Source organism: Papaver somniferum, chromosome 11 (assembly GCF_003573695.1).
Source record: "Papaver somniferum cultivar HN1 chromosome 11, ASM357369v1, whole genome shotgun sequence".
Taxonomy (NCBI): domain Eukaryota; kingdom Viridiplantae; phylum Streptophyta; class Magnoliopsida; order Ranunculales; family Papaveraceae; genus Papaver; species Papaver somniferum.
Genome location: NC_039368.1, coordinates 89,829,397 through 89,901,485, shown reverse-complemented (window position 1 = coordinate 89,901,485; position 72,089 = coordinate 89,829,397). Strand labels below are relative to the sequence as shown.

The 72,089-nt window shown below is 36.6% G+C and overlaps 2 protein-coding genes across 2 annotated transcripts; both read right to left on the bottom strand.

The window, feature by feature from the left end:
• Positions 1-20,059: 20,059 nt before the first annotated feature.
• LOC113324765 lies at positions 20,060-21,572 on the bottom strand. Its single transcript, XM_026573054.1, has 3 exons — positions 21,485-21,572; positions 21,088-21,290; positions 20,060-20,794 (listed from the first exon to the last, which is right to left on the bottom strand). Exons 1-3 carry the CDS (start codon positions 21,570-21,572, stop codon positions 20,060-20,062), a joined length of 1,026 nt encoding a protein of 341 aa, XP_026428839.1.
• Positions 21,573-36,102: 14,530 nt separating this feature from the next.
• LOC113321227 (U-box domain-containing protein 13-like) lies at positions 36,103-41,080 on the bottom strand. Its single transcript, XM_026569115.1, has 4 exons — positions 40,544-41,080; positions 38,565-38,681; positions 37,789-38,247; positions 36,103-37,675 (listed from the first exon to the last, which is right to left on the bottom strand). Exons 1-4 carry the CDS (start codon positions 40,811-40,813, stop codon positions 36,524-36,526), a joined length of 1,998 nt encoding a protein of 665 aa, XP_026424900.1. The 5' UTR covers positions 40,814-41,080; the 3' UTR covers positions 36,103-36,523.
• Positions 41,081-72,089: the final 31,009 nt, after the last annotated feature.

Here is a 72,089-nt window from a genome sequence, read left to right as displayed (position 1 = left end):
TCAGCTGGGGAACATAGCTTAGGAAAATAGAGCTCCGGCATTAGTGAGTAATGCAGCTAGGGGCTTAAACACTCATTAAGCTCTATACTAGTGAACAATTCATCTGGGAGCTTGAGTTTCAATATAATATGAAGAGACACATACACGCTCATCAGATTCTGATATATTCTACAAATTCCATGCGGAATATAGATATATCAAGGTCTACTACTTCTGAGGTCGGGTCAGGTAGACAGACTTTTTCAGTTTTCGCCCTAAGCTAAAAACCACCATCAATATTAAGTCATCTTCTTAGAATGTAACAGTGACATTGTTGCGGGGTAAGCACTAGATGGTGACAGATGAAAATTAAAATTCAAAAGATGAAGCAGGTAGATATTACTAGGGAAATCCAAATCGACCTTCAGTAGTGGGATCGCGCGGCCAGTGGCTTTCGTAGTAGCGTGTTGCTAGCTCATCTATGGGGTATGAGTGCGGTGCGCCCATCCATCTATTCCCGTTCATGGAGCAAGAAGGAATACTTCTTATGTTCAAACTCTGGAAACTGTGTTCGTATGAAAAGGGGTATCAACCCTCTTATGTTTTTTGCTGCTCGTCCGGCTCCGTGCTTTCGTATGCAGCGGTTGGATCCTCTTCGTCACTGTCAGCAGCTCTACCACAAGCGTTCCAATCGTCAGCGATAAGGTAAGTTCATCTTGTCTTCGTATTTTAGCTGTGAGTGTAATATCCATGAGTAGTTGATCAAACTTGGACATTTAGCTCGGTGTGAATGACTTTCTTTTTTAGCGGTGGTAGAGCCAGCGTCAACAACAACAAAGCAATCTGCAATAGTTATAATCAGCAGCAAGGCAAGTCAGGAGAACTCAAGGTAGGTGTTGTTTTCTCTTTTGCGCATGTATCCACTCAACAGTACCATCGATCTTCTCCAGAACGTGTAATAAGGTTCTGACTCGAGAATAATGAGTATCTAACCTCTCCGGTGGATTTCAAAGTTTACCAAACTCCATTGCACTGCTGGGGTGGATGGATGAAATATACGTTCCGCAATGATCATATCAGGGCTAATCTTGGAGAGTGTAGTTGCGTTGTTGATCCGTCCTTGACTTTAAGTTATTTGGTGCCTGGATTGCTGAGCCGCAATTATAATGTTCCTTGAACTCCTGAGCATTGACCAGAATGAAATTGTATTTATTCTGGCTCTTTAGCTTACAGGATTATTCTTTCCCTTCTGATTTCAATGATAATATGTTGTGGTCCTTTTGGATGCTTGTATGGTTAAAATATTCCGGAGCCGTTGGGTGAAGTAGACGAGCTGAGAGGCGTTCCGTCACCGGCGTACTGCAATCAAGTCTTCAAGGCCTTCGGTCCAAGCGAAATCCTTTGAACCATCTTCTGAATCTTGGACTGTTGTATGGAATGGGATGCGACTAGCATCCCCCAGTTACACTTCTGTCTGGTCACTAGAATAGATCTGATGGCGTGGCCGTATATGTGAATATATCTCTGCAGCGTACTTTTGGAGGGCAAAAAATCTTCATAAAATTCGCGGCGCTCTGGTTGTCTACCTTCTATGAGCAGGAGAGATTTTTGACGGTGAGGGGATTTTTGCAAGTCTTCAATCCCCCAAGTATGATTCACGTGATTCTTCGTATGTAGTTGTGCTTCACGCAACAGTCAATGCGAATTTTATTGTTTGTTGAAGAATCTCGGGACATTCAAAGGAATTGTAGTTTTGTTTTACTGTTGATCATCAGGCGAGTTTCTTAATAGCAATCCTACAGCTGAGGGGCGTCGTATCTGGCTTTATTCAGGGGTGATACAGCTATAAGTATCTATGAGTCTTCTTTTGGGATCTTTGATGCACGTGTATGGCTTCATGTTGAGAAATTCATGCGGCTCGTAAAGCTTTGACAGTGATGATGTTGATATCATAAATAACCTGGTTGAGGGACATGAAGGCATCTCGTGCTTGCAGTCCCCAGGTGTAATTATCCTGAGTTTATTTTCTCCTGAAAGACGTACTTCCAATGAATTTGCTGGTAAGGTGGTTGACGAATTGACAAAAGTGGCAATTTTTTGGATCTGTCATTTGTTAATCAATGGGCGGAGTCGCACTTTATAAACTTGTATTGTATCCAAATTTCTGGTAGCCCATGCACCCCTTCCATAAGAAATTAGAAATAAACATTGAATCTGACTTTGTCAGCGATGTGATTGTTGATGCGCAGCTTTGTGCAGGCCTTGAGTAGGCGGTGCTGAGTTTTGAGTAGGTGATGTGGCATACCTGATGCGGTTGGTCTGCGTGGCTTGCTGAGGCGTTGAAACGGCTTCGGCTTCTGGAGAGGATATTGAAGAGGCTTCTGGAGAGAATGTTGAAGCGGCTTCTGGAGAGAAACGTTGAACCGGCTGGAGCGAAACGTTGAAGCGTCTTCTAGGGAAAACGTTGAAGCGGCTTCTGGAGAGAGCGTTGAAACGGCTCTTGGAGAGAGCTGAAGCGGCTTCTGGAGAGGGCGTTGAAGCGGCTTCTAGAGCGGACGTTGAAGCGGCTTCTAGAGAGACCGTTGAAGCGGCTCCTGGAGAGGACGTTGAATCGGCTTCTGGAGAGCGTTGAAGCGGCTTCTGGAGAGCGTTGAAGTGGCTCCTGGAGAGAGCATTGAAGAGGCTCCTGGAGAGGAAGTTGAAGTGACTTTTGGAGATCGTTGAAGCGGCCCCTGGAGAGGACGTTGAAGCGGCTCCTGGAGAGGACGTTGAAGCGGCTCCTGGAGAGAACGTTACAAGTCGTGTTTTCTCCTCATGGGAGAGAATATGCTTCTTGTTTTTGATTTTCCCTTGCAACTCTCATAGTCTTAATGGTTACGATGTTGAAGTCGGAGGCCGCGTCAATCAGCATGTTGTCAAACTCAACATCCTTCAAGTGAGCAGTGGCTAAGAGTCCCCGGTTGCATCTATCAATCGTGCTTTCCTGAGAGGTTGGGGTTTGGGAGCGGCTTCCCTGGCTAGAAACAGCCTCTTGCCTGATACAACACGGTTGAGGGATGCAAATATGTCATAACGTTATGTTTTGTAGAAATACAGAATCTCACATAAATGCTCCATCATAGACTGTACGGTTTTGTGGACAGAATCCCCAGAAATCATGCAACTCAAAACGGGAAGAGGGTCTCTGCGAACTCTTTCAGTGCCTAATTGAAGTTCCTCTGCCGAAAAGGCGATGGTACCCAAATATACCTCAAGCTAAAACTTTCCCTACCTATAAGTCCTTTCTCCGAAAGTGATTGTCTATGGACTGAGTCGAGACAATACAACTAATCGATTCACACTTCGTGTGATCGTATATGGATACGAGATCGAGACAATACAACAACGAAGTATGTTACTTGATAAAAAAGGTTCGGACTTAACCAAACACAATAGGATTCACTTATCAAGTACATAGGAATTAACGTTTGTGTAATTTACTTTAATTATAATAAAAAAATTATAATGCGGAAATATAAAGTAAATGACACGGAAAGATTTTGTAAACGAGGAAACCGAAAATGCAGAAAAACCCCGGGACCTTGTCGAGAATTGAATACTCTCAGGATTAAGCCGCTACACAAAATTACACCTAACTTTGTATAGTTGAGACCAATCAACTAAACCTATAGTTCACCTAGTTCCGTCTGTATTCCCACGCCTCCAACTAATAAATAAGTCACGTACTTGGAATAATTCCTTTGGTTCGTATTCCAAATAGTAAAGGAACAACAAATTTGTTTGGTATCAACTCTCTTCAACCAAGTGATATGAGTCGGACGAAGGCTCTTCTGTTTATCTTAACATAAACTCCTTCGTCAGGTCCTTAGATCTATCTTATGTTCAATCACCAAAGTAATCGTTTAAGATTAATCCAACAACACTATTAATCCAAAGAATTGTATTGATGCCGATCTCCTCAATTAATCAATCCAATCTATCACAAGGATAAACCGATTATTAATTGGATCCTCTTTTACCGAAACAAGTATTGTGCACACCAAAGATTATAAACCCACAAATCAGAAATCTTTAATATCTTCTTCATCTTCAAATCTTCTTAGATCTTCAATAATAACCTGCACACAATCACTTGAATCTCTTGTAATCAATCACGCACAGAACAGAGTCTGTTAACAATGGATTATTACAAGATCGTCTTTAGAACTTACAACAGTCTAAAGATCCATGTTGAAACTCTGAACTAGTTTGAGTGAATGTTATATCAAAAGAGAAGATTCTCAAGCATAAACAAACAAGGTGCAATCAAAGTCCAACCACCATTAGTCAATCAAATCAATGAAAACAAAATATAAACCGCAATTATCTAGTTTCCCACCAACGGTACACGCTATATATTCTCAATCCCAAAGAAGACTTTGAACTGAGCGGCCGTAATATATTTCTCCTAATTATGTTACTCTCCTCTCTGAATAGGCGGCTACACCCGTAACAACACAACAAATATGAAGCTTGTTGTTACGAAGGATTAGTTTGCTAGAAAGGCAAACTTCAAGTATTTATAGACAAGGAAGTTTGGACACCAAGGAATTTCCAAAACCGAAAATATTCTCAAGATATTCATTAAAGCACAAATTCGATTTTCATAATTCCTGGAAATGTTTTGTCCAAAAATAATGATCGAAATCTCTCGGAAAATCTCTAATTAGTAAATGCACATTACTAATTCTTATTTCCTTACAAAATGAAATTAATAACCTTAATTAAAAGATTCTTAACTTATTTATGTTTCGATCCTAGGATTCTCTACCCTTAGCTATTAAGGAATAACTTTGAACAATTAAATAAATAAACATTCACAACACGTGTTAAAAGATCGGTTTCACTACTAAAAGTCATACCAATACATAAGTCAGGCCTTTGTAAATAGTTCTACCAAGAACACAAACAAGTCGTGAACGGTTATACTCAATCACACATATTGGTTTTTCATAAGATATGCAATGAATAACAAAACCAATAACGCCTGGCGATTTCCTTTTCGATTCACAAACAAGTTTATGAACTTACTTCCTTAGAACACATGTAAAACATTGTTCCCTAGGATGAAATCCTCACCTTATACCCATACATAATCACAATAGCATTCAAATGATTAAGGCGATGTCTTATCTACAAAGTTTAATGGTTAAGCAATAAACCTCGTATTGTATTCCTTAATACTATGTCTATCTAGAGTTCAAATATGCTTCGCAGTTTTGTTTTCAATATGCACAACTTGAAAGATATGTTAGGGAATGAAACAGTTCAAGTCAAATATCACTAACCTCAAGTGGAAGGATGATTGTTGTCATTGTAGCTCCTTGCTTCTTCACATCTTCAAGTCTTCACAATACTTGTAATGTCTCATTATCCTAATACTTTCAAGCTAACCTATACGAAGTTGACTCCAGTACATAATCAAGCGACTCTTAAAATGAGTTTTGATTCACTAAAATATGACAACCAAACTTGACATACCAACGCTTGGTGGGTTTAACCTAGCAATGCTCTAACAATCTCCCCCTTTGTCAATTTTAGTGACAAAACACTTACATCATATGGATAAACAAATTACAAGAATTCATTACACATATGTTTGATTCCCGATTCAACAGCACAATAAACTGCTTACATTCAATCCTTGAAAATGCCGTTGTTGACATTATAATAACAAAGCAAATACTCCCCCTAGATAGATATTCAATTCGCACGTCTTTGTTATACCAATTCATATGACATGTTACTCCCCCTTAGTCTTTGCTTTCACTCTTTTGTTTAGATAAAACGTTTAAGCACCAATGTTCTTTTCCTTAGCGATACCAATCAATATAAAATCAATTCCAGTATCACTTGTTTACTCCATATATTTCTCCCCCTTTTTGTCACAAAAAGACAAAGAAACGAAAAATAAAATAAAGTGACAACACGAAAAGAATCTTACAAATCTCAAAATAGACTTGCAACCTATAGAGTTAGGCACGAGGGTTCCACACATCATGTTCTGCTAACCAATATCAAAACCGAAACTACAAGTAGTTTTATTTTGATATGTTACCAAGGAAACAATTGTCCGAAACAATTTTTCCCAATTTAGTTTAGCAAAACAAAAATCAACTAAGCACCTTAGTCCCTTTGTTAAACTGATTGTTCAAAAACAACCGCTTAATTCGATAAGACCAAAATAAAGATAACTCTATTTTTCTCATCAGGTTCTAATTATCCATAAACTTAGACCTTTCAGTTTTAAACAAGACAAGTACTAGGTTAGTTAACTAGCATTTCTTGTTAAGGCATTCGATTATACTTGAATAACCGAAACCTCACTTCGATAAGTCTAACTAAGATCAGAATTAACTTAGTTTCTCTTATCCGGAATCGAATTGGACTAAACAACTCATCCCGTAATCCTTTTATTTCTTTAAGCCATAAATAATTCATACAAACCAACATAAATCAACTTGCATAATTATTCACCTCAACCGGAAGCAATTGAAACAACATAAGCATTAAAACACCGCAATTGCACCGAAATTTTGTAAGCCTAATCAATTGATACCACACAATAAAGCAAGATAACAATAGTTTTTCTTAACCGGAACCAATTGAATCACACACATCATGGAATAAACATCAATTGAACCGAAATTTTGTTAAGCAAAAGCAATAAATATATATGATATAAACTCAGGCTTTTCTTAAACAGGAAAACAATTAACTAACAAGATTGTTACCTCAAATTTCGCACCCGCTTCTCCAATATGATTGCATCTTCGTCCAGGGAGAATTGATATCGAAATATCATCATGTTGTCATTCTTATGCAAAAAAAAAAAGAATAACAACAACCAACCTTTACCAGAGAAAGGTTGAAAATAGGTTTTAACAATTGCAAGCAAAATTTGAAAACCGTCGAAACATATATGCTTTTATGCTAAACCAAAACCGATTCAACATATTGTGACTTTTTCACATATTGATTCTACCAGAACCCCTCATGATTCTTTGGTAAAGCCTACCAACATGGGCTAGAACTTAATCCTGCTAAATCAAAAAGTCACCCAAACCACAAGGGTTCACAATATTATGAGATTGAATATCAAGGTAATAAAACCGAAATCAAACATCCCATAAACATACATAGCAATACACCATAAATATTCAATAAATAATCAAGTATTGAAATTACCTCTATCTTGTCGGGAATTGAATTGCGAAAACAACGCAAAAAGAATGAGGTCATTCCGAATTCGGACGAAGAAGTTATGGGGAAAACAGTTTTACACTTCTTCGTATGGGGACCTCTCACTAGGATCGATTCCCTCCATTGCACCTATCACTAGGATCGGTTCCCCAAGAGTTACTTGTGACGGATCACAACATTAAACTGTTTTTGACATAACTTTTGCATACGATGTCCGAATTTAGTGATTTTTGGCTCGTTTTAATCGTAAAAACAAGATCTACACAAGTATGATCAGTAGATATCAAAATCATAAACTCAAAATTACCTTATCTATAAAAAGCTCAAATATAGATATATAAGGTATGAGTATAGAAGAAAAGCAATCTCCCTAAAGATGTTAATTAGTCATATAATAACCGAGAGATCATGTGCCCAGTTTTCTCATGTGCTTACTCACCTTTCAAAAGATTGAGCACCAAGGTGAGCATGCACATATCAACACAACTAGGTTGTGTTGAGTTGATCCTTGTCTTGTTCGTCACGAGTGACTAACACAGAATCATCATTCTTTACCTCTTGTTTGGTTTGTTTTCTCTTGTTCCATCTCTTGTTTTTCAACTTTGACTTGTGATGAAGAGTGTCATTATCACAACGTCCATTAGTACAAGAGATTTCAGACATAATTTCTTTCTTTAGTCTTTCAAGAAGACTTTTATAATTATTGTCACCAAAAATTAACAGCTGAGAGTCACTCTTGTGACTAACTTATGGTCCCTTCTTGGCTATGGAGGACTTCGGGACCCATTTAGAGTTGGGTTTCGCAGGAGAATCTTTGTCCTTCATATCATTAGGACGGTTGTCCTTTTGAATACTTTGCGAAACATCCTTTCTCCAATTTGGAACATCAGATCTTGTCTTTGCATTTGAAACATCATCTCCCTTTCTATAATTGGGTATTTTATGAGATGACCTTGTCGAGTGATATGCAAAATTTGAACTATCATTATAATAATTCTTTTTCCTAAACTTAGGATAATAACGATCTGAGTTCTTATGAGGAGAAAACTTAGCCAATTCGTTTGATACAAAAGAAAGTGCATCTTGCATCTTAAGAACTTTGCATCCCCATTGCAAGTGTCCTTTATTACCACAATAAAAACAATGCTTAGTATAAATATACGAAGTATGAGTTTTAATGTTACCTTTTTGTGGATCCTCTTGCATTGGAGCTCGACGAGTTTTCTTCTTATCCTTGTTCAACGTTGTTGCTTTCTTGACATTAGCAGAAATGCCTTCTTTGATTACTGCTGGTTGAACACTATTCTTAGGCTTGACAAACTTTCCTTCTTTACTAGAAATATGAGCATTTTTGTCATCAGTGGAAGCCTCTGATTGAGAAGAATTTGTAGCTTTAACAAATTTTACCTCTTTGCTAATATTTGAAGTATCTATTCCCTTATAGCCCAATCCTCGTGTATTACGATGATTTCTACTTGATTCTAACATTGAGGTTAACTAGTTTGAGCTTTCATTGGATTTTTTCAGTTCCAAACTTTCTTATTCCAATGTCTTGATTTTATCAAGAGTACCAGCTAATCATCCTCAAGGCGTTTTTATCGTGAGAGATATTCACCTTCCTTCTCTTTCAAGTGAGAGAGACCATCAATTACCTTATATTTAAGATACTGCAATTGTTGTGGGTTTTCTTATTTCAGCAAGTTATGTTCTTCATTGAGATTTTCAATCTTTAAAGTTAAATCGCGTTCTCTTTCAATTGCTGAAAGAATATCATTAGAACAAATAAGAAATTGTTTGCTCAATTCCTTTAGTTCAGATGGTTTTACACTTGATCTTTCATCAGAAATCTCAAGTATATAAATCAAAGATATCTTGTTAGGGATATCATCAATTGAGCAACCTGAAATTGAAGAATTATCTCCTTTTGAGCACATATCTTGTGAAACGTTAACTGAGTTTTCTTTAGTTTTCGCTCTCGCTTAACTCTACATTGACTCATGTCTGGTTGGATCGCATCAAACACAGATTGTTAGTTCTTTTCTTGTTTACCTACTCTGATACCAATTGAAAAGGCGAGGGTATCCAAATATACCCCAAGCTAAAACTTTTCCTACCTATAAGTCCTTTCTTCGAAAGTGATTGTCTATGGACTGAGTCGAGACAATACAACTAATCAGTTCACACTTCGTGTGATCGTCTATGGATACGAGATCGAGAAAATACAACAAAGTATGTTACTTGATAAAAAGGTTCGGACTTAACCAAACACAATAGGATTCACTTATCAAGTAAATAGGAATTAACGTTTGTGTAATTTACTTTAATTATAATAAAACAATTATAATGCGGAAATATAAAGTAAATGAAACAGCAAGATTTTGTAAACGAGGAAACGACAAATGCAGAAAAACCTCGGGACCTTGTCCAGAATTGAATACTCTCAGGATTAAACCGCTACACAAAATTACACCTAACTTCGTATAGTTGAGACCAAGAAACTAAACCTGTAGTTCACCTAGTTCCATCTGTGTTCCCACGCCTCCAACTTATAAATAAGTCACGTACTTGGAACAATTCCTTTGGTTCGTATTCCAAACAGTAAAGGAACAACAAATCTGTTTGGTATCAACTCTCTTCAACCAAGTGATATGAGTCGGACAAAGGCTCTTCTGTTTATCTTAACATAAACTCCTGTCCTTAGATCTATCTTATGTTCAATTACCGAAGTAATCGTTTAAGATTAAGCCAACAACACTATTAATCCAAAGAATTATGTTGATGCCGAACTACTCAATTAATCAAACCAATCTATCACAAGGATAAACCGATTATTTATTGGATCCTCTTTTACTGAAACAAGTATTGTGCACAACAAAGATTATGAACCCACAAATAAGAAATCTTCAATATCGTCTTCCTCTTCAAATCTTCTTAGATCTTCAATAATAACCTGCACACAATCACTTGAATCTCTTGTGATCAATCACGCACAGAACGGAGTTTGTTAACAATGGATTATCACAAGATCGTCTTTAGAACTAACAACAGTCTAAAGATCCCTGTCGAAACTCTGAACTAGTTTGAGTGAATCTTATATCATAAGAGAAGATTCTCAAGCATAAACAAACTAGATGCTATCAAAGTTCAACCACCGTTAGTCAATCAAATCAATGAAAACAAAAGATAAACCGCAATTATCTAGTTTCCCACCAACGATACATGCTAGAGCTTCTCAATCCCAAAGAAGACTTTGAACTGAGCGTCCGTAAGAGATTTCGCCTAATTAGGTTACTCTCCTCTCCGAATAGGCGGCTACACCAATAACAACACAACAAAGAGGAAGCTTGTTGTTACAAAGGATTAGTTTGCTAGAAAGGGAAACTTCAAGTATTTATAGACAAGGAAGTTTGGACACCAATGAATTTCCAAAACCAAAAGTATTCTCAAGATATTCATTAAATCACAAATTCGGTTTTCATAATACCTAGAAATGCTCTGTCCAAAAATAATGATCGAAATCTCTCGGAAAATCTCTAATTAGTAAATGCACATTACTAATTCTTATTTCCCTACAAAATGAAATTAATAACCTTAATTAAAATATTCTTAACTTATTTATGTTTCGATCCTGGGATTCTCTTCCCTTAGCTATTAAGGAATAACTTTGAACAATTAAAGAAATAAACATTCACAACACGTGTTCAAAGTATGTCGACATCCTTACTTTGTAAGTTCTCTTTCGCACTTACAACCTTGAAACCGATTTGCCACACTTCCAAACAAGTTTATAATTGGTTCATCTGACTTTCAAGAACTATGCGATTGATCAAATGACATTTAATCTACCAAAACAAGTTTCGGTTCTACCTTCCATGTAAGTTCTATGCATAGTCACACTAGCTTTCCAAAATTTGGTTGACTAGGTACTATGATCGGTTCCCCACATATATAAGGTATCTAACTTATATGTGTTGCACATGTCCATAGGATCGGTTTCCCTTTGCCTAAAAACGTGTTGCACATGTTCATAGGACCGGTTCCCCTTTCTGCTATAAACCTTGTTGCACCTCATACAAGGATCGGTTCCCCTTTGTGATGTACTGCACCTCTTACTAGGATCGGTTCCCCTTTCCCATATTTGATCATACATAAAATCACAAACCCGATCATGCCATCTCAGGTGATTACTAAAGATCAGTTTCACTAATAAAAGTCATACCAATACATAAGTCAGGCCTTTGTGAATAGTTCTACCAAGAACACAAACAATTCGTGAACGGTTATACTCAATCACACATATTGGTTGTTCATAAGATATGCAATGAATAACAAACCCAATAACGCCTGGCGATTTCCTTTTCGATTCAAAAACAAGTTTATGAACCTACTTCCTTAGAACACATGTAAAACATTGTTCCCTAGGATGAAATCCTCACCTTATACCCATACATAATCACAATAGCATTCAAATGATTATGGTGATGTCTTATCTACAAAGTTTAATCGTTAAGAAATAAACCTCGTATTGTATTCCTTAATACTATGTCTATCTAGAGTTCAAATATGCTTCGCATTTTTGTTTTCAATGTGCACGACTTGAAAGATACGTTAGGGAATGAAACATTTCAAGTCAAATATCACTAACCTCAAGTGGAAGGATGATTGTTGTCGTTGTAGCTCCTTGCTTCTTCACATCTTCAAGTCTTCGCAATACTTGTAATGTCTCATTATCCTAATACTTTCAAGCTAACCTATACGAAGTTGACTCTAATACATAATCAAGCGACTCTTAACATGAGTTTTGATTCACTAAAATATGACAACCAAACTTGACATACCAACGCTTGGTGGTTCAACCGAGCAATGCTCTAACATCTGCATCTACCTTTTCTTTGAAAATATGCTTCAATATGTTGCGTTCATTAGTTGGATGGTTGACGAACCTGTGGTAACGACAATATTTGGGATTTTCCTTTTGTTCCTCAGTTGGTGGGCGCCTGATAGGAGGTAGTTTGATGGAATCATATTGAATTTATACTTCCAGGAGTTCAATCACTTCATCTCCAGTTTCTTGTTGTTGTGCAGGAGTCTCAGCCGCGGCCTTTCGGGATGGAGCCGTCTGATGCGCTGGTGCTGCACGTTTGAGTTGTTGTTCTGCTGCTGGAGATTTTCTCTTTCCTCTTTTATTAGAGATTGACTGGAGTTTGGATCTTTTATTGGAAGGACGCCTGTTTTCCTGAACATTTTTACGAGCTTCTTCATTCTGGGACGGTTCGGATCGACTGAGTAAAGCAGTAGCGGATCTCTTAGTAGCTTCTGATGCAATAGGGGAATTGATATTTTCCAGGAAAGACGCACATAATGAAATCACCTCTTCGAGGACACTGATGAGGAAACATCTCTTGATCTTCACGAGTAGACAAGTTAGGTTGGTGGCTACCTTTCCATTCAACATGACCATAAGCTTCGTCTTCCTCACCAGGAATAGGATTATGAATCTTGGAAGAAGGACTACTATCATCAGTATTGACCCAAAATAAATTGTTGATAGCGTTTCCTCCAGAATGAATACGTGTGGGTTCCTTTGATAGTTGATCTGTGAGGACTTTCAAAAGCGTAAATACTTCGTCTTGCGTCTTGACAATAGTAGCTTTATTCCTGACAATATCATTCAGTATTTTCATCAAACGTGAATAGTCATTAAATATTGAGACTCCATAGCTTCGACAAGGGTTTTGAATGAAAGAACGGATCAGGAATAACATGTGAAGTATTGTCATTGCTATGAGAAGTAAAATTGGGATTGAGGGTTCGAACCAGTCCTAAGATCAACCATCTTGAGAAATTTAGGAAATCGAAAATGGAATTGGGAAAATGATTTTTACAACCGAGCGATTAATCTCCACTGTGGTCGCCAGTTGTTTTGGGGTAAAAACTGATTGTGCTGTTTTTGGTAAATTTGGGGTGTGTTGAATGAGAAACGAATTCAAACCCTAAAGAAATGCACTGCACGGGAGTACTTTTAGATTCGAGAGATCAATCTGTAAGACTCTGGCCTAAACCAAGAAATGGTCGTTCCAGATTCATTTCGGTCACAAGGTGAAGGAGAAGGGTTGATCTTAGGAAGGGAAACGAAAAAGGTGTTTGAGATCAGAATGTTGAATTATGAAGGTGTGGCTGTTTTATGACTTGTATCATAATGTGGAACTGGCTTCCGGAGTGTAAGCTATCAGTTCTTGGTGTTTTCTGAATACTTATGTTGATCACACTTGTTGATCTGAAATAAGTTGAAATCCTATTTATACAAGTCATGTTCAAGCACGCCCTGATCTCGTAGGAAGTTGAGGTGATTAAGCAGTGGAGAAGTGAGGTTGTGTAAAAAGTGGTGATCACCACGTTTCCATTACGAGGGAGAACTGGTTACACTTTCACCCACTACTCTCATTACTGTTAACCGTCCGTCCTTTCTTGACACTTTCTCGTAATGGGCGCGTTGCACGCCGTACGTTGTAAACTGCCAGACCAATACCCCAGAGAGCATCCCCCAGTTTGTGACATGTTTGATGTCTCGAGTGAATGGGTCAAGTCGTGAGACTCACCGCTAAAAGCAGTACATAGTACTTTTTAGGTCAAATAATGAATTATTTGTGGAATCAATATTTCTAAAACATTGCTTATAATCGATGTATATAAAGCATCGATTTTAAATAAGCATCTGAAAATATTCGATATGCAGGAAACATCGTTGTTTTTAGAGCTCATTCGAATTAGTCGTGAATTAAGTGTCTTAAAAAGGTAGCATGACCGGCCACCTTTGGGTGATCATTTGAGAACCCTATGGGTGAGCTACCACTTGGTCGATCTCTTCCTATGGAGGAGGGGTATCCGATGATCACAACGTTACCCTGTTGGCCTCCTGAAAATAAATCTAAACTATCCAACCAGGCTAGCGAAGTTGGATGGACGAGATGATTTGTGGCTGTTGCATATTTCCGTTGATGTAATTTAGGGTTTAGGAGTCGTGCGGCCAACCATCTTTTGGGCGAACGATTGAAGGAACTGAGCATTAGTTTGAGCAGGCCGATCAGCCATGTCCAAAGGTGGGTTTCCAATGAGCATGCTAATACCTTCAGGGCCGCCTGAAATTGATTAAGACACTCGATTTGGCCGGCGAAGATGGATGGTTGTGATCAGTTTTCCACAGTAGCGCGTTGCCGCAACATAACTTAGGGTTTCCAAAACATCACATTCACCCTATTTTGGGCAAGCGATTCAATGCGCTCTTGCCTTGCTATGAGCAAGTCGACCGTCCAAGGACGGGATTGGGTCGACGGTGAACACGCCAGTACCCTTTTGATCATTCGAAAGAAGATCTAAGCCGTCCAACTAGTCTAGCTAAGTTGGGCGGTTGTGATGGTTTTGAGACCGTTTTTGCCGGTCTTAGCTCGCTTGAGCTCATTTTTCAACAGCGCGATCACATGTTATGGCTAACGTTCAAAGGCGTTGCGGGTGAACTGAAGGGAATCCGACCATCTGGGATGCTAGTGGGCCCGCCGGTGGTCGTCATGGTAATTGCCTAGTTCCGGTGGGAGTAGGTTAGGCTTGTCAAATTGTTTGGCCAAATCGTGTAGTCGTGATTGCTCTTTAAGACTGACATGGACAGTCTAGATTTTCCTTAAGGAATTTAACTGTGTCAATCGTGCTAACTTTTAATTAAAAAGTGTGTTAACACGAAAAATCTCTTTATCAGAGAGTGGCGCAGCCTGTGTGAGTACTTTCATGCAGATCTCAATACTGACACTTCGGGAGATTCGTGCTACTATGCTGCGAGTGAACATTAATCGTCATGTCATGCCAACATTGTGAGTTCAGCTGGGGAACATAGCATAGGAAAATACTAGGCGTGCTCCGGCATTAGTGAGTAATGCATCTAGGAGCTTAAACACTCATTAGGCTCTATACTAGTGAACAATTCATCTAGGAGCTTGAGTTTCAATATAATATGAAGAGAGACATAGGCACTCATCATATTCTGATATATTCTCCAAATTCCCTGCGGAATATAGATATATCAAGGTCTACTACTTCTAATGCAGGGTCAAGGTAGACAGACTTTTTCAGTTTTCGCCCTAAGCTAAAAACCACCATCAACACCTTGGTGCTATGTACCTCACTCTTATGCTCTGATTGAATTTTTTAATTATTGAGTCATGATGATGAGGGATATATGAAAACAACGGTATTTTATTCTTTTCGAATCTCTTTTACTCTGTTATTTTCAACCAGTCCACGAACGTCCGCGTCTTTCTTGAGAATTTAGGGTTTCCACAACAAAGGTATATCTCTCTTGCTTGAAAACATATATATATATCTTATATTGTTTTGTCTTCCCTAATTAAAAAAAAGGAGGGGGGATATAGAAAACTTCTCAAGACCTCAAGAAGTTGTGAATCTTGAGATGGAAGAAGACACTAAAGGATGCGATTTTGTTCAAGAACTTGTCTTGAAAAGGATGATTGAAAGGAAATAGTACAACTCCTGGGTTGGAGAATCTGTCAAGGATTTAATTATTTTTCATAATGACTCTAAAATCGAGTTTGCAAATCTTCAACTGAAAATAAATCAGCTCATTGATGGTCTGGCCAAAATCCTTGATAATTAAAACATCTTGATCAGGAACCAAAAGAAGCTCATCATGGACTGTAGGCATCTTGCCCACATTGTTTATCGAAAAGTTAATGTTCTCACTCACGAACATGGGGTCTCTACGGTCAAAAGAATCAAGTATATTAGTGATACCTTTTATGATGGACCTTTTCAAAGGTATGACGTTATCAAAGAAACTTGATTCTTATATTGTGTCTAGGAAATCTTCTTATGAGAATTTTATTCTTGTATTTTTAGGAAGAATAACTAGATTTTGGAATATCCATTATTGTGATTACACATAGCTATGTCCATCGATTTTCATCTTCAATGTTTTTAGATTTATTTGTTTAAATTCTAAAGTTTATTTGGAAGATGATTTTTGCAGTATTAATCTTTATGGTTTTATATATTGCAATGTGTTATGGGATATATATGTGTTTGCGTCCGTGAACTATGATTATCCCATACATGGTCAAAAGTTAAGTCCATCATATGTCGATGTGCAAGTATTGATAAAGACTGAATGAACTTTTGACTTACAAAAGTTAAAGCCTTTATGTCATTGTTTCATGGAAGAAAGGATAAAACTTTTGTTTACAAGGATTATGTCTATTGTATGTCGTTGTGCAAATAGTGATAGAAAATAGAATGAATCCTTGTCTATTCCACAATATTGATCTTCCCGGATCCATATTTCTTATGTAAGAACTGTGTGACTCCGTAAGTTTTCTTATGTTGAGCAATTCCGATTAAATTAATCATGGGCTCTCTTGTAGTTAATTTAATTGAGTATTTTAAATAAGAATTCATATTTTTATGTGAATTGTGTTGTCCAAAGAAATCTTTCTTTCCTTGTGAAAGTAAGGTCGCTCTTGTTGTTCTTTCGGGAATGACATTTTATGGGGGAGAGTTCTTAATTGAACTTGTGCTTAATTGCCAGATCTTTGTGGGGAGTGCGGATGTGTAATATTATAGGAGTTATCTTGTATCTTTATAAACTCCTTGATGAATGCATTTAGCTTCGGCTATATGATTACATCTAATAAGTTGATATGTACTTTTTTTTTGTCATGAAGTGTCTCTATGGAAATTTCATTAGGATCCCACTAGTTTTCATAGCATTGCCAATTTTATTGACAAAAAGGGGGAGAATTAATGTGTAGTTCACACTAGAAATACATATGGTTTTCGGATCATTATGTAAGGGGGAGTGGTTTCCATGTGAGATGGAGTATTGAATAAGGGGGAGTGATACATATCACCATAGTATTGTTGTCGAAGTTGTGATATAATTGAACTTTGATGTTGTGTAATAATACTATGTCACTGTATAACAATGGTTGGGAGCTTTTGTTTTCTCATTGTTATGGCTACGGAATTTCAACAACGATGATGTTGAACTTACAACCTTTGGAATCATTGGAGTACTTGGAAGTGACGAAGATTTCGAGTAATGTTGAAGAACCAAGGAGATCATGCATGTGGAAGAGAAGATGCAAAGTTTATTTATTTTGTATTCCATATGTATTGATAGTTTTGTCACTAAAATTGACAAAGGGGGGATTGTTAGAGCACTGCCGGTCGAACTCGCAAGCGTTGCTATCTCAAGATTGTTTGTCAAGTTTAGTTGCCAAAACTATAAGTCTTGATTTCTAGTCTACTAATAACTAAGTCTCGGACTAGGATATAAAGTGTAGTTGATCTCTAAGACTCCACGGTGTTCATGGAAAGATGAAGAACTACTCAAGGAACTGGTGGAACTTCATCGACAAAAAGGTATGTGGAGACTTGAACTTACCTATCACTCAAAAGTCTACTTTATCTCATATCTTGAGACAAAAGTCGTATTGCTATATAGACTATGATTATACACATGTACTATTTCGAGCTGAGTTTATCTAGCTTATCTATTTCTCGAAATGTGTGTTGGTAAGCTTTCACTTTGGCCAAGTTCATCTTTACTAGTGACGAAAGTCATATTAGTTTCAACCACTTGAAAATCGCTTTGACGAAAAATAGTTTGTGAACAACAACTATATAACATTCTCTAAGAATGTTTCAATGATTGAAATGAGAGTTTAGAATACATAACCATGGTTGGATATAAACATTGTGAGACAAATCATATGTGTGTAAGTCCAATATCCTTGAACCAAAGTATGCGTACTTTTCTGCACAGGATAACCGGAACTAAAGTCCGCGTACTGTCGAAAGTTCACTTCCCGTGAATTTTTTACTGGAATTTGTGAACTGAAAACAAACTTATTCCGATTACTTAAGTACGTGTACCAGTATGCGTACTTTAGTAGGTTATTTTCTAAAAACAGTTTAATTCGTGAACTAAGACATTTATATTTAAAGGAATGCAATCTTTGCAAACCGTGGCTATAATTTTCATGAATCGATTTGAGTGAATCAAAACTGTTTTGTTTCGATTGTGTCTTGTATACTTCTATAATATCTAAGCAATTGAACAACTCTCTAACTAGTTCATTTGAGTTATTTTAACTAGTTGTGGTTAAGAAGAATAAGGTTGATATGAAAGTGCTCATATGGCTAACCTATGGTTAACTACTGTTGAACCAACGACTTGTACACGTTTAGGTACGGTTACTCAAACCTAAATGAAGATACATTTCATGTGTGTATAACAAACTAAGATTCGATCTAACGGTTGAAAGATATTAGCTTGAATCTAATCAGGTTTTCATCTAACGGTGAATATTGAATGCTTTGTTACCAAGGTAGCATTGATTGCAAACCCTGATTTGAAGACTATATAAAAGAGAACTCTAGCAACTGAGAAACCTGATCCCCACACCTCATGTGTGATACTAGTTCTATAAGCTAGAGTCGATTCTACTTTAACCTTAGGTTTCAATCGATACCCTGTAGGTTAACGACTTGAAGACTTCATTGGGATTGTGAAGCCAGACCCAACTATTTCCTCTGTAGTTGCGCGATCTGATCTTGCTATTTCTATCGTATTTTCATACAATCGTAAGTTTGGCTTGAGATTAATTTCTCCGATAGGCAAGATAAAAAGTAGTCGCAAACATCTTCGTCTCATCGTTTGTGATTCCACAATATCTAGTTTCGTCATCATACAACTTAGATTATTGTGAGGTGATTGATAATTCTAGGCTGTTCTTCGGGAATATAAGTCCAGGTTATCAATTGGTTCATGTTCACCTTGATTTATCAAAAGACGTAACAAAACTCGTAGGTATTTCAGTGGGAGACATATTTATCTATTCAATAGAATTTTCTGTGTGACACAGATTTGTTTATCAAGTTTTCGACTTTGGGTCGTAGCAACTCTTAGTTGTGGGTGAGATCAGCTAAAGAAATCAAGTGAATCCTGCTGGGATCAGAGACGTAAGGAGCGGAACTGTACCTTGGATCAGTGTGAGATTGATTGGGGTTCAATTACAGTCCAGACTGAAGTTAGTTTGTAGTAGGCTAGTGTCTGTAGTGGCTTAATACAGTGTGTGTGTTCAATCTGGACTAGGTCCCGGGGTTTTTCTGCATTTGCGGTTTCCTCGTCAACAAAACTTCTGGTGTCTGTGTTATTCCTTTTCCGCATTATATTTTGTTATATAATTGAAATATCACAGGTTATGCGTTGAATCAATCAATTGGTAAATCCAACCTTTGGTTGTTGATTGAAATTGATTGATACTTGAACATTGGTCTTTGGTACCGTTCAAGTGATTTCTCTTGTATTCAATTAGACTCGCAAATTTCAATTTGCTTGAGTAAGTATTGAATCGAGAAATTGAGGTATAACTCCTTGATATAATTTTTATTAAGATTGAGCTTGACTGTCTAGTTGATTCTCTTAAAAGTATATTGGAGTTATTCCATACAGATTGCTAAGCGAAATATTGGGTGTGGTTGTTAGACCCCCGCTTTTTCAACCATAAACCTCCAAAGTTGCATATTTTTTACTGAACAGGTTTTTGGCTGAACGGACAGAGAAATCCCCAGTCAGTTCAGGCATCCAGACTCTACAATCAGCTCCTCCTTGTGGCATTGGCAAATTATGAATATCAACTCCATCTCGAACCAAATTTTGGACGTGATCACCCTGAAGCTACCAAACATTATTAGCCAAAATATCACTAACCAAAATTGTACTGTCCAGATCATTATCACCAAGCCGGTCTGCAATGCTTTCATTCCCATATTAAACATCAAAATAAAGAGAAGTATTTCTCCCATCGCCAATAAAAACTTTGGTATTTCTGTCCACCAGAGAATGAACCAACTTTACTCCAGGAAGAATCGAAGAATTGACAGCATATTGTTTCACCCTTCCTTTCCTAGTTGTATATTTCGCCCATAAGAAACGAGCCCATTTCTTATTAGAAGACCGAATAGACCAGCATAATTTCATGAGGAGAGCCCTATTAGTGACTGTCATGCTTGTAATACCCAAACCACCTTCCTTAACAGGGCAATACACTTTATCATAGCCAATAACAAATTTCCGTGCAGTTTCCAAGTCCCCCGACCAAAGAAAATTGCGTATAACTCTTTCACATTGAAGAATAAACTTCCGAGGCCATTTATAAATATCCATATTGTGAATGTCATAGCTAGCAATCACTGAATTTATTAAAACAACATGATCCTGAAAAGAAAGCATCTTTCCTTTCCAAACTGCAAGTTGCTTTTTAATTTTATCAATCACATTGCAAATGTGTCGATATTTGACAGCTTTAGGCATAATCTGAGCCCCCAAATACCTATCCGGGAAAGTAGAGACCTCCATGCCCAGAAGATTAGTGATAGTTCTACAACGACTCGAGGAACCGCCACCATAATAAACCTTACTCTTTTGACGACAAACAGTTTGACCCGAGGTCGTTTGATATTTACCAAGAAAAGCAAGAAGATTATGCAAACTCTTCAAATTGCCCTTGCAAAAAATCATTATGTCATCAGCAAAAAAAAGGTGAGTGGGAGAAATACCTTTTTTCGAAAGCATTGGCGTCATTTTCTTGTGAAGGAAGAGTTTGGTGAGATTTCTGCTTAGAACATCCTCAATCAAGACAAAAATGAGTGAAGATAAAGGATCCCCTTGCCTTAGACCTCTATTAATCTTGAAGAAACCCTCTGGTTACCATTGAGAAGAATCGAAATACGCGCCGAACTAAGAATCGAATAGATCCAAGAACACCAACTTTGAGAAAAACCATAACTCCGAAAAACCTCTAAGACAAAAGACCAGCTAATCGTGTCAAAAGATTGAGAAATATCAAGCTTTAAACCAACATTGCCATCTTTACGCTTAGTTTTAAGATCATTAACCATCTCACATGCCACACTGATATTTTCATGAATGTTTCTCCCCTTCATAAAAGCAACTTGTTCTTCTGAAACAAGCTTATCTAGCACACTACCTAGTCTAGTAGCTAGAATCTTAGGAAAAATTTTAAAAGACTAATGGGCCGAAAATTACGAAGTGTGTTGGCTCCCCTTACCTTGGCCAATAATATCAAAAGGCTAGAATTTGCACCATTAGGGATCATTTGATATTGCCATCAATACGTAATGGAGTTGCATAGGTCTTGGTTAATGATATCCCAACAATGTATGTAAAAAAAACCAGAGAACCCATCAGGGCCCGGTGCACTGTTGGCTCCAAGATCATAAACAACATTTTTAATATCATCGAAAGTAGGAATTTCATCCATTCGCTGACTTTCCTCCAAAGAAATATTGTCATGCTCATAATGGAATAATTGCTCATCAATAGGCAGCTCTTCCCCATTAAATTTTGACTCAAAAAAAAGACCGTGTAATCTCTAATCATGTCACAATTAGTGAGAACATTCCCATTCTCATCAACCAATTCCGAAATCGTATTATTGCTCCTGCGTGTTCGAATATTGGCATGAAAAAAGAAGTAGTACTAGCTCATTCCATAATCCAGTTATTTCTTGACTTTTGTTTCAACATAATAGCTTGTTGAGTGCGAATCTCCTGAAGAGTAGTCGAAGCTTCCTTGGCAGAATTCATCTTGGAAATATCTTCAGAGTCTTCATCAGAAATACGAAGAGCTACTTCCATTGTCAATTTAGCATGTTTGTGCCTAGCATAAACATTGCCAAACACCCTTAAATTCCACTCCTTCATGGTAGCCTTCAGCCTCTTGAGCTTGTAGGGAAAAATATAAGCAAGAGAACCAGAAACATGAGCATTCCAACTCTCCATAACCATAGACAAGAAAACTGAATGAGTGAACCACATCTTCTGGACTCTAAAAGGAGCTCGGTTAGGTCTAGCATTAACAATCGGGTAGCCAATAAGATGATAATGATCAGAAACTTCACGAGGAAGAGCTTTATAACGCCAATTCTCAAATTTAGAAAGACACGCCTCATTAATCACCTCTCTATCCAACTTACAAAGGATTCTACGCACACCTGATTTCCCATTAGCCGAAGTATATTTAGAACCCAAAAAATCTGATTCAAAGAGATCATTATCATCCATCCAATCACAAAAATCATTAATGACTGAAGTTCTCGGTTGACGGCCTCCCTTTTTTTCTTCATTACGCAAAATACAATTAAAATCCCCCATGACAAGCCACGAAGTATTATTATCAGAAGAAGAGAGCTACTGCCATAACCCTCTTCTCGTAACCTGAAAACAACTAGCATGAACAAAGGATACCAACACACCCTCCATTGCAATAGTAATAGCTTGTCTACTATAATTAATAACTACAGGCGTAGTCAAATCAATGGACCAAAAAATCCATAAATTTCCTTTAGACGAACCAACTGAGTTATGAATAACCTCTTTTTATAACCATCCACATATAAGCCTTGCAATAAATTAGAAGTAAAATGGACCTTAGGTTCTGCAAGACAAAATAAATCCGGCTTGAAATCTTGAAGTAACTCTTTCAATTTGCACCCGGCATCATCCCGTGCAAACCCATTTATGTTCCAATACAGAACACACATTAAAAACTATTTTTGGAGGGGTTGTTAACTAGCTGTGGTGTAACACTAGCATTCAACCTTGGCGAGTTACCTTTTAATACACGGTTTCTTAAACTAGAATCCTCTAGTTCCGAGTCCGAGATTGATTCAGTTATGGAAACTTGTGAAGAAACCTTACCAGCTGTAGAGTTAACTAGCTTATTTAGGGATATCATCCGAGCTCTCCTAGCTTCCTGATCAGCTCTAAATTTGGCATCAGCAGAGCTTTCTGCAAGAGCCATTGGAATAGAATTTAAAGCATCAAATTTGTTTTCCGTCATTAAAAATTCACCAGCTAGTAAATCATCACAAAGAGGAGTCGAAGGGGTAGCACAAGACCTATCAGGATTAGGAATCATATTTCCAACCAAACCTGACTTAGTTAATAGTAAAACAGTTTCACCCACTTTTTCACTATGAAATACAACTGAATTTGAGCCCTACATAAGTTTAGTTCTTGCCAATTCAACATAAGAAGCCTCAAAAGCAGCTTTGGTCTTCGCATAATCCACCTCCAACTGCTTAGCTTTCACCAGCTGAGAAGTAAACTCCAAGTTCTTAACTTCATTCACCTTGTTAACTACAACTTCAGGTACCACAGGAATTTTAGGTGCATTCTTTCCCTTTTTGCGTCTCGCCACCTGCCATTCACCACCAGCATTACTACCTTGATTGTTAGACCTGTCCACATTTTTTTGAGGATGAGCAACATTATTCTTTTGTTGAACGGGAACAATCTGTTTTTCAGCATCTTTTTCTTGTTGAGCAGTACCCTTTGATTGCTTGCGACATTCCTGATCAGTATGGCTAATAATCTTGCACTTTGTACAAAACTTTGGATTCTTTTAAAAATCCACCGATTGGCAGAAATCCAACCCACGCACTGTAACGTGAATAACATCTGTAGCTTGCTATGCAAAATTTATATCAACAAGAACCGAAGAAAAGTGACCATACCCATGTGCCAGTGTGCGTTTATCAACTACTATTGGAGTACCCCATTGATTTTTCCATAGCCAACATCGTTTGATCAACCCAGAATTCCACAGGAAGACCGGTAAACTTGACCCACACGAAAGCATGAGAAGTTCTTTGCTTTTCCGCATCAAAATCAGGAAACCACAAAATCAGATTGAGTTTTTTATGATCAAAAAACCAAGCTTCAGCATTTAACAACTTGTCCTTATCAGCCTGTGATTGTAACTTGATGATAAAGAAACCCCTATTCATAGGGACAAATTGAACTCGGCCTTGACCTAGCTGCCATTGTTTTTCTAAATCATTCTTCACGTCTTGAAAATTAATAAACTTTAAATATAATCGCCCTATAAGGCTAAATCTCCAAATATCACAACCCTCTAAATAAAACGATTCAGGAAGAACCACAGCCGGTTTTCCTTCCTTCAAAGTTGGCGTAGGTAACGAACTTAGGTCTACTGTGGTTGATGGCAACTGTAGTTTACCCTTAACCTGATCAGCATAACTGAGCATTCTCAACTGAGGTGTTTGAGAAAAATCCTCTATCTCAAATCACCCAAAGATGATCGAGAGAAGAGAAGAAAAAAAGAAAATTTGAAAAACTCTAAAAAAAAACGCCAGAGAGATCTTAGGAGAGAGGAAAAAAAATCGGGCTTAATCATGTGCAAATTGCCTTGAAACATCTTACATGATTTGTATGAGACAATCCTTTGATGTGACTAGGAAAGTTTCGTATTGATCATTCGATCGCTTGAAAATTACTTGAAGATAATAGTTTGTGTGGGACATCCATTGTCGTCTTCTAAGGATGTTTCAATAATTGAAATGGGAGTTTGGAACAATTAACCATGTCTGGATACAACACGGTATGCATACCTAGTATGCGAACTGTATTGTTATAACTCAGGTCCGGGAACCTTGTTTGCGTACCTAGTATGCGAACGGTTTTACCTGTAAGGTCCTGGAACCTTGTTTGCGTACCTAGTGTGCGAACAGTTTCACCTGAGTTAGGTCCGGAACTGTTGTTTGCATACATGGTTTACGAACATAGTAGTTAAGTTCTAAAATCGGTTAAGTATGATTCTCATACTCATGAACTAAACATTTACGAGTTAAGGAATGCAATCTTTGCAAACCGTTACTTAATGTTCATGAATTGATTATTGTATAAGTATTTTGTACAATTACGAATCAATACGATTTTATTTCAATATTTTCATATATATTTCTATGAGATAGTAAACAATTGAACAACTCTATTTGAAACATAATTAGATTCATTTGATTATATTTCATGATTGATTGATCATTGTTGATGGTGGTTTTTAGTTCAGGGTTAAAATTGTAAAACCCTGTATTTAATGCACTGTCGTTCTGCAAAGAGACTGAGCCATTTAAAAGTGATGAGTGCCGAGGCCTATTTACCTACATATGTATTGAGCAATTCAGTATATTTATATGGAATTTATCCAGAATGGTGTGTGTAGCAACAACTCCAAATATTCTATAAATTTTATCTTCTCGCCTGCATTATTCATTAATGTGCGGCTTATTGAGTATTTTTCATATGCTATGTTTCCCGGTTGAACTCTGAATATTGGTATGACATGACAATTAGTGTTCATTCGCAGCTGAGTAGCATGAAATTCCCGAAGTATCAAGATTAAGGTCTGCATGAAAGTACTCAGTTAGAAGACGCGCTAACTGCTCTTTGAGAATAAAATTAAAAAATTTTGTGTCAACACACATAATTTATCAAATTTGATAGCTCACAAGATTCAAATTTTGGCCTAATTAATTTGCAAAAGTTAGGTTTTTGCGCCCTGCGCAATATATCGAACTCTATTGGTCGAGACCAAACCTAGGTAAGGTAGGAAATTAATCCATCATGGAACTAGTAGGAGCAAAATCCTAACAAAAATCAGAAAACAATAAATAAAGAGAAGCTGCGGCAAATAGAAGCAATATCAAAAGGAGGCGCGACCACGCCACTTGGCCGGCCAGTTCTCCCTAGCAGGCACTGCCCGTGGCTTGCCGGCCACGCCTCGTAAAATTGCTTGTTGTCCCTTCTTTCCTATCGACCAATCATATTGCTTTAAATGCGCCACACGCACTTTTAAATAAAGTTAAGTTGTTTGGTCGATGCGCCTAATTCCTTAAGGAATCTAATCTAGGCTGCCTATGTCAGTCTCAAAAACAATCACAGTCGCATATTTGGGCCGGCTGGTTTACCAAGCTTGGCCGCCTCCTGAAGCGACCGGACAAGAACCACCATGCATACCGGCGGGCACACTAATACCTTGGCCAATCGGAATCTTTCCAACTCGCAAGCAGAGCCACCAAACGATTACCCAAAGTGGGTTGGCCATGTGAGTTATAAAACTCTAATTTATGTTAGCAGCAATATATTACTGCCGAAAAACGATCTTAGCCGCTCAACTTCGCCAGCCGGATTGACCGACCTAGATTCAACCTTAATCAACATGCAAGGAGCGGATACATTCACCAGCGGCCCGGCTATTGTGCTGGCCGATCGAATAGCTCCCAGCACCCGCCAACACTAAAAAATGTTGGGACAAAATTGATTGGCCACACGGCCTTTTAAAACCTAAGTTGAATCAACGACAGCTATTAACAGCCGCAAATCATCTCGGCCACCCAACTTCGCCAGATGAATCAGCCGGCCTAGCTCCTATTCTAGGCGTTCAACAAGATGTGTCCATGAACACTGGCCACCTCCTTTCCATAAGGAACAATCGGCCACGTCGCGTCCTGCCCATATGACTCCTAAACGATCGCCCAAAGATGGCTGGCTGCGCTTCTTGAAAGAGTCTTAAATAAACAAGCGGCAACCTATAACTGCTGCAAATCATCTCAATCATCCAATTTGGATAGCCAATTTAACCGGTATATATTTAACTTATACCGACCAATAGGATGTCAAAATGGCTACCAGCTATCGCTCTCCTATAGAGACCGACCGGCCTACCTTTAGCATGCATAAATAGTTCCCAACAACTTCCTGAAAGTGGACGGTCATGCTCTTTTTAATACACTAGGTTCCGCGACCAACCAAGACGGGCTCAATATAACGATGCTTCACTGAATCGATTATTTTGAGCTGCTTGCATAAAAGCGATGCTTTACATGCATCGAAGACGTATGGTATTTTATGAGTATCGGCTTCACAAATAACTTAGTTATTTAACCTAATAGCATCACATGCTATTCTTTGCGGAAAGTCCCATGACTTGGCTCGTCATGCATGACTACTTTCCACCTAGCTTGCGCGTGATTAGTCAGAATAATTAGGAAAGACCCACTCATTAACTTGCTACATATTTTATATAAAATACTCGAGACAGCAAACATGTCACAAACTGGGGGATGTTCATCAGGGTATTGGTCTGGCGGTTTACAGCGTGCGGCATGCAATACGCCCATTATGAGAAAGTGACAGTAAAGGCGGACAGTTAGTGGAAGCAGAGAAGTAGTGGGTGTAAACTGACTCGTCTTCCCTCATAGTAAGACGTGGTTTTATACATTTCCACACGACCCCACTTCTCCATCACTCAACTACTCCCACTTCCTATGAGATCAGGGTGCGTGCAACTATGACAGATATAAATAGGTTTCGACCTATTTTGACCAAGGAGGACAGTTTTGGTTATCAACACAAGTAGCCAGAAACCACATTCTGATACAACTCATAAATATCCACACCATCAGAGTTAACCATACTGATCTCAACACCTTCTTCGCTTCCCTCCATAAGATCAACCCTTCTCCTTCATTTTGTGACCGAAGCAAGACTGGAACGGCCATTTCTTGGTTTAGAATAGAATTGTACAGATTGATCTCTCGATTCTAAAGTACTCCCGTGCAGTGCATTTGTTTAGGGTTTAGATTCGTTTCTCGGCGGCACACCCAAATTTACCATTTCCAGCAAAATCAGTTTTTACCCCAAAACAATCATCATGTTTGATCTAGAAGTGTTAGATGAATGTGGTTAAGACAAAAATGTTCATATGAATAACTTCGGTTAACTGTTATTGATCCAACTCAATATACACGTTTAGGTACAGTTACCCATATCTAAATGAAGGCATATTTCATTTGTGTGTAACAAGCTAACACCATCTAACGGTGGACATTGATTGCTTTATTTTTAAGCATACTTAGCTTGAATCTTAAATCAAGAGTTCATCTAATGGTGAATATTGAATGCTTTGTTACTAAGCTATCTTAGCTTTAATTGCAAGCAAACCCTGATTTGAAAGACTATATAAGGAAGAACTCTAGCAACTGGAAAACCTAATCCCGGCACTTTCCTGTGTCCTAGTTGCAAACTAGAGTCGATTATCCTTTAACCTAGGTTTTTCCACAACTATATTAGGTTAACGACTTGAAGACTTCATTTGGGATTCGTGAAGCCATATCCAACTATTTTCTCTGTAGTTGTGTATTCTGATCTTACTTGTTCTATCGTGTTGAGTACTATCTTCTCTAAGATTTGCTCAAGATTTATCTCCGATAGGTAAGATATAAAAAGTAATCACAACAGTTCTTCGCCTCAGACTCTTGTGATTCCGCAAGGTAAGATATAAAAAGTAATCACAACAGTTCTGATTAATCAGTTGGGTTATTGTGAGGTGATTGATATTTCTAGGCTGCTCTTCGGGAGTATTAGACCGGATTATCAATTGGTTCCTGTTCACCTCGAATAGAGAATAAAAATATCTGAGAAAGATATATTTTTTTTATAAGTCATCGACTTTGGGTCGTAGCAACTCTTAGTTTTGGGTGAGATCAGCTAAGGGAATCAAGTGTGCAGAATCCCGCGTGGTTCCAGAGGCGTACATAACACGACTGTACCTTAATCAGTGTGAGACTTGGTTAGGGCTCAACTACATTCCAGCCTGAAGTTAACTTGTAGTAGATTAGTGTCTGTAGCGGCTTAATACAGTGTGGTATTCAATCTGGACTAGGTCCCAGGGTTTTTCTGCATTTGTAGTTTCCTCGTTAGCAAAATTTCTGGTGTCTGTGTTATTTCTTTTCCGCATTATATTCGTTTATATAATTGAAATATCACAAGTTGTGTGATCTGAAACCAGGTTAACGACTTAAAGACTTCATTGGGATTGTGAAGCCAGACTGATACTACTTTTATCGTAGTTGTGTGATCTGATCTTGCTTCTTCTATCGTACGAGTACAATCATATTGATTGGCTTGAGATCGTTAGAGTTCTCCGATAGGCAAGATATAAAAGTAATCATAAACGTCTTCGTCTCATCGTTTGTGATTCCGCAACATCTTCTTTCGCTATCCAATCAATATGATTGGAAAGTTGCTATGCGAGCTTTTCTTCAAGCGCATGATTTTCAATCATGGGTATATGTTGTTAATGGGTATGATTCTCCCGTTGTGTCAGTTGGAGATATAATTGTTCCAAGGAATATAGTCCTGCAGAGTTACTTGTTGCAAAGCAAAACTCTGAGGGTTTGAATGACATCATACATGCCATTACCCCAAGCCTTATGCACCATGTGTCAAGTTGCACTAAGTCAAAAGATGCTTGGGATATCTTAGAAAGTGTATTCGAATGAAATACTAGTGAAAAGGAAGCCAAACTTCAAAATATGAATTCCAAATGGGAAAATCTTCGCATGGCAGATAGTGAAACTAGTGATGATTTTTATCACAAAGTGTCTGAAATTGTTAATGCATCATTTGCATTGGGTAAGACCATTCCTGAAAAGGAAGTTGTGATGAAAATCCTCATATCGCTGCCATCAAAATACGACTCTAAGAAGCATGCCATCATTGAGGGAATAACCCGGATACTCTTTCCAAAGCTTCTCTGATTGGAAAGTTAGGATTCTTGACCAAGAGACAGGAAGAGCGTTTTCACTCAACACTGTGAACGAAACTGTGATGTCATCCTCTCACATGTCCTGGGATGATGAATGTGATCATTCACTAATGGTCGAAGAAGTCAAGAATTTAATGAAGAAGAGAAAAATATTTGCAGGCCTTCCATCTGTTCTGTATGCTGAGGATATCTCAACAAAAGACGACAATCCTCCGAATAACTCAGATGAGTCTAGTTTATGTAATGGATTTACTGCACTTACTGTGGATTCTCTTTCAAATTCAAATTCTGATTCTAAACTTGAAATTGACACTGAAGTCATTAATCTCCTGAATAAAGAGATTCTTCGTGAGAACCTTAGTCTTAAAGCCTCCTTGAGGAATGTTGAATATTCACTCCAGACGAAGAATATTGAGATTGAGCAACTTAATATTAAATTCGTTAAAACCATGTCTCTAAAAGAAGATGAGATTAACTCTCTTAGAGATGATCTACAACGATTGTCTGGAAGCTCTGACAAAATTGCATCAATGTTGCTTGGTCAGAGATCTTTTGGAAACAATCAAGGTTTAGGATTCAACAACAAATCAGCTAAAGTGATGGTTTCTGCAAATCAGGAAACAATGGTTGGTTGCAGTGTCAAAAAGGAAAAATTACTTGGTAACAGAAAATCCACAATAATCTGCTCCTTCTGTGGACTCTCAAACCATGATAAAGATACTTGTTGGAGATTCAAGAGGAACAGCAAAAGGATCACCAAACTTCAGAATAACATGCAACGAGTAAGTTTGGATAAAGAAAAACCAAGGAAGAATTCCAGAAGAGGAAATAAATCTGTTAGCACAACCCATGGTGACAAGCCACAGAAAAACAAAGGACATGAGCGTTTGTCCCGTCCGTACACCAACTAAAGAGGTGATGTTTCCTTCTCATATTTAACTTGAGAAATATGAGAAGTGTTCCGAAAGTGGCTCAAGTCAATGTTTGTTTCCTTTTATGTTTGTTGGGAAAAGTTTTTTTTTCTCTTCAAAAAATTTCTAGAGTTTGTTACTCTCTAGTTATTGTTTGTTTCCCTCTTCTGTCATTTTGTTCTAATGGCTCCTGTAACATGCAGTGGAGGCTGTCAATGTACTTCTGTGCAAAGGAATAACTTCCTCAAGGACAATGAAGAAGCAGTCAACAATATTTGGTAAAAGTTCTTCCTCTAACTTTCTCTACTCTATTTATCACTCTGATAAACACTTTAGAGAAACGATGAAGGTGATGAGTAATGCATCCTTTTACAATACCTAGTATGTCTTCTTTTTGGCTTAGTTGGAAGAATAACTAGTGTTTTGAATAGCGATGACTGTGACTACACGTAGCTATTATGTTTTTCATCTTCTTATTGTCATATTTTAGGTTTATTGGTTTTAAATTCTAAAAATATTTGGAGGATGATGATTATTGCAGTATTAATCTGTTTGATTTTGAAGTATTGCAATATTTTTATGTGATATGTATTGTTTGCGTCCGTGAACCTGAAGGTCCCATAAGTTGTTAAAAGTAAAGTCGTTCATAAACTGATATTCGTATTGATGAAAGGACGAATGGACTTTTGACAATTACAAAAGTTATGCCTATGCAATCATGTATTTGATGGAAAATAGGATGAAATCTTTTGTAAGACAAGGATAAAGTCTATTATGTTGTTATGCATATAATGATGGAAAATAGAATAGATCCTTGTATGTTATCCACGGTATTGATCTTCATTGATCCATTTTGTTATGTATTACCGTGAAGGCTCCACTGTGTGTCTCATGTTGAGCACGATACAATTAAGTCGATCAGTTTTGGCTTTTTTGGTTGTTCCATGAGATGATATATGTTGAGCACTCGTGAACTAAATTAATCATCTTGATTGGTTATTTAGTTATTTGCTCCGAAAGCATTCTTTTGTCGAGAAAAATCTTGTGAAAATTAAATTGATTAGTTCGGTGATTAGTTTGATTGTGTATTCCAATTAGATTAATTATAGGTTCACTTGTAATTAACCTAGTTGATTTTTCATATATTCCACAAGTTCTTGTGTTGAGTATATGAACGGCTATACTAATCATGTTCTTTGGTTAAAGTAGTCATATATTCCGTAAGATTTTCCTTATGTTGAGTATTTGAACGGTTAAGTTAGTCATCTCCATGTGATTGGCTTAGTCGTTGCTCCGTAAATCTACTTATGTTGAGCACAACCAATTAAATCGATCACTTTTGTGGTGTGATTTAGTTGCGTATTCCAATTAAATTAATCATGGATTTACTTGTGATTAATTTGGTTAAGTATTGGATATAGAAAATCATTTTTTTGGTTTTTGGTGTCCAATTAAAAATCCTTCTTTTCTTTCGAAATTAAGGTCGCTCTTGTTGTTCTTTCGGGAATGACATCAAATGGGGGAGAGTTCTTTTGAACTTGTGCTTAATGGTAATATCTTGCAGGGTGTGCGGCTGTGGAATTTTATAGGGGTTATCTTGTATCTTAAAACTCCTTGATGAATGCATTTAGCTTCGGCTTTATGATTGCATCTAAATTAAGTTGGTATGTATTTTTTCTTTTAGTCTATGAAATGTCTCTTGTGGAAATTTCATTATGATCCCGTTCTTTTACCTTTGCCAATTTTATTGACAAAAAGGGGGAGAAATAATGTAGTTCACACTACAAATACATATGGTTTTCGGATCATTGTGTAAGGGGGAGTGGTTTCCATAATCGAGATGGAGCATTGATTAAGGGGGGTCGATACATATCACCATGGTATTGGTTTTAAAGTCGTGATGCAATTGGACTTTGATGTTACATAATAATATTATGTCACTGTATAATAATGATCGAGAATCTCGATTTCTCTCATTGTTATAGATACGGATCTTCAACAACGGTGGTGCTAAACTTACAACCTTTGGGATCATTGGAGTACTTAGAAGGATGAAGATTTCAAGGAACGTTGAAGATTAGACTATGGAATAGGAGCCACTAAAGTTTATCTTTTTTGTATTCCATATGTATTAATAGTTTTGTCACTAAAATTGACAAAGGGGGAGATTGTTAGACCATAGCTCGGTCGACCTCTCATGTGTTGCTATATCAAGCATGTTTGTCAATGTTAGTGATCAAAACTATGAGTCTTGATTTCTAGTCTGTTATAGCTAAGTCTCGGACTAGGATAGAAAAGTGTAGTTGAGCTCAAGGACTTCATGGTGATTCATCATACAACAACGAAGATCTACTCAAGGAACCGTGAAACTTCATCAACAAAAAGGTATGTGGAGACTTGAACTTATCTATCACTCAAAAGTTTATCTATTCTATCTCCTACTTCTTATGAGACAAAAGTCGTATGCTATATAGGCTGGATCATATGCATTTGACATTTCGAGCTGAGTATACTCTACTTATCTTTTTCTCGAAATCGTGTGTTGGTAAAGCATTTCGCTTTGATCGGGTTTATCTTCACCTAGTGACGAAAGTCATAATGTTTCAATCACTTTGACAATCGCTTTGACGAGAAATAGTGTAACAACTATATAACGTCCTCTAAGAATGTTTCAATAGTTGGAATGAGAGTATTAGGTATATATAACCAATGATGGATATAAGCATTGTGTGGTAACACATATGTGCATAAGTCCTATTCGTTAATCCAAAGTTTTCGAACTTTGTTGATTGAGAGAAACCGGAGGAGTTGGCTTTGCCAAGTCCGCGAACTCAGTTTGCGAACTCAGTCCGCGAACTGAAGGAAGTTCTTGTACCAAGAATTTCTGCTGGGATTTCCAAAAAACTCGTTTGTGCGTTAAGTCCACGAACCTAGTCCGCGAACTGGCGGAAGTTCTCGACCCGAGAATCCTGCTGAGTTTGGAAAACTCTGTCGGTTATCTTAAGTCCGCAAACTTGTTTGTGAACTTAAGTGGTTATGATCTAAAAATGTGCTCTGAACATGAAACTTAAATTACTAAGGAATACTTTATGCAAACTGTGGCTAAAGTTCATGAGCCGATTCAATCGAATCGAATCATCTTTGTTTCAATTGTGTCTTGTGTAATTACATTATATCTCATATCACTTGAACAACTCTCTAGCTAGTTCATTTGAAGTCAATTGAACTAATTATGGTGAAGAAGAACAAGGTTAATATGAAAAGCTCATATGGTTAACCTTTTGGGTTCCTATGTTGAACCAACATACACGTACACGTTTGGGCATGGTTTTCACGAACCCAGTAAATGTATACCTCAAGTGTGTGTGACAAACTAATTTTTCGATCTAACGGTTGAGAAATATTAGCTTGAATCTAAATCAGGTTTTCATCTAACGGAGAATATGGATTGCTTTGTAACTAAGGCAAAACCCTGATTTGAAGACTATATAGGGAAAAACTAATCCCCACACGTCTGTGTGATACTAGTGCGCTCGCTAGAGTCGATTCTCCTTTAACCTTTGGTTTTCTTCTTCTAAAACCAGGTTAAAGACTTAAAGACTTCATTGGGATTGTGAAGCCAGATCGGTACTAATTTTATCGTAGTTGTGTGATCTGATCTTGCATCTTCTATCGTACGAGTACAATCATATTGATTGGCTTGAGATCGTGAGAGTTCTCTGATAGGCAAGATATAAAAGTAATCACAAACGCCTTCGTCTCATCGTTTGTGATTCCACAACATCTTCTTTCGCTAGTCGATTAAGTTTTTTGTGAGGTGATTGATTAATATAGGCTGTTCTTCGGGAATATAAGACCGGATTATCAATTGGTTCATGTTCACCTTGATTATTATCAAAAGACGGAATAAAACTTTTAGGGTTTATCTGTGGGAGATAAATTTATCCTTTAATAGACTTTTCTGTGTGAGACAGATTTGTTTATTATCAAAGCCTGCGATTTTGGGTCGTAGCAACTCTTAGTTGTGGGTGAGATCATCTAAGGGAATCAAGTGCGCAATATCCAGCTGGGATCAGAGGCGTAGGAGTGAAACTGTACCTTGGATCGGTGGGAGACTGATTCGGGTTCAACTATAGTCCAGTCCGAAGTTATTTTGTAGTAGGCTAGTGTCTGTAGCGGCTTAATATAGTGTGTATTCAATCTGGACTAGGTCCCGGGGTTTTTCTGCATTTGCAGTTTCCTCGTTAACAAAACTTCTGGTGTCTGTGTTATTTCTTTTCCGCATTATATTTTATATAATTGAAATAATACAGGTTGTGCGTTAATATCATTAATTGGAAATCCAACCTTTGGTTGTTGATTGATATTGATTGATCCTTGGACATTGGTCTTTGGTACCGTCCAAGTTATTCCTTGTGTTTGATTAAAGAATCGTTATCGTTTTAGCTTGAGTAAATCAAAACAAGTGAGAGATATCAACTCCTTGAGATACTTTAATCTAGATTGAGTCTGACTGTCTAGTTGATTCTCTAGCAAAGTATTTCGAAGTTAGTCCATACAGATTGCTAATCAAATTATTGGGTGGTGTTGTTAGACCCCCGCTTTTTCAGCTGTTGATCCCCTAAATTGAACAAAAATATCTAAACCAACCAAACATCCAGAATCACATTTTTCAAACATTTACCAGTTGAATAAATTTGCATCTGAGCAAAATAATACTAAAAGTTTGAAGAGAAATATCAACATAACTAGCAAACATTCAAAATCACCAAATTATGCTTGTTTTAGTCACACACAAATTACTCAGATTTGACGAGAAATCATTTCCTCCCAAGAACACTAACCAAAACTCAAAACTAACTAATCAAGACCAAAATAAAACCTAATCAGTAAATCGCAGTGTAATAATCTGGCAAATACAAACACACAATCATTACATTAACAAAATCAAGACGAAAACATACATGCATCAATTAAATCTGACATCAAAAATTAGGTTTACTGTTCAATTTTACAATCTTCAAATCGTTCAATTAGGTTTTCTGATGATGAAACGAAAGTGATATCGGTTAGGTTTTCTGATGAAACCTAATTTATATAGTTGATTTTCAGTTTCTTTTTTAGATCGTGGTTTGTTGATTATCAGAGAGAGAAGATAACGACTAGTGAATCAATTCTCTACAACGACTAGTTGATTAATTATCAGTTGCAGATCAAAAATTGAGAGTGAGTGAGTGCGAGAGAAACTGATGGGAACGAGAGAAACTGAAACTGAAAATGAATTTAATGTGTCCAATCTAGTATAATGTGAAATATATAGGAAGCATTTTAGTAATCTAATAATTAAAATATATAGGAAGCATTTTAGTAATCTAATAATTCCGGATTTTAATTTAGTAATCTAATAATTCCGGATTTTAATTTCTAAAATTGGTAGAGGTATATTTATTTTGGGGAAAGATATACTTGTTGGGTTCTAAAAGTAGGACATATAAATAATGTGCCCTTCTTTATTCTGTATAAATTTCACATTAGTAGTTCTTTTCAGTTTCACACAATTTTTTCGGAAACAGAAAATTATATTTCCTTCCATAAAAACTGAGGAATGTTTTACAGTAATACATGGTACATTCGTACAAATACAGTACATCATTTATATCGTACGACAAACCTTCTCAACCATTTTTGTTTTCTTCTGTCTCATTCCGTTGTACAAACCTTCCTCCTGCCATGTATCATATGTGGGAACAAAGAATTAACTTTCACGGACAGAGCAAGTGATCTTCCACCTCCCCTTCTTTATAATCCGAACATCTCTCCTCCTTTCTCCCTTCTCAAAATCAATAAAAACAATTTGAACAACAAAAGAACAAATAGTGATTAAAAAAAATCAACTATCATCGTGGCTTGTTGATGATGGTGGTTGCGGTTCGGGGGGTTCAGATTGCTTTTGAGCCTGCAGCTGTTGTTTCTGATGTTCAATAAACCTGTTCATGCGTTCAAGAAGCTGCCCAGCTTTTCGTTTCCCTCTATCGGTTCCATTTTGCACAAGGTCCAACAAGGGCTCCATAATCCCCAGCTCCTGCGTTTCTGCTAGGTACTTTTGCTGGTCCCCGGAGGACAAATGGACAAGCACTGCAGCAGCGTTCTCTTTATTTCTAGGGGACCCATTCCTAATAACATCTACCAAAACTGGAACAGCTTCGGCAGCTCCAATTGCTGCTTTCCCCTCGGAGTGGCTTGATAGTATTGCAAGTATGGCTAATGCCTCATCCACCATAACTCCCTCTGGTTCTGTCAACAATTTCATCAATGTAGGAACTAATCCTGCTCTAACTGCTCTTCCTTTGTTTCCTTGGTAAATGCAAAGATTGAAGAGTGCAGTTGCAGCATCCTTCTTCCCTCGCTGGCTACCTTCACTTAGTAATATGACAAGTGCTGGAATTGCCCCAGATCCACCTATTGTTACCTTATTATCATCCACCACAGACAAGCTGAAAAGTGTGGCAGCTGCATTTTCACGTGCCTCCATGCTGCTGCCCCTTTTAAGAACATGAACTATACCAGGAAGAGCCCCGGATGTTACAATGCTCCCTTTGTTCTCCTCATAGATGGAAAGATTAAGGAGTGCCGTAACAGCATGTTCTTGTGTGCGAGGGTCAAATGTGGAAAGGAGACTTATGAGGAGAGGGATGGCACCAGCCTCGGCGATGCAGACACGATTGTCCACATTTCGCTTAGCGAGAAGACGTAGCTCACCTGCGGCAGATCGTTGGTCTTCAAGGATGCTAGAGCCTAGTTTGCGAATGAGGCTATCAATCATTGCGCGTTCCGCAGGGGAGCATAGGGAGACGGTCTTACTAGGCCGTGGGTTTCCTGGTCGTTTGGGTGCTTCAATACCATTGGCCTCACACCACTGTGCAATGAGACTACGTAAAACATAGTTTGGTGTGAGAGCTGTGCTTGACAGGGTCTGTTGTGTCTTTGGACATGTTCCATGCCCTGCGTCAATCCATTTCTCTATACATTGTCGTTCATAGGTCTGCATTATATGTGAACTATGTCAACGTCAAAACTTGGATGCAAAATCTTTAAATTCTTTAAATTTGAACAAAGGTGAAGAATCAAAATAAAAATCATAAGACAGACATTCACCTGTCCTGTGGATACGATAACTGGATCTTTCATTAACTCCAAGGATATTGGACAGCGAAAATCATCAGGTATAGTTATAGATTTGGGACTATCATCATTACCAGAGACCTGTTCGCTGAGGCCTGATAGATGAGAATTTTCAATTGCTGGGATATCTATTTCAGGATTATCAGTTTGAATAAAATCCTTAATTCTTTTCAGTAGCATCGACATTTTTTCTACACTCTCCTCAGGATCTCCACGACTGGCAACAACCATTTCATGTAAAGCGAGGGACTCGTGTGTGAGGTCAGATATGCCCATCAACTGTAACCTTTCAGCTAATCTCCTTAAAACATCTGGATCAGTAACTCCATCATTGCTCTGCTTGTAAACAGCTAACAAATCCTCGTACACCTCAGCATCTGGAGTATCAAGCCGTACTTTAGCCCTTTTAAACTGAGAAATGACAAGCTCAACCTGTACATGACAAGAATTATAGAAACTTCAAGAGAAATAAGAATGTTGAACTTAGGCGCAAGTAACGACTTGCACCTTTGAGGTTTTTAGTTACAGAGAACAAAAAGAAGTAGTGAAAAAAATCAGATAAAAAATGTTGGAATATTCTTCAGTTAACAGTATAAAACAAGTCAACTAATTGGAAATGCAGTTGTTCTTGCTAATAAAAGCTATAACAGAACAAAGGCTTGTGATGGTCATGTTTTCTAGTGTATGTACAATCTTCCATAGCGGTTACAAAAAGCTCCTCTTAGAATCAAAAGAAAATGGATCTTTACCTGCTCCCTAACTTCGTCTGAAATGTCTAATTCATCATATGATATTCCAGTCAAAGCTTGTTCCAGTTGTGCTGTTACTTCCTGGAATTTGTTCATTATTAGATCCCTCTCTAGCACCTATATGAGATAAGAAGATTAGATTAGTAATGGCTAAAAAAACAAGGTCAGCACAGGCTCAGCAGGAGAAGATTGTTTTACGTAAGCTTTACTAATGGGTTTCCAAAACATGCAGCATAGAACTATAATATATAGAGCCTAGGGTGTGAATGCAAAAGCATTTGTGCACTGCATACGACAAGTACATTTGAAAGGAAGAAAAGAAACAGTCCCACTGCTACAGCATCATGCAATCTGGACACATATTGAGGAGATGATTAAAAACTGGAATCAGTTGATATGGATCAACTATAGCTAGTAACCAGGAGGATGAAAAATGACGAACTGGAAAGGCAGCATATTTGTTCTATAAGATAATAGTAATTAAAGTAGTATGATTCAAGTTTTACTACCCTGTCTTTTTGAATCGACGTATATAGACCTAACTATGTTGACATCTACCTAGATCAATTTTGACCTAACCCGTTTAACAGCTGATTGTATCTAGAATTGTATGGAGTTCCACCATAAGATTCCTTGAAATTCACCCATGTGAAAATCGGCATCACTAGACATTAACTTTCCTAATGTACTCATGATGAAGCCATTCTACAACATCAGGCTTGCAGTACAGATATGTATGCACAGACTTCCAAACAACACAGAAAAAGCTTAGGTTTACAAACTTTGCCTCTTGTGTATCAAGAAGCCTATTGATAACTGAAACACAAGCACACAATACAATGAATCAAGTTAAAGCTCCATGTGCAGAAGAAACATCCAAGCTCGTGAAAATTTATGGAAAGATATAAACAACTAGTTGTCCCTTTAAATTCAACTTTAGGAAATCATGGAAGTTCCTTAATCGCCAAAAAGACGAAGGCAAAAGATGGACACAAGATCTAGCTAAATTGTAAGTTGTAACCAGCTATTTAGCAAGGAGGTGCAAGTACTAACATGACTTTAGTGATAATGTACATTTTAGCGTACTTCATTCTACTGTACTAGATTAAGCCAATTTAATATCATCCTCATCGCCATGTGTGTTGTCTGAACATCCATAGAATCAAAACATGGATTTCCATCATTAATTGTGCTCAGTCACTTGTGCATGAATCACACATGCCTACAGAGATGGAGCTTCTGCTAAATGAACACTGCTGGCAAACCATGACCGTTTGGTCGAAGCTAAGTAAAGTAATGAGAAAATCACGAATTTGTCCCCCAAAATCTAAACTAACACTTATACAGATAAAAAAATCATTCTACGGTTCTACCTGCATCCTAATATCTTTTGAAGACACTGAATATAGAAGTTTCTGATTTCCACTTAAGGTCGTCCTTATAGTATCTACTTCACATAGCATTCAAACGTACTGTCCTATTAATCCAAGGCAAAAAAACTTTGAAAGACTGAACTTCTTTATAGACCACTTTCCTGATTAAGGAGATAAATTATAATTGTTTTATTTCGTAAGAGGGGAATCCAGATATGAATAGTTAAGCCGCAGATTAAACGATTTAACATGACTAACGATGGTCTAAAAATAGAAAAATTAATTCAGTGTATGCCAATCCCAAAATAGAATTGCAGCAAAGCTAGATCAGATAAATTCCTTCTCTTTATTTAGTATGCTTCCATTTTCTGAAAATTATTCATGCCCTCAATATTCTTACTCTAACCTATTACACAATAGGTGTAAATACAAAATAAACTGAAATTTTTCTGTAAACCTGTGTTTTTTTTGGATCAATACTACAACAAATATAGTAACCTACGTTTAAGTGCTGCTGATAAGAAAGAGACCAAATCAATAAGAAGAAGAAGTATAACGAAATCAAGTACTATAAAAAAAAAAAGAAAAAAAAGTTTGAATACTGACCAAGTAAATCTTACTTCCTTCGCTTCCAAATTTAAGCAACTCCTTTGCTGATTCTAAAGCTCGTTGTAAAGAGATTAATGATTTAATAACCTCCTTAGGAACATCTTCTTTAGTTTCTTTCAACTCTTCAAACATTGGAATTAATAACTTTAATCTTCTTGATAGATTGCAATACTGTTTCTTGATAGCACATCTATAATCTGTTATTGATGATATCTCATTTACTACATCTATTAATTTCTGTGCTAGTATTCCCTTATCCTCTTCCATAGCTGCTGCTGCTTCTGCTACCACAACTCAGAAGCCTCCTCAGCTGCAGGGTATATAATAAGTATGTATGTAACTATGTTGTATGTTGTTGAAATTTTAGAGAGGAGAGAACTGATTTAACAAACTAAAGATTTTCTGTTATATAGTCCGCCAAATTTAGTGGACAAATTTACTTGAAAAATTAAGGAAACAGCAGATCATCTTCTTCTTCTTCTTCTTTCATTTGATTAGACCACAAGAGAGAGAGGGGGGGAGAAAATAAAATAAAATGTCCTCCTTACAGCCAAGTCCAACACGCGCAGAGACTTTCTTAATCCTATTTCTTCCTTTTGGCGCGGCTTGTTTGGATAACAGCTCAAGTATATGACCGGGTCCTGGTCCTAGATTTTTTGAGGTCCTAGATTTTTGACTCGAAATGTTACCGTCTTTTTCTTCATTTGTAAATCTTAACGTCTGATTTTACCTCAATTTGACTTTTTGACGGAGGGGGTGATAGTTATGTACTTGTGTCATTTTCAGTGTGTGTTTGACAATCATGTAAGAAAACTGAACGGCTCGGCTCGGCTCTGGCTGTAAATTCGGATAACGTCTTAAATATTGGTACGCGGATGGATGAAGACGAATGAATGAATCAAGTCATGTGACTAATCTATAGACTTTTGATTTCGAAGCCATCAAACTGGCTCCACCCCTAAAGGTTTCTAAATCCCGCTACTTGGTTCGCTTAGGGGACCCAAAATCAATCTATACCGTTTAAGCTACAAATCTAACGGTTAGAATTGCTAAATATACGAGGCCTACATAATTTAGTTTGCTCAGTTCATTCTTCGTAGAAGAAAGGTTGTTTGGTGAGGTCTGTACTCTGTATTTGGATGGGACCCATGGTGAGAATAGCGCGGCACATGGTCGACGTGTACACTAAGTCTTTTGTCTCCGTGTCAACCTATCAGAGTCTCCGAACAGTGTACTTGTAAGTCGATCCTAACCGTTAATACCTGTTATTTACTGTCCATTAGAAATTTAGAGAATATCTGATTATTTTGGAGAAAAACAATATATCCGAATTTCGAGTGAGTGAAACGGGAGAAGATTCAGAGATTTGTGAGTACTAGTGGGGCCCACAGAGACAGAAACTCGTATGATGGGGGGCAGCAGGTTCATGTGACTTCTTCTTTTCTTCTCCTCTTCTCTGATCGAAGCAAAGGACAGCTAATTAGTACTGCTGCTACTACCCGCGTTTGTATGCCCTATCCTCCTCTTATTATATCCCCCTAACTTATAACTGCACGCGTATCTTCTTTTGCTTGCGTTTGGTGTACAGCAAAGCTATACCTCCTTTTTCAGGTATTATTCTCTTTTTCTCTGTATTATATATGAATTCACCGGAATTTACCGAACGCGTGTTTGTATTTGTATTGGTACCTAGCCGTACTAGGGTGGTCTCCATCGTTGATCTGGCCAAGGGGAGAGCGAGATAGACCAACATTAGTTGACGTTTAACTAAGGCTAAGTCCTATGGTCTTCTAATCTAACAGCTAAATTAGCAGTCCAGGTCAGGTAGGGCAACCTTCTAAGTCCTATGATACTGTTAATCTAGCAGTTAGATTAGCAGTCCACGTCATCTGGGACCAATGTCAAGCGCTGTTTGGTTCAGCGCAACCAATTTCAGCCGTTAGATCAAATTTTGTGATTTTTGTGATCCGTGTGAGCGCTGAACCGTTCAGCACAAAGGTCACTTTTTGGACGTTGAACCATTCAACACTTCAATCTCAATGCTAGGAGAGAGAACTAGTGTTAACTTTTAGGCCACACTTTATTTTTGAATTGCAACACTTAACTGCCAATCTAGCAGCTCAATCTAATCCATAGGACTTAGTCTAACGTAATGACTCCCATCACATTATACGGACTTGGGAAAGCAAACACAAAATGCCAAATGTGGCCCGCCAAAAATATGTCTAGGCATATCCCTATGCACAAGGTTAGAAAAACTTGTTTGACATACTAGGTGGCATGGCAAACGAGTTGCGTCACTATTGAGCGACAGAGTTTCTAGCGAACGAAATAGATAATATCGCCAGCGATAAAGTCTTTATTTTTAATTTCTTTTGAAGCATGTAACGCTAACGTTCGAATTAATATCGCCAACGGTCGACTTTGTAACGCCTATAAATACCGCACTCCTTCGCATCTTCCCTTCCCATCTAATCTCTTCTCTTATGTTCTTTTCTCTTTGCTAGTTTAACAAAATTATCTTCAGTTTTATTTCCTAAACAAATATGAGCGAGAAAAGAAAAAATAAACGGAAAATTCAAAGGATCTACTAGTACCCAACCAGTGGATTAAGTTATGTTGTGGATAAAGAATATGAGTTTCAAAATGTTAGACAATTAGTCGGTGATGGTGCACTCTCTATGCACATATATGTCCATCTGGAGTGAGCTAATTCAGTATCTCTAAGAGGTGGATGGTTTGAGTTCTGCAGGTGTTTGGGTTACTTCCCCCTGATGTTCAAGAGAGAGTCTGAAGACATCCTTTGCGACATTTATATCATATGCATCCTAGAAACCACATGACTCAAGTAATTCAAGTTATATTCGAATGATGGTGGAAGACTACAAACACGTTCTTTTTCAAAGATTTTGAATGCGGTAAGTTAATTTTTTCTTATAATTAAATTTTGAATGTGGTAAGTTAGTTTTTTCAAAGATTATGTTTTTTGTTTTATAAAACTCAACAAACTCTAATTATGAATATGTTATTAGTTATATCACTCAAGCGTTGTTATCTCAAGCTTAGCAAATAATCAATATGTTAGAGCACTGCTCGGTCGAACTCGCAAGCGTTGCTATCTCAAGCATGTTTGTCAAGTTTAGTTGTCAAAACTATAAGTCTTGATTTCTAGTATACTTATAGCTAAGTCTCGAATTAGGATAGAAAGTATAGTTGAGCTTTAGACTTCATCGATTGGAGACGAAGAACTACTAAGGAGAGCTTGTGGAATTTCATCAACGAAAAGTGTGTGGAGACTTGAATTCATCTAACACTCAAAAGTCTATCTACTCTATCTCCCAGATACAAAAGTTGTATAGCTATATAAACTTTGATTATACACATTTGATATTTCGAGCTGAATTTAACTCGCTTACATATTTCTTGAAATATGTGTTGGTAAGCTTTCGCTTTAACCAAGTTCATCTTATATTCTTGACGAAAGTCAAAAGATGATTATGTGAAAATCACCTGGTAACATCTTACATGATTTGTGTGAAACAGTCATTTGATGTAGACTCGAAATGTTTCGTAGTGATCTATCGATCACTTGAAAATTGCTCTGAAGCTAATAGTTTGTGTGAGACAGCTATTGTCGTCCTCTAAGAATGTTTCAATGATTTAAATGAGAGTTTAGAACAATTAACCATGATTGGATATAGCACAATATGCGTACTTGTATGCTAACTGTTGCAAGTTATTCCAAGTTCGGGAACCATAGTATGCATACCCGTATGTGCACTGGTCCAAGAACTTAGTATGCATACCCGTATGCGTACCGGCGTAAGTCCGTGTCTGGAAATTCAACTAAGTTTGGAGGTATGCGTACCCGTTCTTATACTAGTAAACCCAAACTAAGTCCGGCCACTTAGGTATGCGTACCTGTTTGCATACTTGAGTAGCTTATGTTATAAAATCGGTTTTTTCATGAACTAATACATTTATATAATAAGGAATGCAATATATTTCAAACCGTGGCTATAATGTTCATGAATTGATTCGAGTGAATCAATATCGATTTTGCTTCAATTATTCTTGTATACTTCTATGAGAATATAAACAATTGAACAACTCTAGAACTAGTTTCATTTGAGTCATTTGAACTAGTTATGGTTAAGATTAACAAGGTTGATATGAAAGTGTTCATATGGCTAACTTCGGTTAACTATTGTTGAGAAAACAAGGTGTACACGTTTAGGTATGGTTACACATATCTAAATGAAGTCACTTTTCATTTGTGTGTAAAGCTAAGTTCGATCTAACGGTTGAAAGATATTAGCTTCAGTCTAATCAGATTTTCATCTAACGGTGAATATTGAATGCTTTGTTACCAAAGTAACATTGATTGTAAACCCTGATTTGAAGATTATATAAGGGAGAACTCTAGAAACTGGGGAACCTAATCCTCACACCTCATGTATGATACTAGTTCCGACTAGAGTCGATTCTCCTTTAACCTAGGTTTTTCTAAAACCATTATAGGTCAATGACTTAAAAAATTCATTGGGATTGTGAAGCCATACCCAACTATTTTCTCTGTAGTTGCGTGTTCTTATCTTGCAGTATTCTACCGTATTGAGTACTATCTTCTCTAAGATTTGCTCGAGATTTAATCTCCGATAGGCAAGATAAAAAGTAGTCACAAACATCTTCGTCTCATCGTTTGTGATTCCATAATATCTTGTTTCGCTACCATACGATTAAGATTATTGTGAGGTGATTGATATTACTAGGTTGTTCATCAGGAATATAAGTCTGGTGTATCATTGGTTCCTTTTCACCTTGATTTATCCAAAGACGAAACAAAACTCATAGGTATTTTTGTGGGAGACATATTTATCTATTCAATAGACTTTTCTGCGTGAGACAGATTGGTTTATCAAGTCTTCGGCTTTGGGTCGTAGCAACTCTTAGTTGTGGGTGAGATCATCTAAGGGAATCAAGTGAGTATTGTCCCGATGGGATTCAGAGGCGTAAGGAACGCGACTGTACCTTAATCAGTGTGAGGTTAGGGCTCAACTACATTCCAGCCCGAAGTTAACTTGGAGTAGGTTAGTGTCTGTAGAGGCTTAATACAGTGTGGTGTTCAAATCTGGACTCGGTCCCGGGGTTTTTCTGCATTTGCGGTTTCCTCTTTAACAAAATTTCTGGTGTCTGTGTTATTTCTTTTCCGCATTATATTTTCTATATAATTGAAATATCACAGGTTGTGCGTAGTTCAATCAATTAGATAATCCAACCTTTGGTTGTTTATATAAATTGATTGACACTTGAATCATTCAACAATACTCACCACCCATCACTCCTCAAGCTAATTGAGTTGTTGAAAGAAAAAATAGGAACATTCAGGAAATGGCCAGGGTAATGCTTCATAACAAAAACTTACCTTTAAGGTTTTGGGGAGAAGTTGTCTTTACAACTTGTTATTTGATCAACCGTGTCTACTTACGGTCTAAAACCCTAAACACTCCTTATGAGTTGTGGTACGGTAGAAAACCCAACCTGCACTATCTTAGTGTGTTCGTAAGCAAGTGCTACATTCTAAAAGATCGAGAACAGAGAGGGAAATTTGATACCAAAAGTGATGAAGGTATCTTCCTTGGCTATGCTTCTGATAGTCGTGGTTTTCGAGTGTTTAATCTCAGAACCCAGGTCATGATGGAATCTGCAAATGTTATCATTGATGACATTAGTAATTTTCATCATGATAATCTTCCTGCTGAATTTCCTCCAACTGAGACAATTGATAAAGTCAAAGAAATCCCAGAATTAGTTGAAGTTATCCCAACGGTTATTGATCCTGATATTTCTAGTGACGAGGAGAAGAGCACTGATCAGACTGCTCCTCTTGAACAAGAACGTGTCCCTCCACGACACCTCTGGGTTCAAAGGAATCATGATCCCAACAGTATTATTGGAGGAAGAGATTCTACAGCTAAGACAAGAGGACAACTTCAAAATATTTGCAATTTTGGTTGTTATCTTTCACAAGTAGAACCAAGAAATATTGATGAAGCTCTTAGCGATCCCTTTTGGGTGAATGCGATGCATGAAGAGTTAAATCAATTTCAAAGACAAGACGTATGGGAACTTGTACCTTGTCCCTCCAATATCAACATTGTTGGTACTAAATGGATATTCAAGAATAAGTCTGATGAATTTGGCATAATTGTCAGAAATAAAGCCAGACTCGTGGATCAAGGATACTCACAGATTGAAGGAATCGAATTTGATGAAACATTTTCTCCTATGGAACGCGTTGAGTCCATTCGGTTATTACTAGCTCATGCTTGTTTTCTTAAGGTTAAGCTGTTTCAGATGGATATAAAATCCGCATTCCTAAACGGAATCTTAAAGGAAGAAGTCTATGTCGCTCAACCTAAGGGGTTTGAAAACCTTGATTTCCCAGATCATGTTCTTAAGCTTAAAAAGGCATTATATAGGTTAAAACAAGCACCTGGTTTGAAGAACTTACCACTTCTCTTATTAGGAAAGGTTTTTCAAGAGACGGAGCTGATAAAACATTATTTACCAAATTGAGTGGGAAAGATGTTGTCGTTGCTCAAGTTTATGTAGATGATATCATATATGGCTCAACTTCTGAGAAACTTGCAAAGGATTTCCAAGAGTTAAAGTTCTTTTTAGGATTACAAATTCAACAACATAAGGATGGAATCTACTTATCCTAAGAAAAATATGCAAGCGATCTTGTTTCAAGTTCGGTCTGGATAAGTCAACTCCAAAACTGACACCTATGCCCACTACTGGTAAACTGCACAGAGATAAAAAAGGAGTAAAAGTGGATCAAAAATTGTATCGATATATTATTGGTAGCCTTTTATATCTTACAATTACGAGACCTTATATTTTTTTAGTGTTGGTTGTTGTGCTAGATTTCAGGCAAATCCTAAGGACTCTCATTTTGCAGCTGAAAAGAGGATCATACGATATGTAAATCAGACGGTCGGGGATGGTCTATCTTACACTTTTGATACTAACACTGACCTTTCTGCTTATTCAGATGTTGATTGGGCAGGATGTGTAGAAGACAGAAAAAGCACATTAGGAGGTTTCTACTATGTAGGACTGAATCTTGTGGCTTGGCATAGCAAGAAACAAAATTAACAATCCCTGTCTACATGTGAAGCAAAATATATTGCTGCTGGCTCATGTTGTACTCAACCCCTATGGATGAAACAAATGATGGTTGATTATGGAATTGATACTAGAGTAATGAAGATATTTTGTGATAACTCTAGTGCGATTCGAATTACTGAGAATCCTGTTGAGCAGTCAAGAACAAAGCACATTGATATAAGGTACCATTTTATTCGAGATCTTTATGAAAATGGTATCATAAATATGGAATTTGTGCCTTCCGAACAACAATTGGCTGATATTCTCACCAAACCATTAGACATTGCTACGTTTCAACACTTACGACAGTCTATTGGTGTTGTTTTGGTTAATTAGCTGTTTCTATAACTCTTGCCCCTGTGCTTATCTCGATCTTTTGGGAAATTGAGTTTGGAACTCCAATAAGTGTCTAATTCGATTCTGCATTTGTTTCAGTAGGTTGATTTTCTGTCAAAAAATCTTAGTGTGTTAGGTCAAATTAAATCCTTCTTTTCTTATGAAATTAAGGTCGCTCTTGTTGTTATTTAGAGAATGACATAATATGGGGGAGAGTTCTCAATTGAACTTGTGCTTAATTGCCAAATCTTTGTGGGGAGTGCGGCTGTGGAATATTATAGGGGTTATCTTATATCTTTATAAACTCCTTGATGAAAGCATTTAGCTTCGGCTATATGATTGCATCTAAATAAGTTGATATGTGCTTTTTTTTGGTCATAAAATGTCTCTATGGAAATTTTCATCAGGATCCCGTTCTTGTACCTATGCAAATTTTATTGACAAAAAGGGGGAGAATTAATATGTAGTTCACACTACAAATACATATGGTTTTCGGATCATTATGTAAGGGGTAGTGGTTTCCATGTGAGATGGAGTATTGACTAAGGGGGAGTGATACATATCATCATGGTATTGTTGTCGAAGTTGTGATACAATAGAACTTTGATACTATAAAATGATACTATGACACTGTATAACAATGATCGAGAATTCTGTTTTCTCATTGTTATAGCTACGGATTTTCAACAACGACGATGCTAAACTTACAACCTTTGGAATCATTGGAGTACTTGGAAGTAATGAAGATTTCGAGTAATGTTGAAGATTAGTCATGTGGAATAGGAGCTACAAAAGTGTATTATTTATTTTTGTATTCCATATGTATTAATAGTTTTGTCACAAAAACTGACAAATGGGGAGATTGTTAGAGCACTGCTCGGTCGAACTCGCATGCGTTGCTATCCCAAACATGTTTTTCAATGTTAGTGATCAAAACTATAAGTCTTGATTTCTAGTTAACCATAGCTAAGTATCGGACTAGGATAAAAAGTGTAGTTGAGCTCAAGAACTCCATGACGATCATCATACAAGACGAGGAACTACTCAAGGAACTGGTGGAACTTCGTCGACTAAAAGGTGTGTGGAGACTGGAACTTATCTATCACTCAAAAGTCTATCTACTCTATCTCATCTCTTAAGACAAAAGTCGTTTTGCTATATAGACTTTGATTATACACATTTGCTATTTTGACCCGAGTTTATCTCGCCTATCTATTTCTCGAAATATGTGTTGGTAAGATTTCTCTTTTGCCAAGTTCATCTTTACCTAGTGACGAAAGTCATGTTAAGTTTCAATCATTTGAAAATGGCTTTGACGAAAAATGGTTTGTGAATAACAACTGTATAACGTCCTCTAAGAATGTTTTAATGATTGAAATGAGAGTTTAGAATATACAACCAATGTTGGATATAAGAATTGTGTGGTAACACATATATGTATAAGTCTTTATTCCTTGAACCAAAGTATGCGTACTTTGTTGATCAAGAAAACCGGAAAACCAGTCCGCGAACTGTCGGAGATTCTCGACCCGAGAAAATCTGCTAGAGTTTGTAAACTCTTCCGGGAACTTAAGTCCGCGAACTAAGTCCGCGTACTTGAGTTGGTTATTTCTAAAGACGATTATTCGTGAACTTAAACTTATAAACTAAGGAATGCAAGTTTGCAAACCGTGGCTATAAAGTTTATGAATCGATTCGAGTGAATCAAATCGTTTTTGCTTCGATTGTGTCTTGGATACTTCTGTAAGATCTAAGCAATTGAACAACTTTCTAACTAGTTCATTTGAGTCATTTGAACTAGTTATGGTAAATAAGAATATGGTTAATATGAAAGTGATCATATGGATAACCATTTGGTTAACTATTGTTGAACCAACGAATGTACATGTTTGGGTACAGTTACACAAACCTAAAATCGTACATTTCATTTGTGTGTAACAATCTAGGTTTTCGATCTAACGGTTGAAAGATATTAGCTTGAATTTAATCAGGTTTTCATCTAACGGTGAATATTGAATGCTTTGTTACCAAGCTAACATTGATTGCAAATCCTAATTTGAAAAACTATATAAGGGAGAACTCTAACAACTGTGAAACCTAATCCCCACACCTTACGTGTGATACTAGTTGTATTAGCTAGAGTCGATTCTCCTTTAAACTTAGGTTTCTTCTTGTAAACCAAGTTAACGACTTAAAGACTTCATTGGGATTGTGAAGCCAGACCGATACTACTTTCTCGTAGTTGTGTGATATGATCTTGCATATTCTATCATACGAGTACGATCGTAAAGATTGGCTTGAGATTGATATTTCCAATAGGCAAGATATAAAAGTAATCACAAACATCTTCGTCTCATCATTTGTGATTCCACAATATCTTCTTTCACCGCATCGATTAAGATTATTGTGAGGTGATTGATAATTCTAGGTTGTTCTTCGGGAATATAAGTCCGGGTTATGAATTGGTTCATGTTCACCTTGATTTATCAAAAGACGGAACAAAACTCATAGGTATTTCTGTGGGAGAAAATTTTATCTATTACTGTAGACTTTTATATGTGATACATATTTGTTTATTAAAGTCTTCGACTTTGGGTCGTAGCAACTCTTAGTTGTGGGTGAGATCAGCTAAGGGAATCAAGTGCGTAGTATCCTGCTGGGATCAGAGACGTAAGGAGCGCAACTGTACCTTAGATCAGTATGAGATTGATTGGGGTTCAACTACAGTCCAGACCGAAGTTAGTTTGTAGTATGCTAGTATCTGTAGCGGCTTAATACAGTGTGTGTTAAATCTGGACTAGATCCTGGGGTTTTTCTGCATTTGCGGTTTCCTCGTTAACAAAATTCTGGTGTCCGTGCTATTTCTTTTCCGCATTATATTTAGTTATATAATTTAAATATCACAGGTTGTGCGTTAGTTCAATCAATTAGAATATCCGACCTTTGGTTGTTGATTTACATTGATTGACACTTGGATATTGGTCTTTGGTATCATCCAAGTTATCTCTCTTATATTTAATCAGACTCGCAGATTTATATTTGATTGAGTAAGGATTAAATCGAGAGATCGATATATTATAACTCTTTGATATACTTTGGTTAAAATTGAGTCTGGTTGATTCTCTTGAAAGTATATTGGAGTTAGTCCATACAGATTGCCAAGCGAAATATTGGGTGTGGTTGTTGTACCCCAGCTTTTTCATGAGTGATCTCTCTATTCAGGATAAAAGTCTTTTTGGGGAGTCTGTCATACCAAATACTTCTGAATCTGCTGTGATATTAGAAAACATGACTAATTCTAATTATGTTTCTCAAATGAAAACAGCTTCAGAAGCTAAACTGCAAACCCTTCATATTGATAAAGAAGTACTCCCTCTGTTTCAAAAAGATAGTCCGCTTTGACTTTGTCAAGATATTAAGAAGACCGTAGTAGTTTACACGCCTACCCTCAAGTACTTGCCTAATTTATTTCAATAAAAATATTAGTAATAAAAACTACCAAAAATTGATATGCGATTGTAAATAGGAAATAGAAAATAAAAAATAAACATATCCGATTTATGGAAACATTATCACCAAAGTAAAAAAGAAATATTCTGAAAATATTGTGAACATTATGCGGAAAAGTAGGTAAGCTAGCTTTTCGTACTCCATGGTGTTTGTAAAAAAGAGAGATAAAAAGATTATAGAGATAAAAATGGTGTTTGGAAAATAAATAAATAAAAAGAGATAAAAAATATTGTATATTTATGGAGTATATAACCTTTGTAAGGAATTTAATTTGAAACCATATACATTGTCTTCGAAAAGGAAAGAATGATATATTTGTTTCCTTCATTTCTGTTTTAGATTGGGTCTCATTGAAAAAGAATTTATGAATATAAAAAACTTAAGGATATATTAGAGAGTTTATTGGAAAAATATATGACTATAAACAGAAGCTGGACATAATTTTGAAACAGACCAAAATGGAATAGAGGACGGTCTTTTTGAAACAGAGGGAGTACTTGGTTCTTCCACTAATCATGGATTTAACACGTCTCATGGAAGGAAGAAATCTTCTAACGATGTTTCTAATGCTACGCACTCTAATCACTCTGGTGATCAGAAAGTATGTCTTTCTTTATGATTCAAAAGGACATGATCAACATAAGAGAAAACTGAGGCTGAATGACAATTACTTTGGTCGTCTTCTGCACAACTTAGATTTAATACTCAAAGGTGCAACTGACATTCGGATGTCTAAGCCTATTGGTTTTAGTACTCACCCTGTGAATTCTTCCAGAAAAGTCAGTTCAATTTGCTCATCGAATGTTCGAACCAATTGTAGCATTAATACGAATCGTTCAAGAAGATTCAGAAAGGTTCTTCTCAACCTATTGTGAATAATGATGTTCAAGATGTGAAAAAGGTACCTGTAGATGGAAGTAATAATGGAGATATGAAGGACAATCTTAATCTGATAATTGAAGGATACAAGGATCTTATCAACATGCTGTCAAAATCCCCCATACAAACTTTTTCTGGTAAGGACTCGAACTGTGTCTCATATTTTGATGACAACAAGTTTTATGATAATTTTTCACATCAAAAAGGATTCTCTCCTAGGATTGGAAGGAAAAAGAGACTCAATCGTGAACACCATTCATTTAACAAGCTTAAGGCTCATACTTGTGCTAATTAATCACAAGGGTTAAATGCTTACTCATAAAAATCCTGTTGAGTAAGATTTGCTAATAATCAGGTATACTTATTGGTAAAATGCTTTCTAATTAGTTGAGTTATTTTCTTATCGTCCATAGCTAAACTATTGTCTACAGTCATCTTTTCCTAAGTATTGTTTGTATCTCGAGAATCTCTTCGTTTTCTTTTTAATTATTTTCGAAGAAGTTTTTGTTGCAACTAAGTTGCCTGCTACTCTTGTGCTCTAAATTGTTTCTCTGTGGAAATATAAAATTTATTGAGCCAAAATTTGGTGAAAGAAAATCTTCACGTAGCAAAATTATATGTTTTGTCTTACCTTGTAAAAAGGTACGTTACGGTTTTGGTTTTGTTTTTCTTTTGGGTTCGGGTTGTGTTCGTACAGGTACCCATGACTTACTTGTCACGAACTGTCTTTAGAAACCCTAAAAGTTACGATCCCTAAGAAACCATTTAAAATACCAATCTTATTGAGTCACATACGCGTACTTAGGATATTTTCTTTTTTCTCAAGAATGTCTTCACCTTCTTGCACCTGTGTTTTTGCAAGAGGTTTTCTTGATAAAGGTATTGGTTTCGAGTCTCAATGGAGGAAGAAAAGAACCTTAGTAGATGATGATGGTCAAAATCCTGATGCCTCATGCTACTATGCCTATTCTCATAAAGATGTTGAGAATGAGGAAATGGTTTCGGCCGAACTGGTTCATAATTTTCTTAAATACTTTGAGGAAGCAACACTGCATCTCGTTGATACTATGAAGGGTCTCGATGTGTTAAGAACTGAGTTGAAAAAGGTTAGTTCTGACCTTATTCTCATGAAAACACATGTTAAAGATCTTCTCAATGAGGATATCTTCTCTGAAGAAGCGGTGGATGCTGTCAATCACAAGCCCAAAGGTCTCAAGACTCGTGAGGATTCTGGAAAAGCTCTTTCATTTCAGTTCATGATCGGTTTAGGAGTCTTTTTGTTTTTAGCTTGTGATCGGTCTTTGTTTTTTATAGTTTTTTTCTTAAAGTCTAGGAAACTTCTTATGAGAATTTATTCTTATGTTCTAAGAAGGATAAATAGGGTTTGGAATAGCAATTATTGTGAGTACGCATAGCTATTGCCAACGATTTTCATCTTGCAATGTTTTTAGATTTATTTATTTAAATTCTAAAGTTTATTTGGAAGATGATTTTGCAGTATTAATCTTTATTGGTTTTATATATTTCAAAAATTGTTATGGGATATGTAATGTTTGCGTTCGTGAACTATAATTTTCCCATATTGGTCAAACGTTAAGTCTATTATATGTCATTATGCAAATATTGATGGAAAATAGAATGAACTTTCGATAACAAAGATTAAGTTTATGGTATCATTATGCAAATATTTATGAAAATATAATTTTGTATATTTCGCAGTATTGATATTTCCCTGATCCACTGCTATGTGTTAGTATTGTGCGGCTCCGTAAGTTCTCTTATGTTGAGCATTTCCATGGGTTCACTTGTGGTTAATTTAATTGAGTTTCTGGATACAAATTCATGTTTCATTTAATTTGTTAATATCCAAAAAAATCCTTCTTTTCTTGTAAAAGTAAGGTCGCTCTTGTTGTTCTTTCGGGAATGACGTATTATGGGGGAGAGTTCTTAATTGAACTTGTGCTTAATTGCAAAATCTTTGTGGGGAGTGCGGTTGTGGAATATTGTAGGAGTTTTCTTGTATCTTTATAAACTCCTTGATGAATACACTAAGTTTCGACTATGTGAAATCATCGAAACAAAGTTCATATGTTCTCTTTTAGTCATGAAGTATCTCTATGAGAATTTCATTATGATCCCACTAGTTTTCGTATTTTTGCCAATTTATATTGACAAAAAGGGGGAGAATTAATGTGTAATTCACACTACAAATACATATGGTTTACGGATCATTATGTAAGGGGGAGTGGTTTTCATTGTGAGATGAAGTATTGACTAAGGGGGAGCAATACATATCACCATAGTATTGTTGTCAAAGTTGTGATATAATTGGAATTTGATGATGTGTAATAATACTATGGCATTGTATAATAATGATTGAGAGATACTGTTTTCTCATTGTTATAACTACGGATCTTCAACAACTATGATGCTGAGTTGAACACGTTCAGAATCACTCGAGTACTTGGAAGTGACGAAGATTTCGAGTAATGTTGAAGAACCAAGGAAATCAAGTATTTGGATGAGAAGCTACAAAGTTTATTTATTTTGTAATCCATATGTATTTGTTAGAGCAATGCTCAGTCGAACTCTTAAGCGTTGCTATCTCAAGCTTGTTTGTCAATGTTAGTGATCAAAACTATAAGTCTTGATTTCTAGTCTACTTATAGTGATGTCTCGGACTAGGATAGATTGTGTAGTTGAGCATTAGACTTCACGGCGTTCATCATTTGAAGACGAAGAACTACTAAGGAGAGCTTGTGGAACTTCATCAACAAAAGGTAATATGGAGATTTTGAGCTGAGTTTAACTCGCTTACATATTTCTCTAAATATGTGTTGGTAAGCTTACGTTTCAACCAAGTTCATCTTATATTCTTGACGAAAGTCAAAAGATGATCATGTGAAAATCGCCGAGTAACATCTTACATGGTTTGTGTGATACAATCATTTGGTGTAGACTTTAAAAAGGCGAGGGTAACCAAATAAGCCTCAAGCTAAAACTTTTCCTACCTATAAGTCCTTTCTCCAAAAGTGATTGTATATGGACTGAGTCGAGAAAATGCAACTAATCGGTTCACACTTCGTGTGATCGTCTATGGATACGAGATCGAGACAATACAACAACGAAGTATGTTTACTTGATAAAAGGTTCGGCCTTAACCATATACAATAGGATTGCTATCAAGTAAATAAGAATTAACGTTTGTGTAATTTACTTTAATTATAATAAAAAAATTTTAACGCGGAAAATAAAAGTAAATGACACAGCAATATTTTGTTAACGAGGAAACCGCAAATGTAGAAAAACCCCAGGACCTTGTCCTTAATTGAATACTCTCAGGATTAAGCCGCTACACAAAATTAAACCAACTTCGTATAGTTGAGACTAAGCAACTAAACCTATAGTTCACCTGGTTCCGTCTGTATTCCCACGCCTCCAACTTATGAATAAGTCACGTACTTGGAACAATTACTTTGGTTCGTATTCCAACCAGTAAAGGAACAACAAATCTGTTTGGTAGCAACTCTCTTCAACCAAATGATGTGAGTTCGACAAAGGCTCTTCTGTTTATCTCAATAAACTCCTTCGTCAGGTTCTTAGATCTATATTATGTTCAACTACCAAAGGTAATTGTTAGGATTTTGCAATCAATACTTTTAATCACAAAGAATTGTATTGATCCCGATCTACAAAACTAATCAATCCAATCTACCACAAGGATAAACTGATTATAGTTGGATCATCTTATACCGAAACAAGTATTGTGCACACCAAAGATTATGAACCCCAAATCAGAAATCTTCAATATCTTCTTTGTCTTCAAATATTCTTAAATCTTCAATAAACACCTGCACACAACAACTTGAATCTCTTGTGATCAATCACGCACATAACAGAGTCTGTTAACAATGGATTATCACAAGATCGTCTTTAGAACTAAAAACAGTCTAAAGATCCCCGTCGAAACTTCGATCTAGTTTGAGTGAATCTTATATCAGAAGAGAAGATTCTCAAGCATAAAAAAACTAGGTGCAATCAAAGTTCAACCACTGTTAGTCAATTAAATCAATCGAATACACAAGATAAACCGCAATTATCTAGTTTCCCACCAACGGTACTAATAGAGCTTCTCAATCCCAAAGAAGACTTTAAACTGAGCGGTCGTAAGAGATTTTGCAAATTAGGTTACTCTCCTCTCCGAATAGGCGGTTACACCAGTAACAACACAACCGAGGAAGTTTGTTGGCACGAAGGATTAGTTTACTAGAAATGCAAAATTCAAGTATTTATAGACAAGGAAGTTTGGACACCGAGGAATTTCCAAGACCGAAAATATTCTCAAGATATGCAATAAATTCCAAATTCGGTTTCCATAATTCCTGGAAATGCTCTGTCCAAAATATTGATCGAAAATCTCTTTGAAAATCTTTAACTAGTAAATGCACATTACTAATTCTCATTTTCCTAAAATAAAATTAAAAACCTTAAATAAAAGATTCTTAACTTATTTATCTTTCGATCCTGGGATTTTCTTCCTTTTGCTATTAAGGAATAACTTTGAACAATAAAAGATAAACATTACAGCACATGTTGAAAGTATGTCGACATCCTTACTTTGTAAGTCCTCTTTCATACTTACAACCTTGAAACTGATTTGTCAAACTTCCAAACAAGTTTAGAAATGGTTCATCTGACTTTCAAGAACTATGTGATTGATCAAGAACACTCAATCACAAATCATGAGTTTAAAGATTCTACCAAAACAAGTTTCGGTTCTACCTCCATGTGAGTATTGTGCATAGTCAAACTAGCTTTCCAAAATTCGGTTGACTAGGTACTAGGATCGGTTTCCCACATATATATGGTATCTAACTTATATGTGTTGCACATGTCCATAGGATCGGTTCTCCTTTGCCTAAAAACGTGTTGTACATGTCCATGGGATCGGTTCCCTTTTATGCTAAAAACATGTTGCACCTCATACAAGGATCGATTCCATTTTTTGATGTGTTGCACCTCTTACTAGTATCGGTTCCCCTTTACCCAGAGCCGGACATACACAAATCACAAATTTGATCATACCATCTCAGGTAGTTACTTAAGATCGGTTTCATTGACAAAAGTCATACCAATACATAAGTCAGGTCTTTTTGAATAGTTTTACCAAGAACAAAAACAAGTCATGAGTGGTTATACTAAACCACACATATTGGTTGTTCACAAGATATGCAATGAATAAAAATACCAATAACGCCTGGCAATTTCCTTTTCGATTCATAAACAAGTTTATGAACTTACTTCCTTAAAACACATGTAAAACATTGTTTCCTAGGATGAAATCCTCACCTCATACCCAGACATAATCACAATAACATTTAAACGATTATGTGGATGTCTTATCTACAAAGTTTAATGGTTAAGCAATAAACCTCGTATTGTATTCTTTAATACTATGTCTATCTAGAGTGTTCATGCTTCGCAGTTTTGTTTTCAAGGTGCACGACTTGAAAGATACGTTAGTGAATGAAACAGTTCAAGTCAAATATCACTAACCTCGAGTGGAAGGATGATGTTATCGTTGTAGTTTCTTACTTCTTCAAGTCCTCGTAATACTTGTAATGTCCCATATCCTAATACTTTCAAGCTAACGTATACGAAGTTGACTCTAGTATATAATCAAGCGACTCTTAAAATGAGTTTTGGTTCACTAAATATGAAAACCAAACTTGACTTATCAACGTGGGTTCAACCGAGCTATGCTCTAACAATCTCCTCCTTTGTCAATTTTAGTGACAAAACTCTTACAATCATGTGGATAAACAAATTACAAGAATTCATTACACATACGCTCGATTCCTGAATTCAACAGCACAATAACATGTATACGTTCAATCCTTGAATGACGTTGTTGACATTAAAATAACGAAGCTAATACTCCCCCTAAAGGTAAGATAGGTAGATTTTGTCAATCCGCACGTCTTTGTTATTCCCTTGGTAATGATATGTTACTCCCCCTTAGTCTATGCTTTCACTCTTTCGTTAGATAAACGTTTAAGTACCAATGTCCTTTTTCTTTAGTGATATCAATCAATATAAAATAAATGTCAGTATCACTTGTTTACTCCATATATTTCTCCCCCTTTTTGTCACAAATGACAAAGAAACGAAAAAATAAAATACAAACCGAAAAGAATCTTACAAATCTCAAAATAGACTTGCAAACCTATAGAGTTAAGTACGAGGGTTCCACACACCATTTATGATAACCAATATCAAAACCGAAACTAAAAATTAATTTGTTTTGATATGTTATCAAGGAAACAATTGCCCGAAGAAATTTTCCCTAATAGTTTAGCAAACCAAAAATCAACTAAGAACCTTAGTTCCTTCGCTAAACCGATTGTATAAATACAACCGCTTCGTTCGATAAGACCAAAATAAAGATAACTCTATTTTTCTCATCAGGCTCTAATTATCCATAACTTAGACCTTTCACTTTTAAACAAGACAAGTACTAGGTTAGTTAACTAGTATTTCTTGTTAAGGCATTCGATTAGACTTGAAAAACCGAAACCTCCACTTTGATAAGTCTAACTAAGATAAACTCAGTTTCTCTTATCCGGAATCGAATTGGATTAAAAAATCCATCCCGTAAACTTTTTCTTTCGTTAAGCCATAAACAATTCATACAAACCAAATAAATCAACTTGCATAATTATTCACCTCAACCGGAAGCAATTGAAACAACATAGACATTGTAGCACCGCAATTGCATCGAAATTTTGTAAGCCTAAACAATTGATACCACACAACAAAGCAAGGTAACAATAGTTTTTCTTAACCGGAACCAATTGAATCACACGCACATCCACACACTTATCATGGAATAAAACATCAATTGTACCGAAATTTTGTTAAGAAAAAGCAATAAATATGTGAAATAAAAAATCATGCTTTTCTTAAATAGGAAAACAATTAACTAACAAGATTGTTACCTCAAATTTCGCATCCACTTCTCCAATATGTTTGCATCTTCTTCCAGGGAGAATGGATATCGAAATATCATTATGTTGTCATCCTTATGCAAAAAAATAATAATAACAACAACCAACCTTTACTAGAGAAAGTTTGAAAACCGGTTTTTAACTATTGCAAGAAAATTTTGAAAACCCTCGAAACACATATGCTTTTATGCTAAACCAAAACTGATTCAACATATTGTGACTTTTTCACATCTTGTTTCTATCAGAACCCATCATGATCCTTTGATAAAGCCTACCAACATGGGCTAGAACTTAATCCTGCTAAATCAAAAAGTCACCCAAACCATAAGGGTTCAAAACATTATGAGATCGAATATCAAGGTAACAAAACCGAGATCAGACATCTCATAAATCAATTTGCAATACACCATAAATATTCAACATAAAATCAAGTATTGCAATCACCTCTATCTTATAGGGAATTGAATTGTGAAAACAACGTAAAAAGAATGAGGTCATTCCGAGTTCGGACAAAGAAGTTACGGGCAAAACAGTTTTACACTTCTTCGTATGGGGACCTCTCACTAGGATCGGTTCCCCATATTACACCTATCACTAGGATCGGTACCCCAAGTGTTACTTGTGACGGATCACAACATTAAACTGTTTTTGACATAACTTGCATACGATGTCCGAATTCAGTGATTTTTGGCTCGTTTTAACCGTAAAAACAAGAGATACACATATATGATAAATAGATACCAACATCATAAACTCACAATTACCGTTTCTATCCAAACCTCAAATATAAATAGAGAAAGTATGAGTATAGAAGAAAAGAAATCTCCTAAAGATGTTAATTAGTCATATAATAACCGACAGATCATGTGCTCAGTTTTTGATGTGCTTTCTCACCTTTCAAAAGATTGAGCACTAAGGTGAGCATGCACATTCTAACACAACTAGGTTGTGCTGAATTGAGCCTTGTCTTGTTCATCACGAGTGACTAAGACATAATTATCATTCTTGACCTCTTGTTTGGTTTGTTTTCTCATGTTCCATCTCTGGTTTTTCTTATTTGACTTGTGATGAAGAGTGTCATTATCACAACGTCCACTAGTACAAGAGAATTCAGACATGACGTATTTCTTTAGTCTTTCAAGAAAACTCTTGTAATTATTGTCACCAACAATTAACAGCTGAGAGTCATTCTTGTGACTAACTTTTGGTCCCTTCTTGGGTATGGAGGACTTCAGGACCCATTTAGAGTTGGGTTTCACATGAGTAGCTTTCTCCTTCATAACATTAGGATCACTGTCCTTTTGAATATTTTGCGTAACACCCATTCTCCAATTTGGAACATCAGATCTTGTCTTTGCATTTACGAAGTTATCTCTCTTTCTATATTCGGGTCTTTTATGAGATGACCTTGTCTAGCGATATGCAAAATTTGAACTATCATTATAATAATTCTTTTGCCTAAACTTAGGACAATAACGATATGAGTTCTTATGAGGAGAAAACTTAGCCAATTCGTTTGATACAAAAGAAAGTGCATCTTGCATCTTACGAACTTTGCATCCCATTGCAAGTGTCCTTTATTACCACAATAATAACAATGCTTAGTATAAATATACGAAGTATGAGTTTTGATGTTACCTTTTTCTGGATCCTCTTGCATTGGAGCTCGACGAGTTTTCTTCTTCTTCTTCTTCTTCTTATCTTTGTTCAACGTTGTTGATTTCTTGACATTACCATAAATGCCTTCTTTGATTACTGCTGGTTGAACACTCTTCTTAGGCTTGACAGACTTTTCTTCTTTATAAGAAATATGAGCATCTTTGTCATCAGCGGAAGCCTCTGGTTTAGAAGAATTTTTAGCTTTAACAAATTTTACGTTTTTGCTAATATTTGAAGCATCTATTCCCTTATAGCCCAATCCTCGTGTATCACGATGATTTCTACTTACTTCTAACATTGAGGTTAAATTGTTTGAGCTAACATTGAACTTTTTAAGGTCCAGAATTTCTTCTTCCAGCGTCTTGATTTTATCAAGAGCACCAGCTAGATCAGCATTAAGGTGTTTTTCTCGTGAGAGATATACGCCTTCTTTCTCTTCAAAACTCTCTGGTTGAGAATTAACCCGTGCTTCAGATTCAGCAAGTTTCTTTTTCGACAAAAAGAGATCTCTTCGAAGATTTTCACATTCTAATTTCTTAGAAGTTAGCTCGTCTGTACGATCTTTAAGAAGATAATCACTGGTGCAGTAACTAATTTAATATCCTTGAAAAACCTTCCTCATTTTCTTGTTCTCACGACCAAGAGGAGTCATAAAACCAATAAAATCTGAAGTTCTCAGTTTTTCATTTTTCGAAGGATCCAGTAGTTTAGAGTATTTTAAGATATCCTCTTCTACTTCTTGTTCAAAATCTGAGTCATCATCATCGGAAATTTCATCTAACCCTTCTTGTAGACGTATTTTCCAGTCGTCATCGGTTTCTACATTATTAACAAGATTAACTTGTCTAGTAGAATCAGTCATGGATACAATTTCTTATAGGTTGGGTCGCACCAAACACAGATTGTTAGATCTTTTCGTGTTTGCCTGCTCTGATACCAATTAAAAAGGCGAGGTACCCAAATATACCTCAAGCTAAAACTTTTCCTACCTATAAGTCCTTTCACCGAAATTGATTGTCTATGGACTGAGTCGAGACAATGCAACTAATCGGTTCACACTTCGTGTGATCGTCTATGGATATGAGATCGAGACAATACAACAACGAAGTATGTTTACTTGATAAAAGGTTCGTACTTAACCAAACACAATAGGATTGATATCAAGTAAATAAGAATTAACATTTGTTTAATTTTCTTTAATTATAATAAAACAATTATAATGCGGAAAATAAAAGTAAATGACACAGTAAGATTTTTTTAACGAGGAAATCGCAAATGCAGAAAAACCCGGGACCTTGTCCAGAATTGAATACTCTCAGGATTAAGCCGCTACACAAAATTAAACCAACTTCGTAAAGTTGAGACCAAGCAACTAAACCTATAGTTCACCTAGTTTCGTATGTATTCCCAAGCCTCCAACTTATGAATAAGTCATGTACTTAGAAAAATTCCTTTGGTTCGTATTCCAAACAGTAAAGGAACAACAAATCTGTTTGGTAGCAACTCTCTTCAACCAAGTGATGTGAGTTCGACAAAGGCTCTTCTGTTTATCTCAATAAACTCCTTCGTCAGGTTCTTAGATCTATCTTATGTTCAACTACCAAAGGTAATTGTTAAGATTTTGCAATCAATACTTTTAATCACAAAGAATTGTATTGATGCCGATCTACACAGCTAATCAATCCAATCTACCACAAGTATAAACCGATTATAGTTGGATCCTCTTATACCGAAACAAGTATTGTGCACACCAAAGATTATGAACCCCAAATCAGAAATCTTCAATATATTCTTTGTCTTCAAATCTTCTTAAATCTTCAATAAACACATGCACACAACAACTTGAATCTCTTGTGATCAATCATGCATATAACAGAGTCTGTTAACAATGGATTATCACAAAGTCGTCTTTAGAACTAAAAACAGTCAAAAGATCCCTGTCGAAACTTTGATCTAGTTTGAGTGAATCTTATATCAGAAGAGAAGATTCTCAAGCATAGACAAACTAGGTGTAATCAATGTTCAACCACAGTTAGTCAATCAAAAACACAAGATAAACTGCAATTATCTAGTTTCCCACCAACGGTACTAATAGAGCTTCTCAATCCCAGAGAAGACTTTAAACTGAGCGGTCGTAAGATATTTCACCTAATTAGGTTACTCTCCTCTCCGAATAGGCGGCTACACCAGTAACAACACAACCGAGGAAGTTTGATGGCATGAAGGATTAGTTTACTAGAAACGCAAACTTCAAGTATTTATAGACAAGGAAGTTTGGACACCAAGGAATTTCCAAAACCGAAAATATTCTCAAGATATGCAATATATTCCAAATTCGGTTTCCATAATTCCTGGAAATGCTTTGTCCAAAATATTGACCGAAAATCTCTTTGGAAAATCTTTAACTAGTAAATGCACATTACTAATTATCATTTTCCTAAAATAAAATTAAAAACCTTAAATAAAAGATTCTTAACTTATTTATATTTCGATCCTGAGATTTTCTTCCTTTAGATATTAAGGAATAACTTTGAACAATAAAATATAAACATTACAACACATGTTCAAAGTATGTCGACATCCTTACTTTGTAAGTCCTCTTTCATACTTACAACCTTGAAACCGATTTGCCACACTTCCAAACAAGTTTAGAATTGGTTCATCTGACTTTCAAGAACTATGTGATTGATCAAGTACACTCAATCACAAATCATGGGTTTAACGGTTCTACCAAAACAAGTTTCGGTTCTACATCCATGTGAGTACTGTGCATAGTCACACTAGATTTCCAAAATTCGGTTGACTAGGTACTAGGATCGGTTCCCCATATATATATAGTATCTAACTTATATATGTTGCACATGTCCATAGGATCAGTTCTCATTTTCCTAAAAACGTGTTGCACATGTCCATAGGATTGGTTCCCCTTTCTGCTAAAAACTTGTTGCACCTCATACAAGGATCGATTCCCCTTTGTGATGTGTTGCACATCTTACTAGGATCGGTTCCCCTTTACTCAGAGTCGGTCATACACAAATCACAAACTCGATCATACCATCTCAGGTGATTGCTTAAGATCAGTTTCACCAGGCCTTTGTGAATAGTTTTACCAAGAATACAAACAAGTCATGAGTGGTTATACTAAACCACACATATTGGTTGTTCACAAGATATGCAATGAATAACAATACCAACAACGGCCAGCGATTTCCTTTTCGATCCATAAACAAGTTTATGAACTTACTTCCCTAAAATACATGTGAAACATTGTTTCCTAGGATTAAATCCTCAACTCATACCCATACATAATCACAATAGCATTTAAACGATTATGTCGATGTCTTATCTGCAAAGTTTAATGGTTAAGCAATAAACCTCGTATTGTATTCCTTAATACTATGTCTATCTAGAGTGTTCATGCTTCGCAGTTTTTTTCTTCTTATAGTAATAGTACTACATCTTGTTTATTATGTATAACAACAAAAACTCATATGTTGACTTATGTTTATGATTGTATGTTTTGTTACAGTGAGGACAACTGTTTGCAGCACCAATTCAAGGATGGAAAGATGGTGGTAGACCATTCATTGGGTTTGATGCCTGCCACTTGACTGGAAAACATGGTGGATGTCTAATGGAATCTACTGCTTTAGATGGACAGAATGGGATAGTGACTTTAGCCATAAAGGTGGTCAGAAATGAATGTGGGGAAAATTGACACTTATTCATGAAAGAGTTGAAGCCACTAATTGAATACCATCCTGCTGGGAAGCTAACCTTTATCTGAGAAAGACAAAAAGGTCTCCGAGAGTCATTGGATGAGGTTTTCCCATAACATTTCAAAAGATATTGCTTTCGGTAAGTCTTACAATATCCTTTAAATCTTGTTATTCTTTAAGATGTTCAAGAACTAGTTTCTGAAATGCTATGTTTTACAACCAGTCATATGTTCAGGAACTTGAAGACTCACTTCAAAGGATCAAAGTTTCACTACCTTGTATACAATGCTACAAAATGCTACAAGGAGAGACACTGGAAGGTAATCTCTCTTCCTAATTCACTGTTGTGAGTTTTTTTAGTCATGGACATAATGGATTTGCATTTAATTAATCTTGTTAATGGTATGTGTATGGATGATCTGATCAAGTTGTCCCCAGTTTCTGCAGCTTACATGATGAATGAAAAACCAGAACAATGGTCTGAGGCTTTCTTTGACCCGTCTGCATGTTGTGAGCACTTAAACAACAATTTCTCAGAGTCCTTCAATAACATGGTCAGACATATGAAAAACAATCCTATTTGTACCCTTGGAATGATGTTTGGCCAGCTAGTTATGGGTACTATGTTCAAAAGAAGAAATGTGAGTGCAAATTGGGAAGATGGTAAGTTGGTGCCAACTGCTCAATACTTGATTGATGAGATGCAGAAATTTTGTGGAGCATTCAGGGTTAATGGATCTATTATTGATAAGTTATATGAAGCGACTTCAAAGACCAATGTTGTATTTCAAGTTTATGTGGTTCAGAAGACTTGTTCTTGTGTTTAATAGAAACTTAGAGGCTTTGTATGTCAACATGCAGTGTGTGCGCGCTCATGGACATGAGAATCAATTGGGCACAGTGAGCTTTCTCAACTATTTTCACTTATTATTGCATTAAATACAACATTAATGCATATGTTTCAGTGGTTGTGCAGTTATTGTTAGTTGTTGTAATGGTAATTTTAATGCATCTATGGTTTATGCAGTTATTGCAGTAAGTACTATCATCTAGAAGCTTACAAAGCCATCTATGCACCTGAGATGGGGTTACTGGTTTGTGGAGAAGAGTGGCCTAAGGTGAGATATTTTTTTAACTTTTCCTATTTTGTCATTTTTCCCTTTGTCCTTTAATGTCTTTTTATGTCATTTAACTATATTATTATAGGGAATCTTTTGCTCTTTTGGAAAGCTATATCATAAGATTAGGGTTTTATTTTTCCTTTCGTTAATTATATACCATATACTTATCTTAATCTTCTCATTTCATTTTGCAGCCATTGGTAGAAATAAACTCACCCATAGATATGAGGAAACCAGGGAGGCCTTGCAAGAAAAGGAAGAGAGGACGTGATGAACCTCACAGTGAGAAGGTGGTCAGAACTTGTAATAGATGCAAGATTCCTGGTCATAACAGGAGGACATGTGCTGGTGCACCAGTTGGATCTAATCCAAAAACAGAAAGACAGAGAACTGTGGTGGAAGGAGGAAGTCACAAGACTACTTACCCAAATCCTGCAGAGCTTAGTACCAGTACAAGGGCAAGTAAGAGGGGAAGAGCAAAAGGATATGCATCATATTATCATCCTACCACTGGATCATATTCTCAGCCTACAACTGCATCATCTTCTCAGTCTACATCTGCATCATATATGGATCTAGGGGTGGCAGGGGTTCAAGAGGTGGGGGAGGTTCTAGGGGAGGTAGGGCTGGTGGTAGATCTGTACAAAAGACATTGAGCCAGACCATCAGTGGTGCTGTTGGGTTACCTCAGACTCTTTCTCGGACATTCACAGTCCCCAAACCAAAGACAAAGAAGGTGACCTTCTCTGCTACTCAATGAAGACTTGTTGTTGGTAGTTAAATGATGTTGTGTTGGGTTTAGTTCAGTTTCAGTCCCTTGATGTTTTTTTGCTTGTTTAAATGGATGTTTATGGTGCTTGTTAGAATGGATTTCATTGCATCTGTTTGCAGGCTTGACTTAAACAGACTTATATTAATTATTAATGGATATTTATATATATGTAATTAACTTAAATGTTCTTTATTTATTGATTATTAATTATCACTGATTTACATAGTTAGATTGCCAATTTGCTTACATAGTTCTGCCATTTTCAGGGTTATAACTTTGGTTTCATGGAAAACAACATCAGAAAGCCATTGAAACTCCAGACAGTTGGTACATTTGAGGTAATTTATTCCAGATTTATGTTCATTATTGCATATATATAATGTTACTGTGACCTTACATTTCTTCTTCTTGCAGGGTTTATTTGCCCATGGACAGTTTCTTTTTGCATGGATTTTGTCACCACAAGCAAAGCAGGAAAGTGGAGATGGAAGCTGAATTGGCATTACTTTTTCGGGTGTTGCAGTATCTACAAACCACTCAAAGTATGAGCATATGGAACAGCTGAAGAACTTCTCACCAGCATGATCATCAGATTGTGCTCTAAACAGCTTCCTCAAACCATTGCAAGGTACCATTTTGCATCTAGAATAGATCCATGGAGAGTCAATTGCCTCATGCATACCTTTCTCACACATACCACAATAGTTGTTGCTGCTGTAGATCTTGTTCTTGCTACTTGATGTCTCTCCAGAACTGCTACTGTACCATTCTTCCATCTTGCCACCACCCATTCTAAACATACTATATGAGGATTGAGGATATATGAGTATATGGTTCTATCTGCAGGTGTGTGTGGTTATAAATGTGAAAATCATATCAAGTCGTTGGGAACGGTCACATTTCCAACCACATATAATCTTCCACGTGTCATACTGGCAGGTGGAGTGCCACGTCTTCAAGCTGTCAGGTGGCGCGTCAGTGCCACAGATGCATAAAGGTGCCACATTGACATCAGTTAAGCATGGTTCAACTACCATGGTTACAACAGAAGAAGGGGTAGGTTAGTCAGAAATTTTGCCGTTTTATTCATCTTTTGTGTGTCGTATGGAGAAAGACCAGTTTGTCATCACTAATCTAAAGTGTGATCATTTTTTAAACCAAATTAAAAAAGGTGACCATTTTGTAAAACACCCATTGAGAAATTGAGATATAAACTCTTTGATATACTTTTCTATAGATTGAGTCTGACTGTCTAGTTGATTCTCTTGAAAGTATATTGGAGTTTGTCTATTCAGATTGCCGAATGAAATATTGGGTGTGGTTGTTAGACCCCCCCACTTTTTCAATTTGTATCAGAGCAGGCAAACACAATTAAATACCTAATAAGTATGTGTTTGTAGCGATCTGAATATGAACGATTTTGTCCTTGAAAACGCTTCACCAGAAATGGATAAACTCAACTTCGAGCGTGTTCTAGAAACCATCGATATGGTTGAGAATCCTAATTTAAAAAAATTCATCAATAATCTCTTTCTATAAAAAAAATGATTGATAAGGAAAATTTATGGACTTCATTGCGAGATTTATATAAAAAAAATCTGAGCTTCAAGAACGTTCTAAAGAGGTTGTTAATCTCCAGAAGAAGTTGGATGAACAAATCCGGATCAACTCTGATCTTGCTGCAGAAATTGCACAACTTAACTATTCGAAATATGTAAAGTCATCTTCAATGGATTTGAGTAACTCATCTAATTCTTCATTGAATAATTGTCGTATATCAGGTGATAAGCGAGGTTTAGGCTTTGTGAAACCTGAAGGTGCTCAGAATTCTTCGAACGAGGATAAAGATGTTTGTACATGCTTGTTTTGTGGTTCTCATGATCACTTCTAACATGTATGTTTGACTTTTAGAAAAAGATTAAAAGTTGCACGTAATCTTCACAAGAATGTTGTACAACTTTTGTATGCTCTTAAAAGAATTCAATACAAACAAGAAAGACCAATATGGTTAGTAGTGCTAGTATGGGAGCTTTTGCTCTGAAATCAACATCACCCTTTCAATGGTTTCTTGATAGTGGACGTAGCATGCATATGACTGGAGATCTCTCGTGGTTTGTCAATACAAGCGACTTTGATGGTGGTCCAGTAACATTTGGTGATGGGAGTTGCTGCTACATAAGCAAGAAAGGGACGATCAAATTACCTGGCATTCCTGAAATTCATGATGTAGTATACGTTAAAGATATGACTACTAATCTTCTTTCTGTTAGTCAAATCTGTGACAAAGGACATAAGGTTGTCTTCAATGCTAATGGATGTAACGTTGTAGACAAATCTGGAGAAGTGATTTTTCAAGGATCACGTGGCAAAAATAACTGTTATCTATTGGATACTCAGTTCAGTAATTGTTGCAATTTGACTAAGGTGGAATCCACACATCTTTGGAATGAGCGTTTTAGTCACATCAATTATCGACCTCTAACTAAGATCATTAACAAAGAACTTGTTAGAGGTGTTCCCAAAATCAATGCTAAGATTGAAGGTGTATGTGGTGCCTGTCAAAAGGGTAAACAAACAAAAGTTCCACATAAATCATTCGAGTCATTTAAACTAGTTATGGTTAAGATAAACAAGATTGATATGAAAGTGTTCATATGGCTAACTTCAGTTAATTATTGTTGAGCCAACAAGGTGTACACGTTTAGGTACGGTTACCCATATCTAAATGAAGTCACTTTTCATTTGTGTGTAACAATCTAAGTTCGATCTAACGGTTGAAAGATATTAGCTTGAGTCTAATCAGATTTTCATCCAACGGTGAATTTGTTACCAAGGTAACATTGATTGCAAACCCTGATTTGAAGACTATATAAGGGAAAACCCTAGAAACTGGGAAACCTAATCTTCACACCTCTTGTGTGATACTAGTTGCGACCAGAGTCGATTCTCCTTTAACTTAGGTTTTTCTAAAACCATTATAGGTTAACAACTTAAAGACTTCATTGGGATTGTGAAGCCAGACCAAACTATTTTCTATGTAGTTGCGTGTTCTGATCTTTCTGTATTATATCGTATTGAGTACTATCTTCTCTAAGATTTGCTCGAGATTTAATCTCCGATAGGCAAGATAAAAAGAAGTCACGAACATCTTCGTCTCATCGTTTTTGATTCCACAATATCTTATTTCGCTAACATACGATTAAGATTATTATGAGGTGATTGATATTACTAGGCTATTCTTCGGGAATATAAGTCTGGTGTATCAATTGGTTCCTGTTCACCTTGATTTATCAAAAGATAGAATAAAACTCATTGGTATTTCTGTGGGAGACAGATTTTATCCATTAAATAGACTTTTCTGTGTAAGACAGATTGGTTTATCAAGTCGTTGATTTTGGGTCGTAACAACTCTTAGTTGTGGGTGAGATCAGCTAAGGGAATCAAGTACGTAGAGTCCTGTTGGGATTCATAGGCGTAAGGAACGCGACATTTCCTTGATCAGTGTGAGATTGGTTAGGGCTCAACTACATTCCAGTCCGAAGTTAACTTGGACTAGGCTAGCGTCTGTAGAGGCTTAATATAGTGTGGTGTTCAAATCTGGACTAGGTCCGGGGTTTTTCTGCATTTGCGGTTTCTTTGTTAACAAAATTTCTGGTGTTTGTGTTATTTCTTTTCCGCATTATATTTTCTATATAAATGAAATATCATAGGTTGTGCGTAGTTCAATCAATTAGATAATCCAACCTTTGGTTGTTGATATAAATTGATTAACACTTGAACATTGGTCTTTGGTACCGTTCAAGTCGTTTTCACATAATAATCAGGCTCGCGGATTTCTGTCTGTTTGATTTGCTGATTACATTGTGAAACAGAGATACAACTCTTGGATATATTTCCTTTGATTGAGTCTAACTGTCTAGTTGAGTCTCTGAAAAGGGTAGGTACCCAAATATACCTCAAGCTAAAACTTTTCCTACCTATAATTCCTTTCTCCGAAAGTGATTTTCTATGGACTAAGTCGAGACAATACAACTAGCTTTCCAAAGTTCTACCAAAACAAGTTTCGGTTCTACCTCTATATGAGTATTGTGCATAGTCCCACTAGCTTTCCAAAGTTTGGTTGATTAGGTACTAGGATCGGTTCCCCACATATATATGGTATCTAACTTATATGTGTTGCACATGTCCGTAGGATCGGTTCCCCTTTGCCTAAAAACGTGTTGCACATGTTCATAGGTTCGGTTCCCCTTTCTGCTATTAACCTTGCTGAACCTCATACAAGGATTGGTTCCTCTTTGTGATGTACTGCACCTCTTACTAGGATCGGTTCCCCTTTCCCAAATTTGGTCAGACAAAATACAAACCCGATCATACCATCTCAAGTGATTACTTAAGATCGGTTTCACTAATAAAAGTCATACTATTACATAAGTCAGGCCTTTTTGAATAGTTCTACCAAGAACACAAACAAGTTGTGAGCGGTTATACTCAATCACACATATTGGTTGTTCATAAGATAAGCAATGAATAACAAAACCAATAACACCTGGCAATTTCCTTTTCGAACTTACTTCCTTAGAACACATGTAAAACATTGTTCCCTAGGATGAAATCCCCACCTCATACCCATACATAATCACAATAGCATTCAAATAATTATGACGATGTCTTATCTACAAAGTTTAATGGTTAAGCAATAAACCTCGTATTGTATTCCTTAATACTATGTCTATCTAGATTTCAAATATGCTTCGCGGTTTTGTTTTCAATATGCACGACTTGAAATATACGTTAGGGAATGAAACAGTTCAAGTCAAATATCACTAACCTCAAGTGGAAGGATGATTGTTGTCATTGTAGCTCCTTGCTTCTTTACATCTTCAAGTCTTCGCAATACTTGTAATGTCTCATATATTAATACTTTCAAGCTAACTTATACGAAGTTGACTCCAGTACATAATGAAGCGACTCTTAACATGAGTTTTGATTCACTAAAATATGACAACCAAACTTGACATACCAACGCTTGGTGGGTTCAACCGATCTATGCTCTAACAGTCTCTTGGAATTCTATTAGAGTTTATCCATACAGATTGCTTAAACGAAATATTGGGTGAGGTTGTAGACTCTCACTTTTTAATTGGTATCAGAGCAGGCAAATACGTTTAAGACCTTATAAGTCTGTGTTTATAGCGATCTGACTCTATGTACAGTAGTGCCATCTCTGACGAACACATCACCAGAGACAAAAGTTTTGTTTCGATGAAATCTATTAAAGAGAAAGACTTGTCGATCTCACATATAGATGAACATTATGTTCCTACGAAACATACAAGTATTCATATGTGTTACCCTTATGTTCTT

Bases quoted from the DNA above. Each gene is read 5' to 3' on its own strand.
- LOC113321227 (XM_026569115.1), bottom strand. From the start codon at position 40,813: ATGGAAGAGGATAAGGGAATACTAGCACAGAAATTAATAGATGTAGTA. The intron at 38,682-40,543 runs GTCAGTATTCAA...TATCTCATATAG, and splicing joins AAGGAAGTAAGATTTACTTG to GTGCTAGAGAGGGATCTAAT. The intron at 37,676-37,788 runs GTGAATGTCTGT...CATATAATGCAG, and splicing joins TTATCGTATCCACAGGACAG to ACCTATGAACGACAATGTAT.
- LOC113324765 (XM_026573054.1), bottom strand. From the start codon at position 21,572: ATGGATGAAATTCCTACTTTCGATGATATTAAAAATGTTGTTTATGAT. The intron at 21,291-21,484 runs GTTTTTTTTACA...CTAAGATTCTAG, and splicing joins GGGCCCTGATGGGTTCTCTG to CTACTAGACTAGGTAGTGTG. The intron at 20,795-21,087 runs GTTTTTCGGAGT...ATTTTTTGCAAG, and splicing joins GCTGGTCTTTTGTCTTAGAG to GGCAATTTGAAGAGTTTGCA.